This window comes from Rhyacophila brunnea, unplaced genomic scaffold (assembly GCF_057557595.1).
Source record: "Rhyacophila brunnea isolate RB1 unplaced genomic scaffold, BYU_Rbru_1.0 scaffold_3, whole genome shotgun sequence".
Taxonomy (NCBI): Eukaryota; Metazoa; Arthropoda; class Insecta; order Trichoptera; family Rhyacophilidae; genus Rhyacophila; species Rhyacophila brunnea.
In genome coordinates, this window is record NW_028232965.1 from 36,765,997 (window position 1) to 36,838,085 (window position 72,089).

A 72,089-nucleotide genomic window follows, 5' to 3' on the forward strand; every position below is an offset into this window, starting at 1 on the left:
TTATTAAGCTTTGGTGTATTATTTTACTAATTCACTGAATATCCAAAACAAACCTGCGCAGTATTATTGACTTCAAATCAGTGGTGAATTGTGGAGGTGGTGGGCTGTGGAGATCCCACATAAATAGTTCACACTAATCTTTTGTTAGTTATACTTATTTTTTTTCATTGAACTAAGAATACAAATAGCAGATGGTGTTAGTTAGTTTTTTTTTTTAATTCAATTAAACCCTGCATACCAAACTGTAATAGTATTATTAGTTCAATGAAAACAAATAATTCTAACAGACAAAGTTTAGTGTGCACTATTTATGTCGGATCTTCACAGCCTATGTCCACCCTTCGCCATTGTTTCTAGCCATAGTTGACTAAGTATCACTTTCAAAACAATTTTTAACTTTCAGTCTAAAATTTGTAATAATTGTTATATTATTTAATAATTGATTTTTAAGTTTGCCTTATATATTACATATTCCACTACTTTTTGAATTGCTCAGACTGGCTGTGCTAATAAATTAAAATGGCCTACTAAGCCTGCGCTAATCAAAAACTTTTTTTTTAATAGTTAATACAATTATTAACTTACAATGTTCGAAACATTTGTTCTGACTAATTGTACATAAGTGTAACCAAAAATATGAATGAAAACCTTTTTTTTTTTAATATTAAGTATTTTTTTAAATCTTCCAGACATAAACCAACAATCAAAATGCTATACTAATTGAAAAGATAAAACATCTAATAATACAGTATATCCAAATTGCCGTGTTCCATACAAGATGTTACATACTATTTACTTCAAAATTAAGTACCCATACTTGTGATAACACTTTATAAGGAAGCCAAATAATACGATAAGGATCAGGAATTTTGTTTGGCATTATATTATAATCATACGTTTGTAGACTGGTTTCTAAGGCGATATCTTTAAAGTTAATCAACAAAATTAATTTTTCCCAACACTGTTTTAATAGTTTTATGGGTAACAGAATGACAATCAACAAAAAATAAATTAGTATGCCAAATGACACAAACAATATGATTGTATGATGAAATTCAGGTACTTATTTTTATTAAGTGGTTTGTTAGATCACCTTATATTTACGATCATGTCTATTTATGTTTACAATTCAATGTGATTAATTTTCCAAACCATTAATAATTGCTATTTTTCTTGTGAGTGTAAAACATGATGGCGTTTTCATTTGCTGCTAAGGTGTAGTTGGTTTTATTGAACTGTTAATAAATTGACATCCATAAGGCTAATGATTCGAATAGGTAGTCCAATGTTTTCAATCTAATATACTAAGCTATAATATTCCTTCAACTATTTATATTTACTATTGCAATAATATAAAAGTAAGCCTACAGTAAAAAATCTATTCAATTTGAAGCCAAACAAAAAATTCAAGACAGCCTTATGCATTTATATATCAATTGAATACGTGTATTAATTAAGGCGCTAAGTACCAAAATAATAAAAACTGACATTTTTATAGAAAAATGTTCTACATACCAACGCCAATCACATCAACTCAAGTCAAAAAAATTCAGCAAAATAATTAAACCTGTCGACGTTGTAAGTCCGTTGGCGTGTTTTATTTATAATGGTGTAAATAGCACTGCAGTGGTTAACGGCATTCAATATTAAATAGCTGACGATGGTGTGTTGACACTTGCGAGTTCTTTATACCTAAAATTATAGAAACTGCCGTGATTGCTTCACACTGTAAAACTACATTTTTCAAAAGGTCTGCTTCATGAAATTTTACTGCAATGACTCAGTATTTTGTAACTACAGACAATACTACTTTTTGGTACTTAGAGCCTTATTTAATACACGTATTCAATTGGTGTAGGTTAAGTGTTGTTGTTTTATATATTTTTTTTAGTTGGAGAAATAGCATTTAATTCACTGTCTTTCAAAGCGATATGAACCAATATTTTCATCCTTTAAAAATTCTCTCATTTTAATTAAGATTACAGATTGTATAATGCGTATTCTTAGAAAAAGTAAGTCAAATAAACCATTAATTTATAATACGATTCAATTGATCATTAAATAAAACAAAAAATACGGTTTTACCCACCAATAATCCATAAAAACTTGCAAGATTTGGCATCATCTTATTTGTTCACCCAAATATTGTTAAACTTACACTACTTACAATCAATCCACAATGTTAAATCCGTGCAAGAGGTGATTGGCGCAATGTTACAATGTTGTAATGGTTTAACAACCTTTGTAAATTTAGCCATGAGTAACTCATAACTTGAAATCCCAACTCACCAGTGAAAGATGAAATGGTCATTCCAATTAAGTGAAATAAAAAGAGAATGACATTAGTCAATCTTGCCAGACTTTTAAAATGGTTGGCGAAAATTTTACTATAATTTTGTTTTCAATTACTGAAGTCATAGTTTTAGAAAAATTACATTTTTGCACTAGGAAATGGGTGGAATTTTTATTAATCCATGGTATACAAATCGAATAAATTAATAATCATTGGATCAAACAGTATCTTTCAGTATTTTTTTTTTTTAAATACTTACTACTTAGAAAGTTGTGATGAAATCATTAAAAATTATATGTATTTCGTTTCAATTGTAATAATGTATATATTACAAAATCTGGAAGTGTATACATTCTTTAGTTTGGATGACAATATATAAACATATTATATATTATAATATATGGCAACAATATTTATCTGTGTAATTTTCTACATAATTCGAATAAAAAATCCCAAGTTTAAACATACTAATTAGTTTTTCACTGTCTCGTCACATGTTGCAGTGGGTTATTGTTTTTAGGAATATATGCATATCAAAGTCCTTAATTTTAAATGTTAGTAGATTTATATCAAATCCACACTGTTTGTAAGAAAAGTAGCAATACTATTAAGCTATTTATTTTCTATTATAAACCCACAGGTCAAGAGTCAATGTATGAATATAAAATGTATATCATTATTTATTTATTTTTTGTGCAAATAGTTGTGTAAATACATATTTTAACAAATACTGACAATGCTAAAGCGACACATAACATTCTCATCACAAAATGGTCATACATTCAATAAATTTTACATTCTTGTGCAACAATAATATAATATACTTTAAAAACTTATAAATTTCTCACTTTCTACTAGTATAAAGACAATTGGGTGATTTTTCTGGATAACCATCATTGATCTTAAAATCTATTTTGCATTAATATAACAATAATTATACAAGCTCTACTACTCTAATACTCTACTAATTAGGATATTTACAAAAACATTTTTCACTTCAAACAGTAGCAATCGTCAGCTGCTCCTATGCTAAGAAAAAATGGTGTAAAAATTGAAAATAATTTTCCACCTCCCATTTTTTCTTTATTTTGTCTTCATGGCAACACTAAACCTCTGCAGGCGATTTAAGCGATCAATCCGTCGGAGGAAACAGTGCTTTTAATGGCAACACGGGCCCTTCAAAGGGGGTTCGGTGCTAGGTGTTGTCATAGAATGACGTATTGAAGTATGCTGTTAAGACGTAGACCACAGCCTCGTATGTCGCCATCATGATAGCGGTATTTGGAATCTGCCTAACGAGCTGTGTAGCCAGGCCTCTGAAAAAAAACAGTAATCAGAATATGCAAGTATACATTATAGAACCAGCATTGCCAACTGTAGTTGACCAAAGTAAACCATATATAGTAAGACAATAAGCTAGTTGGCAGAAAAAAATTCTGACTCTTGAATTTAAAAGAATGTCAAGAAACTAGAAATTCAAAATATAAGTTATAAATTATTATGAACATCATTTTTACGAGAACAAGAATTGAAAAATTTATTGTTTTTCAACTAGTTAATAATCAATAAGTTACACAACTAAAATTTAAGTAGTGACAAAATTTTGTTACCACTGTAAATATCAATATTCGAAAGGTACAAAAAGCTAGTATGTATTATTTTCAAGAAAATGTGTAACATTCTAACATTTTATAATAAATTTTGGGCTGTTTGTGGTGTCGAAAAATGCTAGATTTTACTCCAGCACAGCTATTCTTAATATTTAATACTTTAGCAAGTTTCCGTTATTTTTATTGGTCCAAATTAATACGGAACCAATTCCATACGCAAGGCGGTTATTAGCGGTATCTACAATTAATAAATTCGCAATACTGTGAAAATTTAAATTGGTAGACATGTGTGAAATACGTCTCTTATTTGTGGACCTCGGTCAAATTCGGGTATGCTCGTGCTGGCGTACCTTTGGTTTTTCCACCCGAACCACGAAATTTTGTATTGAAACTTCAAACAAGAATTGAACATATCAACAAAACCTACAACAATTGCATTAGTCATATCATTGCAGTATGTATTAAAAAATAATGTGCCGCTACTCGCCACTCGTTACTTGACAGCTTGCGGGGAACTGTAAATTGAGGCGGCCGTCACCAGTGGAGTTATTTTTCAAAATAGTCACATCTAGTAGACAGTGCGGCGACCAATTCTCCTGGCGCCTAGTTGTCCCATTCCCATTTTCAATATGTACTTGACATACTATATCTCGCTCCAAAAGTTAGCACACAGGAGGGGATGTTAAAATATAGCACTTTTGACAGTTAACTTCTTGTCACAATTAACTGCAGGAATACATAAAGTGAATGTAATATATTTATCACATTTTGGGTGTTAAGTGATATGTTAGAATAGCCTCGCAGATGGTTATTTTGTAAGTTCAGACACTTATTTAAATTCTAGATCTGGAAAAGAATGCTCACAAAATTCAAAACTGTACCTGTAAACTCCTCTATGACCTTCTTCGCACCAGACGGTATGAAGTGTTTGCCAAAAGCTGCGGTATTTGTTTCCCTCCTCACGAAGTCTAGTGCGAGCCACCTCTGAAATAAATACTACTATAGTACTCGGAGGCCAGTGAAAAAGAGCTTAACACACTTCAAACAAGCTATATATTGAAGATTTCTGTATTATGGACCCCATCAAATGTGACATAGAAATACTGTTTGCTATGTATTATAATAGTGTTTTACCATGTGGATACGCTATGCAGGATGCGATGGTTTTTGAAAAGGCACCAGCCGCCATGAACTCTAGGAAGTCTTTAGGCTGTCTTCTCTCCGGGTGGGTTTGATTGCCGTCCAGGCCCGCCTTGCGTCGTCTGGCTTCAACCAACCGCGCCTTCACACCCTCGTACAGGACAAAGTGGACTACCGTTTCGCTTATGCCCATGTATGAAGCGCTGATACCTTTGTAAAATCCTAAAATTCCCTGCAAAAATTTTCAACAATCAGACATGGTTTTTGTTTCAGCAGAAAAAAAACATTTTTTGAAACGCAGTTAGAGAAAGTAGACAAAAATAAAATAAACGCTAACAATTAATCGTTAACTTGTTATATTTATTACTATTATAATATTATTATAACTATTTTACATCTAAGAATTTTTTATCTACATTACAAGTTGCCAGTTAAGATTTTTCATTTAAATAATTTAAATTAAGGATTTTACTATTAGAATGAATGTTAATATTCTCCTTGAATGAAAAAAGTATTATTAATACCTACTTTTGGATAGAGATTATATTGTATATTGTACAACTATTTCCTTGCGTTTTGAAATGACATAAGTAATGCATAAAAATAACGACAAGTTGATATCAGAATAAATAAATTATTATTAATGGTGATACTAACAGATTGTGCGTATATTCTTTTGATGCACTGGCCAGCTGTAGTGGACTGGCCATCTAGTTGAAGTCTCGTTTTCACAAACCATATTGGGTTTGTCGTTGTGCAAGCAACAAAACCTAAAGCAAGGAAGTAGCCATCTATTGGTACATTGTGGTAATAAATTGATCGCAGAGACTAATGATTTAATTGAATGTCAAATTGTTAACGGAATACAGAACAGACCGAGAGGACTTTTAAGTGGACACAATTGAGATTAATTTAGATACGATAATATTTCCATAATATGCAAAAGCACTATAGATAACACGACGATAATTTTATTTTATCAACAACAATGATCAGACAGATATTTTAGTTGCGTGATTCATTCATTGGACACAATCAATTATTATCTACAATCATTGAAAGATATAAATCTATCCAATCGACATATAGGTAATATGATTATTGATATTAAATTGATAAAGGTAGTTGATAAAACACAAAAGTCAAATTTGTAAATATCAATAAATCTCGATTGACGCAGTTTACTTTCTTGCAACTGGGACGAAATTGTATCGGGAGAATAAACAAATATTAATAGGTAAAACTAGAGTACGCTAATTTTTATGAATAATACAAAGTATAAGATTTAGTTAATATGTAATTAATTAATTCAATTTGACATAAATATGTTAGTAAAGTTAATGCTAAACTCTGCTCAAGACCTACCTACTGTAAAATAGAGCTTCTCTGAAGGTAAAACAATAGTTGGTTACCATTACTGCGCCACGATAGAGTTAACCAAAGTTTGGAGGTATCTTAAGAGAAAAATCACTCTAAATTAATAGAGTTGAACCTTGATCATCTGGACCAATTTTAAATGAAGGTTGTTCAGGTAATGATACAATAGAGTAATCGTATTAATTATATATGCTAAGCTAAAAATGTTTTTATAATTATTGCTGATCAGTTAATGTGTATGAGAAATCGATCTACCTGCGGCACCGGCAGCAGTCAGGTGAACGACAGGAGTGTCAGGCTGCAGATGTTGGTTGGCCAGCGCCTTTGCTCTCGAGTATGTGCAGAAGTAAATCGCACGCGAGGGTGCCACGCCTACTATATTCGGCCCGAGCCCTTTAAACAGAGCTCGGGTACCTTCAGTCTCCACTATATGTCTATAAAAAAAAACATCCGTTTAATAATTTATCAAAAGAGTCACATGTTAATTTAAAAAAGACCCTTCAATTAGAGATGTCGTCAGCCACCAAAACATTGTCAAAAATAAGATTTGTGTTGAATATCCTAGATTTATAGAATATCTAACATTCTATATTCTTACACCCAAAACTAGTCTAAAGATTTCAAAAATCAAATCTATAATTTTGCAAAGCTCATAAATATGCTAGGAATCGTTGTCTTTTTGTTTGCGAGTTTATTCTTTGTTTTTCATTTTATTTTCATTTCTTGAAATTTCACTTAAAACAAAAATTAGACGGTTGTTACTGTCTTCTGAAAAAAAATGGAAAAGTATACGAGGTTTATAAGGCAGAATGACAATGTGCTACTAAAATCATTTTTTTGGTCTTGTTTCAATCGATTTTTGAACCAATTTTGACAAATTAATGATAACAATTTAATTGATTAAGAGAGCTGAATCAAAATAATATTTGCTGAACGAGGGCCTTTTTAGGGTTTTCCGTGGGCATTTATCGTATTTGGCTTTTGGATTGTCATTGTAATTTTTTCCTTCCTCCCTACTAACACGGATGAGAGTACATTTAAAAAATTCCTGGGTTCCGGTTCTTTCAGCAAAATCCAATATCCGATCTGATATCTCTGGACGTCGAGGACAGTTAATCATCACCCCTTTTTTACTCTGAGCAATGTTTGCTGTCAGTTAAACCGAATCATCAATGATACACTTAAAGCGGCGTTTTCACACTTATACATCCACCGAACAGTGCACTTCAATACACATCTGGTGAAAGTAGCCTCTGCATCACGCCTCAAAAGGTCAGTGAAAGAAGAAAAACCACAGCAACAACCCAAAAACTAAATATAATATATGCGTGAAAGTCTCAAGCTTATTATATAATACGAAAAATTATTTCTTAATTTTAGAAAAGTTATTTTTTCAAATTGATATTTTGCCATTGATTTATTTTTTGAATTGATAAACCCTCAGTTGCAATACTGTTGGCATTAAGATTTTCATAACTATTTAAAACTTGTTATCTTCTAAATCAATTGAGTTAATGGCCCGGGGTTTCTCTTTCAACTTTTTCAGGCTGCACACGATATATAGAAAAAAATGAATTCTATTTATTAAGTCAGGCAGTAGTCTAAAAATATTTTACATCTGCCATTTTTTGTCTAAATTGATAATTCGCTTGGATTGATTGGAAATCGAAAATGTACAGTGTACATCAATTGCAATCGGTAGTATGTGGTTAAGGCTACACCTCAGTTGAGGCATGGTCTAAAAAGATCGTGGCTAGGCGATGCACGGATTGCGGGTCGCGGGTGCAAATGACGCATGCCGAACGAAATATAATTTGTCATATAAATCTAACATGCGTCCATTTAATGTTCTGTTTATTGTTCTATTAGTAACAATAATAATATATTCATTGACATGTTTTCTTTTTCAAGTAACATTTTTAGTCATCTTTACACGATTTAAGAATTAATACCCCCGTCGCCATCACGAAACAAATTGGCGTGTTCCCAGCTCGACGTTCTCTCTCCGAATGCCAGCGAGTTCAAAATTTCGTCGCGCCTATAGTTGAAAATTATTTTCCGTTTCACTGATGTATCGTCTTAATAATCTGATACTTGCCCTATTGGGGAAAACAAATTTTGTCTTATCAGAATACTCACAAATAATATTGGAAAAATTAGCCTATCTGCATTTTAAATAGTTAAAATCAAGATTTCGAACATTAAACACAGCTGACTTGTACTGAAAGCAAAACATTCACATTATGACATTATGATGCAAATGTAGCTATAACTGCCCGGAAAATAGGACAACTGGGCGGCGCAGACCTGTGGAATGAAATAAATAGACGTTCGTTACAATTTTATACAGAAAGTAGTAGGAATTTTAATCAGTTTCTATCTACTTCTAAGTAGTTTTAATTCATTTTGCTCTTATCATGTTTTTTACAGGATACATGACCGAGCGGAATGAAATCGGGTTGGGGAGGCCTTTATCCATCAATGGATTGATCTAGGATGATGACGATGCAACAGTTCCAGAATTGCCAATTGTTGTAATACTAATAATTCAGGAGACTCCCTCTTATCATACCATAAATTCTTTGATGTAGATTTTGTCAAATTGAAGTAAATAAGGTGTGTAATGACTTGAATGTGCATCAGAACATGTTATTAAAAAATCTTCCTCTTCTTCAGCCATATCTGCCCCTTGTTACTTCTAAAGTCATACACACTAAAGGCATACCCAGTATTCGTCGCAAACATTTATTTTCGAAGCTCAGTATATGGTTGCTCTGAGCCTTCGTGAGGTGCTATGATTCGCTACCGTAAAGCAGTACCGTTAGAATGCAAGCGTCAAATAGGTGGCATTTGGTTTTGACTGAATATAAATATATAATATATTAAGATTACACAGGGCCTTTATTATATTATCTACCTTAGTACGAAAGAAAATAATGAGCGTGGTTGAATAAATTCATTAGCATTAGACCATATCCTGATGTGATGCATGCGTGCAGTGTCAGCACAGTGCGATTCCGACATTAAAAGTAACACAGTGGCAAGCAGGTCCTTGCTTACTAAGAAATTGGTCGATGTGGAACAGCGTTCAGCAATGAAATGTCATGCCATGAACAAAAGAAGCCGAATGAGATCTATGAACACATGGTGGTAGTTTATCGGGAGACTGCTAATTCAAACAGTCAGTCAAACTTTGGATAGAGAGTACATTAAAGTCGACCTTCACACTGGGTGACCCGTGGAAGCAACATCTGAAAAAATGTGCAAGAGGTTTAATTTAAGCGGATGTGACGACTGAACGTTTCTCGATTTGCTGAAGAAATGAGCGTCATGACAGGTACAGTTTGGAAAATATTACTTTATTTTTTTCTGCCAGGAGAACTTGGAGCTACTGAGTAAGGATTCTAGCAGTGACAGTTTTAACCTGGCTCCCTCGGGATTATTTTTTGTTCTGAGTTTTGAAAAAATTTCTTCAAGGACAGCGCTTTTCAAGCGATAATAAGTCAAGGAGTCAAGGAGAAAAATAGTAAAACATCTTATTTTATCTCCAGAATAAACATTTGTGTAGCAATTTTTGAAAAATTCACATATTTTTACTAATTAGATATTGTAAATTGTATCATTTTGTTATAATCATACTAAACTGAATAATCCAGGTCTGGATAACTGTTGTATTGGTTGTAGGTACTGCATATTAAAAAATAAATCATTATGATCTGTCATCGCTTTCCTGCTGAGGTCTAAAATTTAATGAATGAAAACAAACACAACAGGAAACACAAACAATGAAATTGTCGATTAGAGTGTGCCAGTAAAAAAAATTAATACTACATTAGAAACATCCAAAGATCAGATAAACATAATTGAATACAAGTGCCTGCGTATGTGTTTAAATAGAACCAATATTACCTTACAATAGTAGTGACAATTATTTAACTTGTATATTAACATACCTTATGCATTGAATAAGACTAACACGCGGCTGGGATTTGAGTCCATCACGATTGATGTGCGCCACCTGCCGATAAAAACATATTTGATATAATGATAGAGTAAATGGTAGGTAGGTACCTAGATCACTGCAATGTATTTGTGAGAATGAATGTGTCATCAAAATATGGGTGTCAATTTGAATGTATAAAATATAAATTAGAGGGCTGTCAATTATGATTTTTATACCCAATTAATACCGGCACAAACCGGTTTTGTGTGGTTATGGACTATATCACAGAAAGCCATGCGATATATGAAAATAAGGAAAATAATATGTTTTAAATATAGCATTTATTGATGATGCCCGACTTTCTTGCAATAGGTACATAAGTTGTTTAATAATATAATTTATGAACACTAAAAAAAGTCTTCAAAATTAAGGTTCGAAAACAAGTGTGAGAAGGTGGGGGCCAAGCCAATCCGGCAAGAAGAAATGTAAGCACCGTTCGCACTGGTGTCATAGTAATAATTCATTAGTCTTGCTTCTACTCCCTGCATACGTGAAGAAATGAGAGAATTTGGAGTTTTTTTCACCTGCATAGTATTTGAACCAAAATAAAAATAAATCTCACGTGTTGTGATATGTTGTATGAAATAAAGATAGACATATAGTTAAAAATAAAACATAGATAAGAAAGCATATTATTATCAAATGAGAGGAAAAGAAAATATTTACACAATAGTTTTAGCATTTTAAAACAAAACATCTTTTTTCCATAATGTGAATTAGATCATTTCCTTGATAAATTGTTATAATAGGGTGCTTTACACATGCATAGTTTTGTTGCCGGTAATACTATTGTCCTGAAAAAATGTATAGGAAAACACTTACTGACGTGACAATTTTACCATGCTCGTGTATAGATCGTAACAAATGTAACTGCACACAGTAAGAGATATACTTGTGGAATTATTATTTGCACAAGTACACATGACGGCCATATTGCCTCCACATGGCACAAATATACTTGAACAGTGCTAGTTTATACTTGAACCGTATCATCAAAAAATATGCAATGAAAAAAACATGACTGGTTCAGACTAGTGCAAGTATCTACTACACATATTTGATTTTATCCTGAGTAAGTACATATTCATGTCGCTTGTACAGCAGAAAGATACATACGCTCATGAATATTTGTGTAAAAAAATTGTGCAGGTATACCGTTTAAGCATGCAGGTACGCTTGTAGCTGGTTTTATAAGCACGAAGTTAGCTTGTATTCTCGCGAAAATTTAATATATAATGTCTATGCCCTACGGTTCATAATTATTCGCAACAATAAATCGATCATGTGTAAAGTCCCTACAAGATATCAACTCAATAAAGCGTACATGCAATGGTTGTTATTAAAAGATAGAAAATTAGTGTATGTTATTATAGTGTTGGCAATGAATTTATTACACACATGGCTATAATTTTATAAAATAACTGTTATTGCAATTATTAGGAGAAACCACAGAATAGGTTAAAGCTTATAACCTCAGCTGAGGCATGATCTAAAAAGATCGTAACTATGCGACGCGCGGATTGAGCTAATGAGGCGTTACGCACGGAAAATAATTTGTCATAAACATTCAACATGTTTTATTTAAGTCCATTTAGTGTTATGTTTATTGTTATATTAGTAATAATAATAAATTCATTGACATGTTTTCTTTGTCAAGTACAGGCATAACGTTTTTAGTCATCTTTACACGATATAACAATATATCTTTACGCCGCCGCCATCACAAAAAAAATCGATATACTTTGACGTCCAAAGCGGTTGCGTGACGAACCGCGTCTGACGAATATCGACTGAGTATGGTATTGTGATGATTTGCCGTTTCACTAGTGTATGCTCTTAATAAATAGAATTCCGATAGGCTATACCCCAATACATAACATTTTGACACAGGGTTTTGAATGTGTTAGTGTCCAATGAAAATGAACCACACATTATAGATGTGCAATAGTGTGTGTTGCAACCTTCAAATACACCAATATTAAATGAGCGTCAGTGAATAAACCGAAAGCAGTTATCAGAACGAAGGACAAGCGTATTCTCGACATATGTTTAAGTTTATCCCATATTCTTCCACACTCGAGATCGGTTGCCTGTTACTCCACACCCGTTAGGTATTTCAGTTCCCTTTATTTCTGATTTCCCTGGGAGATACAGAGGGTTACATATTACAGGTCTTATACTTGTAATATATAGTAATATTTTCCTACACATTGATAAAATCAAAGATTTACAATAATTACAATAAACAAAGAAGAGAACAATACTTTTAAGTGGGTTTAAAATAAGCATCATACCTAATCAATGTATCTAAATGAATCTTTGTTTACGACACATAAATTTTTTAAAGATTAACAGAATGAATTTCTATAGGCATGCAATATGAAAATCTACAGACATAAGGAATTGGTAACGTGCCAAACTACCGGTTTTCAAGCAAAATTTGCACAAATATAAAACTAGGATACGGTATAATTATGTAGAACTTTGGCAATCAGCAAAACAAATTTATTACAAAGTGATCTTATGGAAAGCAGAAATGTTTTATGAGAAACGAAGCGAACAAATGGGATAGGAGATAATATTACCGTGAATCAATTATTAATAAAGACGATTCTAATTAGCGAGTTATTTTTAATAACATTGCCATTTACCATATTATTGCTATAAAGAATATTATGTTTAAATCTATCTGATTCGGTTCTACTAAAAAAACTTTAAGGTAGGTACAATACTAATAATAGGTACCTATATTACTATTCAAAGCATCATTACTCATTACAGTTTGTATGTTTTCATAACTATCTATTGTTAATAACAAAACAAACTTGTCAGGTTCTCTTAGGTTTGAAGAATATTTCGTATTTTGAATACAAAAAAGTAATTACCTAATCACACTTGACATTGTTTACAAAAAATAATGCCACATGATAAGATGTTAAAATTGTTTTTTTTTATTATTGATATCAACAGGTATAAAACTCATTGATTTCTGTAAATATTTAGTGGCATATTTTGATATTCACACACTATACGAGTGTGTTCCAATTATGATGTTATTTGTAGAATTAAACTCGTTTATTTAAAAAATATATTTATAATTATTGTCTACAACTAACTGCAAGTATAGTACTCTCTTTAGTGTTGGTACGGTTTGAGTTAATAAGAAAATAAAAGCTCGGTTAGGGTACAGGCATTCGGTCAGCAAGTATTGCCTGCTAAAGGATTAATAACAAGGAGTAACAAAGACCTGAGTAGGCGCTCTTGTGGAGAAATGCCTGACCTGTGCTGTCGGTCGGACATTTCTGAGGGGCTGGCCGACTCCCAGAGACGACTGAAGCCTCGTCTTCACCACCTCCAGAGGACACGTCACCACTGCTCCCGCTGTTCCTGCCACACTTCACATCAAAATAGTTGTTAGAAAATGAGCATGCCCTTCAGTGGAAAACATTCATTCGTGTAAATATTTTACTAAAAAATATTTTGCGTTTGATAAAATCTAATCAGTATTACTATTATCATCAGATTGTTGATGTTTTGAAGGCATATCTGTTATAAATCAGTTTATTAAATTTTAATACAAAAAAACATCTAGGAATCTAAAAATTGAAGACACCTCTCACAAATTCACCAATAAAATACTACTCGGTGGATCATTTAAATTTGAACCTTAAGATGGACAGGATAACCACAAGAGTATGCCACTGATGATTTAACAAAATCTGAATGAGTGGCTTCCAATGTTCAGTAATTCGAAAAGAAATTAAATACCTAAGCCAAAAATAATCTTTTAAAATTAATACTCAACATTACAAACACTCCGTTACGATTTTAAAATATCATTGGGTTGATTTTTATTCTCTGAAGAAACAACTTTTAAAATTGTGATACCTACTACTGAAAACTATAGAACCTGGAAATGGTTATTGGTTAAACGATTTCATAAAATAATTTAATATGTCATCACAAGTATAGTTTCAGGGTGATGAAACATGAGGATAGCATGACATTTTACGAATTGAACATATTTTTTGGGATATTATACAGTTATATACCATGAAATGGAATATAAGTTAGTATTTAAACAATTTTTAAATCTTTGTTATTGATGGTTACACTATTGATGTGTGGCTAACAGATACAAATGCGATTTATAGAATAAGTGGTAATCAATTGCCTGAGATGTATTGATAAGAAAATGTAGATTGTAACACTATTTTGTCCCTGAAATATGACATTTGGCATGACATCCAGCTGCATCAAAATATTTTCGGCGTAAATAATGGAAGGTTAATCAGTATACCGAAATCAAATTCCAAAGATAAGGAGTATGCATGCGAAGACTGGGATTCTGGAGAAAGTAGAATCTATCCTTACCCTCCGGCGAAAAGGTGTATAGCAGTATCCTTCTGTGACATATTTATTTAATATTTCAATTACATGATTGCAATGTAGCGGTCTATAAATAAACAATGTGCACAGTGTCGCAATAAGCGAATCGGCCGTGCTTACGCACGAGTTGTAAACAAACGCACGGAATGATTAGAATACCTTCACCACACTATTTTTATTTTTGTACAAATAACTGAAATTATTTTATCGATAAAACTAATGCCAAATTAAAGATATTTAATAGCGAATGACGTTTGTATAAATAGAATAAAATTTCACTGGAGAACGACTCGATTTCTTCTGATATCACACTTCACCTGTGTTGCCAGTTAATAAATTTAAAAAACCCAAATTGGACAATAAATTATTATTCATAATAAACACTTTTCATATTCAATATTCAAAGATAAACAAAATCAAAAAATAGATTATCGCTTCAATGAGCTTCCCAGCATATTGATAATAATATTATTCACACACACACCATCCTTCCAAAGGTACGAATTCAACGTAAACTATTAAAAATTTAATGTTCTCCTTATAATAACATGTTTAAATTTTGGTAACTCAGGCACCTTCCAACCTCTTTGGGTTACACCTTTTAAATTATTGTGCACCTACCTTTGTCTTTTACTTTTTACTATTATATTGTTGTTTGGAAGGAAATAATACTTGAACTGTTTGAACGTTAAATTATTGTTCGTGATAATGGCATGTTTTTATAAAATATCCCCTATCGCTGTTGAGTATAATACTACCTACTTATTAATAAAATTATGTATTAGCACCATATTATAATCTAGATAATAAAGCAATAATATTGTAATAACTATGTGTCAAAGGAAAAGAGAGATAAGATGTCTAAAACTGAAAAAAATAGTTAAATATGCAAATTAAAAATAATGCACATTACAGTTATATTATTGTGTTAATCATGAGAAAGGGAATGAATTGAAACAATACCTCAGAATTACTAAATCCCATAGAGAAGCAGTAGTTTACATACAGAGATCTCCAAAACTCGTTTTTCTTTGGCTCTACTCTTTTCATTTCAGCGCAAATATTATTCGATTGCTGCATCATAGTATAATAATTGTATGCCGTAACATACGGTACATTAACTGTGAATATAATTAAAATTTATATTGTATATGTGTGTAAAATATTATAAAATCATTTATAAACCAAACCATTCTCATTACCACCCTGTAAGTTGGTATTTAGAGTACAAGTTTCATAATTTGCACTTCGGCTCTTTGCACTCGGGTGACAATGATGTAATTACTAAACATATTTTTTTAAAATAAAGTATCCATATATTTATTTATTAATAGGTACTAATGGAAGTGAATATCTTTTGATCAAATTTTATGCGAGGTAATCAGGCAAAGAGGCGTATCAATGTTGAAAAAAGTGAAAAGTTATGAAGTGTATACTCTACCCATTATACCTGACACCACTCTACCATCACTGCGCATTGTTATTTGTTACTAAATGCACATCAGAATCCGCTTTATACACTTTTATTATAATTTTTTTCATTAGGAATTTTCAATGATAAAAACAGAAATTTTTGGTCAGTGTCCGAACTGTAGCTGAATACAAAAATTCACGAGATGTGTTTTCAACAATAACAATTAAAATATTTGTTGTAGCTTTAAATGTAATTTTCAAAATTTTCCATTTCCTCTACACTTTTCACAAATTATGAACAAGGGCTGAATGTAAATGGCCAACAATCATTCTATTAATAATAGTAGAATTTACAAGAATGGTCTATCCACAGTGGATAATATGGTAAAACAAAGAAGAAATCTTCTAAATAAATTTAAGATAAAATTTATTTGATTTTGAAACTTAAAGGCATCCCTTTCAACACCTATGTCCTATTTATATTATAATATCTACCTAAGATGAATTTAATGAAAATATTAAAAGATACATTGTGTTCGGTAGGTACCTACCAAAGACAAACAGGAGGTACGTACATCAAAAATTATCTTGTTTCTTCAGAGAAAATTTAAAACTTCCATTATGAGATAAGGACCCATAGGGTATCATTATTAAGATAACAAACAGTCAAATCAAAATTCTTCATAAAACAAAATTATTATCAGTGTTGTGTAGACGTATGGCCTGTATACATATCTATGCCAATTATACATTTTAGAGAACATTTCAGTCATTCTGATATTCATCGATGATAATATCTTCACTATTCGTATTTTAAATCGACACAACCCAGTTGTATTTTCATCTTTTTAATTAGCTATAAACTAAAAAATCAAAATGTCACTCTGTAAACTAACTTATTTCAATTTTTGGGCTCTTGGTGAACCTATACGACTTATATTGGCTTATAAGTGTGTTCCTTTTGTCGACAAACGTATAATGGATAGACATGGCAAAGAGTGGCAAGATGCAAAATCTTGTAAGTAAAACTTTTTATAACTTTTCCTAGCAGAGATAATAATTATTATAGAATCTTAAAATATTTTAAACTTTCTTTATGAAACCTAAGTGGGGTAAAATATAGTAAGATAATGGTTATAGCTTTTTAGAATGCTTTATATAATATTATAGTAACTATTCTTTTAGTACTTACATCTTGAAAGGGTTTAATTTTCCATAGTTCTAAAAAAGAAAGTAATAGGTAGCCAATTACTTTATCTTCTTCCTAGCATTACAACCTTATCTGGGTATTGGCCTCCTCCAGCATCTGCCTCCACCCAGGTCTGTCTAAAGTCACTTTCCTCCGGTTTAGGACGACCAAGGTCTTTAAATCCAACTCGACACTATTCCTCCATCTTGTACGAGGTCGGCCGGGTTTTCGTTTACCACCCGGGTTTCCAAATGTCAGTTTCCATGTCATGCGTGATTCATCTATCCTGTGTATTGTGTATATGACACATCCATCTAAGGTGACCCAGTTTGGTGGACTGTACAAAGCGTAATTGTGTGTCCGTCTCACCCCCCCAACTGTGTGTCATTGGTGGGTCCAAAAATACCGCACAGCACATTACGCTCAAATGGGCCCAACACTCTTTCCATGTTTTTCGTCATACACTTGGTCTCCGAGCTATACATGGCAACCAGTCTTATTAGTATTTTGTACAAATGCATTTCAAATGCCAGCTCAATATCTTGGAACAGCAGATGTTTCGTTACAGCAAAGTGACATTTTGTTGCCTAGCACAATTATTCTTTTATTTTTAATTTTTAGTTTACTCTCACTGTTAATGGATGACTCCAGAATTTTTAACCTTCTCAAATGCGCTGTTGTGCTGACTTTACTTATTCTACATTATTTACATATATTTAATTATACACATACTAATTTTTGAGACCCCTTTAATTTCGGCTGTATGGATATTATCTGTGGCTCTATCCGAGCGACTTTCTCTTAGGTTTGCTTACATACTGTAGCTTAAAGTTTAGAAGGGATCTTTATTTAGCTATATTTTTTTTCCTATTTCCTATTGGTATTGACCTGTGTGTCTCTGATAAATTATCTTAGAAATCGAGGGCATCTGTTGTTTGTTCTCCTAAGGTGCAGAACTGCCATTAGTAATGCCAATTGGGAGGGCAATAACTATGTTTAATCGAATCGCTTCGGATATTGATATATTCTACTTACGTGAGGGTGAATTTAGGTGGACATTATTTTATAAGTTTTCAAGATAGGGTCTACCAACCTAGGTCACTGTGCTTCCATGTATTTTTGTTTCTATTATTTTATTATGTACCTACTCATATTATTTTTATAATATATAATTATATATATATATATATATATATAATTTATTTCAAAATTGTTAACAATTACTTTATGTCATATCATTAACGCTTTGAATTTATAAGTTGTCATGTTTATTATATGTAAAATAAATAAATTTAATGTTGAATTTAGATATTAGCGGCGAAGGGCAGAGGTATGCTGTTAAGATTCAACACAAATAGTACACACTAAACTTTGTCAGTCATACGTATTTGTTTTCATTGAACTAAGACTACAAATTGCAAATACTGTTGGTTAGTATTTAGAAATCAATTAAATCCTGCGTAAACCAGCCCATAATAGAATAATAAAAAAATATTCGCTTATCTACAAAATATTTTTAATCTCTTACGGTTTGGTTTAGACAGGTCTTAATGAATTTAAAAAAAACTAACCAACACAATCTAATTTATATTCTTAATTGTACAGAAACATGACTGAAAAAGTGGGCAATATTTTTGTTGGATTGTTGATATCATACCTAAACTAATATGGTTTTGCTTAGGCAGGGTTTAATTAATTTTTAAAAAACTAACCAGCACTATCTGCAATTTGTATTATTAGTTTAATGAAAACAAATAAGTGTGACTGACAAAGTTTAGTGTACACTATTTATGTCGGATCTTAACAGCCTACCTCCACCCTTCACCACTGCTAGATATGTACCTACCCGCATTATATAAAAAAAACTTTTTGTAGACCTACATGATTTAAAATAATAGAGATGAGTCCTTTTTCATTTATTTAATTGGATCTTTGTGAATATTAATTTTAGCTTTCCAGTTTGGACAACTGCCTTTGTTGGAGATTGACGGAGTTGCTTTATACCAAAGCAAGGCAATATGTAGATACCTTGGAAACAAGTATAACCTGAATGGCCAGAATTATAAGGAAGCCAGTCAAATTGACGTTGTAGTGGATATAATTTATGATTTGATTATGAGTAAGCTATTTTTTTTAAATGGTAGTACAAAGGTATTTAAAGTGTCTTTCATAACTGAGCGTCAGGTACCCCAGGGATTAATGCCCAGGGACGCTACAACTTTTTCGAAAAAAATAAAATGATTCCAAACACTCTTTAATTCAATGCAATGATGCACAATCACAATAATATATACGTATAGTTTGGTGACTGTTTTCTTTATGTGGTGACAACATTTCAACTGCTCTTCCTTTATATCCAATGCTCTGATAAAAGTAATAAACACGTGATTTGGAACACCTCAGAAACATACCTAGATATCTGTTATAAAAATATTGGTAAACAGAGGGACGTGAACGTGGATCCATTGTATGGATGTACATTGGATTAAAAATTAAACATTCATTTAATAAAATAAATAGTTTAATTAAAAATAATAAATTCGTAGCATGTTTCCTCACTTCCACTGAGACATTATAATAAGAATATAATAATAACATATGGCTAATATTTCGCACTATAATCCCAATTATGTCATCTATTTTTGTGGCGTAAATTAGGTGTCTAACTTTTTAACTTACTCACCTAAGTATGACTATGCATTTCGCTCTAAGAGCACTGTGAAATGAAAAAGCTTGAAAACCACTTTACGGTACAAAATATTACAATGATTGTTTATTTTGGTATTAATATTTTTATCCTCAAATTTATCTTCCAGAGATGCGCACTCTTCGTGAAATATCTGATCCTCATGAGAATGAAAAGAAATATCAAGAATTTAAAAGTAATGCCATACCTTTCTGTCTTAATAATCTGGATTCGATCGTTAAGGGAGGACATTTGGCATGCGAGAAAGTAAGTTTACGATGTGTTGTCTTGACTGGTATTATATAATCATTAATTATTACCGAAGGATGATACAGCTAAAGAACTTGGACTATAAAGAGGAGCCTTATACGTTATTTCTGTTATGAAATTAGTTGGTAAACGAATTAACATCGTTCAGATGCTATTTCGATCTTTATGTTCACACAATAGGGCGGCCATTTTTTATGTTCATTGTGATTGCTTACTCGAGAGCAGTTATAAAGGGCTTTACCAAGGCCTGAACAAAAACGATGCATGAGTGCGAGTGAGAAAGTATTCGGCACCCTTACAATCTCTGCGACACGCGCTAGAGTAAGATAAAAGGTCTACTAGCTACAAGCCAGTTTCCAAAAGTATCGCCATCAAATCGGGGCGAAACGCTTCACATAGCGTCGATAACTTGCGAGCTCGTGTTGCTAAAATTGATATTTTTTGTGTTAAACATAAAGTCAGTGGTAAATATTTTTGGTTAATTAAGTAGAAAAGATGGTTCTGTGTGTTGTCTTAAAATGTGGTAGCCGTACTGATAAGCAAGAAGATGGTATTACGTTTCATAAGTAAGTTGATACATGTTCGTGATAATTTCTTTGTATTTTATTATATATTTTAATATCAGTGACCTAGTGTTTCTTTAAAATAACTTAAATTATGGATATCTTTATCTAATGGTTGCATTTTGACCGCTTAAAAATACTATATAACGTAAAAAAATAGAAAATTACATTTTAATTCTGAGCGTCTAGTGCGAGCACTTTGGGCGAGCACTAGCGAAATGGTCTAAGGTCTCGAACATTTGTAGACGAATGCGTTCGCTCGCTCACAAACCAAACGCAAGGCACGCGGCTTCATTTAGCAATGCAACGGGTGGCGTCTATATGTATCTATAGTCTAAGGGCTTTACATAAATTTTACAGGATTATGCAAACTGAATATTTTTATACGCACTGCAAATTGGCAAATAAATGTCATAGCAGTAGTGTGAAGTTCTCTAAAAATAAACCTGCATTGCGAATTCACTTGTAGCTCTGGTTCTTTTTTTGCTTTGATTTCATACATTTTGGCTCCTTCTATAGACAGAGGTTTTCAATATCCTTGGGTATAGTCAATTTTACTTAAATGATTTAAAAGTGTATGCTGTCCACTGAGTAATGGTGATACATGTTAACATTTAGCATACCTATCATTCAATATTTTTTTATACTGTGATAAGCTTAGATCCAAATTCAAACGGTAGTTGATTCATGTTGGTAGCCCAATGAGATCCCTAGTCAAAGTGCCGCCCTAAGGCAGAATTAAAATGCAATTTTATTAGTCACCAATCATCAACCGCTAAGCATTAGAGCATTTCCACAAAATATAGTCTCAAACAGCGGTCTTTTTAAATATGCAGAGGTCTGAGGCCCAGTTGTGAAAATTTTTCTTGTGCGATGAGCACCAATTGGCTATTAATTACAATACAAAAATAAGGATACCGGAATAGGTTACCAGGATTGTTAATGCTTCATGGAAAACCGCCTCCCGCCCCTGCTTTAAAATGTTGTTATATTTGTATTTGTTCCTTCATTTTCCACCCGTTATAATATGCCACCCCTTAGCAACGCATGACCTGCCTACTCCCACAGAACGGACGTCACTGTGGTAACAAGTGGTGAAGACTCGATTATTTAGCATTTGCATTATACATACTAGTGGCGATAGCAAATGATTATTTAATAATCAATATTTACCTTATATGTATGACTTGTTAAGAAATGTGTTTAGTGCAAAGAGATTGGAATCTCACACAGAGATTGGGCTTAGTGATAGAAATAATTCAAATAAAAATTTATTTATCGGCATATTGTAGTTACGCATAGTGACATTTATCTAATCTTAATGGAATCCGGATCAATATGCATAAGTGACATGTTAAAAATGTATGGAAGATGGCAGTGATGTCATAAAAAAATCTGCATTGTATGGAAAAACTAGCCCGTTAGCAAACGTATATAGAATTGTGCAAAAATAACTGTCTGCCGAGGGCGGTCTTGTTCTTCTGTTGTAAGCATTTGGTTTGATACTCAGATGTGGTTATTTAAAATAAATAATAAAATTAAAAGGTAAATAATATATCTACTTATATAATAATATATTTCTTTAAGGCGAAGTCTTCACTCGAGTCTTCACGGATTTCAAGTTATACACATTTATATATTTTATAAAAATCGATGTTTTTTAAAGTAGATATAAAAAATATTAAAACTATGAATTTGTCAAAAATCGCTTAGGTGATGCTTAGAAAACTTAATAAACTAAATTTTAATAATAAATATGACCATAAAATATATGTAATAATAGGGTGCGGACCGATAGAACAAATTCACATTTTATTACATTTTTTACAATTGTGTGTTTGTCTTTGACTTAAAATAAAAAATATTTTTATTTTTAATGTTTTCAGATACATATTTATTCATTAATACATTTAAAATTGTAAATTATCAAAAAAATGTCTCAAATTGCAAGCTTCGTATTTTTCCGCTAGGTGCCTCTTTAAAAAAGGCTCAGTGAAGACTTCGCCTTAATAATATTTTGAATAAATGTACCAATAAAATTATTATATATTTCCCATGTGAAAAAAGACGGTAGTTACTTTTAATATTTATCAGTAAAATATTGAAGGTGAAATAATATTCACGATCAAATCTTGTAAGTATGACTGTCCGAACGTGCCTTTTTTGCGATCACCCATCGCTTACCTCCCTCCAACATTACTGATATCTATTACTAATCACATAGTAAGTCATCTTTTAGTTCCATAATCCACCATTGGGAGGTTGTAATGTAGGTATTGATTACAAAACTAACTGTCTTAGTCTATGCTATGTATTTCTTCATAATCTAATTATATGTTTATGTTTTCAGCTCACATGGGCAGATTTCTATTTTACTGGAGCATCACATTATTTGAGTTATCTATGCCGTTTAGATATTTTTAATGGCCACAATAATTTGAAAAGTGTTTACGACAAAATTACTTCATCTCCAGAACTGGCTGAATATATTTCCAAACGAGTAAAATGTGATTTTTAATTATAACAATGATCAGGATCATCAGACCATGAGTTTTCTTTATGGAATAACTAAAGGAATATTGTGATAATTATTATTCATTAAAAATATATGATTTTTCTTATTATTTGTTTTTATTATAATTTATAGTGAAAACAGGCATGCACATAAGGGGGTTTCTGGGTTCAGACCCTACCAGGAACGAAAAAAATACAATTTATTTAGGGAATGAAATATTACTTTTTCTTCAGGACCTCATGACGAAGAAGAAAAAGTAATGATTGTGACCCTGATGATTTAGCTGTTGACCCTTTCTCCCACTCCTTTCTGCATTCTACAACACGTAAGGTATGTGTGAATGGAAGACTGATGGTACTCATAAATTAGTGCAACCATCTGAGACATTCAATGTTTGCTTTAATATTCTCACGCGACATGTCAAAAAAACATGACGGCGTGGACGAAACAAACTAATACTAATGATCCTAATAATTATGATTGTTAGGTTACTTTCATTTGATAATCACTTCTGAATGTGAGTTATGGCAATAATTTTTAGGTGAGCACCCTTTCTCATAGCTTCATGCCTGGTGTTTATCGCTAGATTCAGTGTGAACTATCTGGGTACGGGGAATGTACCCGTAAAGTACGGGGGTCCGGAGTAAGTTTTAGATAGGGTACATGTGGAAGTCAGTAGCACCTCCTGTTAGGTTTTGTTAATTTTTTTGTACCTTCATAAAATGTAAAAATTGCTTTCATAAATAAATTATTTGTTTAACCTATGTAATATAATTTAAAACAAGTAAACTAGCTAATTTTTTAACATACACATTTGGTAAACGTACTTTCAGCTTCAATGTACACCGACACATCCACCCCTTGCCCAAATTCTTGAATTAATGGGTGGTATATACCTATATTGAACATTTCAAACATGAAATATTGCAGACTTGTACTGATACCAAAACATTCACATTATCGTGAACATGTAGCTATAACTGCTTGTGATAAGACAGCTCATGTCAAATTATGTACACGGATACAATTAGGAAGTCAAATACACCGAACCAGCATTATTAAATTTAGGACAGTTAGGCAAACATTTACAATGATTGCTTATGCAATACATACATAATACCAAAATATCAAAACTGTTGCTGAAGATGGCGGCCATAAACAATTTAGTTTATAATATTATGTAATATATCCATATAAACTTCTCCTAGTTTATCAATTTATTTCACTGGGTACACTAAAAACATTACGGAATTAGCTAATACAAAATTTCCCGGTAGTCTAAACCGGATTGGTTTCCCTCCCTATCTTTGTTCTTATTCAAGAAACTTCAATCAACTAAATGTACATTTAGGTAGGTACCTACCTAGTTTGTAAAAAAAAAATCACTTTAAAACTGAGTAAGTATATAATAAATTTGGCTACATTCAAACTGATAATTAACATTTTTTAAATAAAAACCCTATTTCAACGAGTAATTACCTGCAGAGTGCCACTTCAAGTCAATCTTTGAGGAATGGGTGTTATCTAGGACCAAGTTAAATTTTATAGAGAAGCAACAGTAAAATTGGTACAAGTAGGTAGATATAAAATTTTATGTCCAGTAATTAAGGCTAACTACCTACTATTATTTGAAGAAAATTAAATTTTGTCATGACTAATTATTATTGTCTACTCATCTTTGCATATAATCACAATGGCCGATCTAAGTTTTGTTTTAGATCCGGAGGTTCGGGATTCGAATTCCATCGGTTGGGTTAAATTCACATGAGGTTTTTCTATCAATTTCTGTAGGTACCCACTAATGTGGATTCAGGGCATGGAGGTTTGTAATATTCATAAATCCTCCATACTATTTCCATTCTCCAAATGAGTAGATCAAAAACAAAAGGGCTTCCCTCCATCACTTATATACACATTGAGATTTGCGCATAAAAATAAGTTCTGAAGGGGTTTTAGATACATTATAGGATTTATTATGTATTAGACTGCAATGAGCTATTTTGACTACCTATTGTTTAAATTAAAAATTATAAAAAAATGGAGATAAGCCTTTTTCCTTTTTACCTACTCAAATGAGAGTTGAGGGAATGGTTTACAATAAGACATCGTAAAAACTCATAATTTAGGAGTGGAAAAAGGTATTAGTAATGATGAAAATATATAGAATGCTCTGGTTAAATTTTTGTTGAAAATTAACAATATTTTTTTTTCTTATTATGTTTTATTGTTTTATATAAATGGCAACACATGGAAAAATTGACAAACAAGTAAACACCCAATACGCATGCGTAAGAGTGTTGCGCAACAAACTATCTCAGCTGATTGACTTGGTTGTCGAAAATATCGCCGATTTCGTAATTTGTTGTTGGTTATATTCTGCCGGTGTTATTCTAGTTGAATAATATACACAACAATGCTTGCTTGTCGTTCTACCGTGTTATTAAGCGCGTGAGTATTATAATTATGTGCTTATTATTACCAATTTTATGAAACTTCAAGTTGTGTACGAATTCTGTATTAGGTTATTTATGTATTTATTAACAATAAATAATACATGATGTATCTACTTACCTTCTTACCTTTAAACAAGATGATGTTCAATTGTTTTTGGTTCAGATTCATTAATTAAATTAAATGTGATGATATTTTATTACAGTAAAAAGGCGTTAAGCAATGTCGTTGGAAAGCAAAAACATACCCTGCCGGATTTACCCTATGAGATGAAAGCCTTGGAGCCTGTAATATCCGGTGAAATAATGGCTCTCCATCATTCAAAACATCATGCTACATATGTCGCAAATTTGAATGCTGCAGAAGAAAAATTAGCAGCAGCTCAAAGTAAATGTAAGTAGCCAATCACTATCACAAAGTAATTTTGCTGCTCTTTGTAACAATCATATAGATATCATTAGTGTAGGCTCTGCAGATAGCCATCTGATGAATATAGACATGCTCATTTGTAGTGTCTATTAGCAATAATTATAAGAGTCTGTTGGTGGAACCACGCCATCTTACATCCTAACCTGCTGTAGCTGTACAATACAACATATTTTGACACAATACCTATAGGCTCCTTCATATTCTTTTAGGACAGCGGTGGCGAACCTATGGCATGCGTGCCACCTGCAAGCCACATGAAAGGGCTGTATATGACATCATCATTATAACATTTATGCCGCAGATGACCGCATGACCTTTTATAACTTTCTTTTTAGACCAAACCCAACCTAGCCTAACTTTATCAACCCAACCTATATATGTAGCTATGGGAAATGAGTCACTTAATGAGGACTCCGACCGAATAGGTTAATTACGGATAGTGATTTGTTCGGACAGATTAGGTCAATTGTGTCTTTTGTAGCTGTAATAAAATGTATAGTACTAGCGCGTACGAATTACGGAATCTCGTCGCCACCCCACACGTTTCTTCCAATACTGCGCGCGCACTCTAGTTCAACGGAACGAAATATTCAGTTCGCCTGGCAGCGTGTCCTTCGCACCCACGTTTCTTCCTATACTGCGCGCGCACTCTCGCGAATCTCGTTCGCCCCGAACGACATATTCCGTTCGCCGGGCAGCGTATCCTTCGCACCCACGTTTCTTCCTATACTGCGCGCGCACTCTCGCGAATCTCGTTCGCCCCGAACGACATATTCCGTTCGCCGGGCAGCGTATCCTTCGCACCCACGTTTCTTCCTATACTGCGCGCGCACTCTCGCGAATCTCGTTCGCCCCGAACGACATATTCCGTTCGCCGGGCAGCGTATCCTTCGCACCCACGTTTCTTCCTATACTGCGCGCGCACTCTCGCGAATCTCGTTCGCCCCGAACGACATATTCCGTTCGCCGGGCAGCGTATCCTTCGCACCCACGTTTCTTCCTATACTGCGCGCGCACTCTCGCGAATCTCGTTCGCCCCGAACGACATATTCCGTTCGCCGGGCAGCGTATCCTTCGCACCCACGTTTCTTCCTATACTGCGTGCGCACTCTCGCGAATCTCGTTCGCCTCGAACGACAAAAGCGCCAGGTGACACGGGACCGATTTGTTCGCTGGCTAAAGATTAGTTTTAAAAGATTCGTTCGTTCGAGAACGACGCATGTCTCTATATATGTATATTAAATAAATTAACAATTATTGGATCGAAAAGCATCTGCGCCAACAGAAAAAGGTATTTCTAAGTAAAACTATTTCCACCAAAAAAAAAAAAAAAATGGTCATATGGTCATCTGCGGCACTATAACCGTATATTTTTTAGAAGGACAGTATTGTTTAGTCATTATCACACTTGCGATACTCTAACTAAACTTTTTTTCTAACCAGTCGAAAATGTCCCTCTGAGGCGGACGATACCGGTCAAGTTAATATTTAATAAAAGTGAAATAATTAGTAGATAGTATAAAATTGCATTTCATTTAAATTAATAATACAACGCATTTCCACCATGAATTGACACAGTCAAAAAAACTCTGTTTCTTGACGTAACAGGTCAAACAGCCGTCATTATATTATGAACAAGCATTTGATTTAAATGGTTTTTCATCTGTCAATGTTTACGAGTAGGTGGTCATACTTGTATATGTGTTACGCCGAATGTGCGAAATTGACTATTACATGAAATGGGCTATATTTTGCCTAAATCATGAAAAATGCAAGCCCGTTGCCTTATTCATGAATTAGACAAAATATCTGGTGAGTGCATGAATTCGGCAGTAATTTTTCTGCCTTGTTCATGCATTGGACAAATTAGATAGTAGCGCTACTGTGGTATTTTTTGCAACTAAACTAAATGTGTGAAATGCTCGTGGATTGGTCAAAATGTACGTATATTATCTATGGTCAAAATAGGTGGTCACGCTCCGCTCCGGTAGTGTTTTTTGCAACTAATCAAACTAACCAAATGTGTCAAATGTCATTGATTATAATATAAAAATATACCAATCAATAACTACAATGACGTTCATATCCATTTACTATGTGCAAAAAAACTAGAACTATATATGATAACGGATGAATTTTATTAAAAGGTATTTTCGCAATTTGATTCGTGCTTGGGTATCGATCGTGCAATGGGCGATTGTATGTTTTTGATAGTTGATACTTGTTAGCTAACCTCAAAATGGACATTCAGTTGAATAATTCAGAATTTCAAAACCTAACCTAACCTAACCTAACCCAACCCAACCTAACCTAATAATATTATATTATGTCCAATTATAACTAATAAAACCATCCGTATTAAATTTACTTTTTCTACTGTCATGTTGACAGTTTAAGAATTCCATGCCCTGGTGAATTCATGTACTCGGTAGAAAATTTACCTAATTCATGAATAAGGCAACAGGCTTGACTATTACATGAATTAGCCAAAATTTAGCCCATTAGTAGTAGTAATAGTTAATTTCGCACATTCGGTGTAACATATGCACAAACACGAATAAAAAATATGTGATTTTATGGAAAGTCGTAGCAGCATAAGAAGCATTGCATTTTTTATTGCTATTAACATCATATTATTTTATGTGGATGGGATCACTATTGAAATATATATTAACCATTGGCTCGCCACCCATTATTACAAATATTTTTTTGGCATGTTGAGCATAATAAGGTTCGCTGCTGCTGTTTTAGGATAATCTGTATGGCGAAAGAAATATCATAATTCTTGACATTTCAACTTGAAACATTGAAAATAAATTATAAGACTGAAGATAAAATATGATAACCTATTAAGACTTATCAAACACGATACATTTATTAATAACTTTATTTTTTTTACTGTATTGCTAAATTAATAATTCTTTCATTGCTGATTATGTTTTTTATTACGAGGTTTTCGATAGAATTTATTATTATATTAATTAAACAATACCCATTCTCATAAAATGATAATATGTACAGTAAACTTTTCTTCAAATTATATAGCTCATGTCTCAACCATTATTTCTTTGGGACCTGCTCTGCGCTTCAACGGAGGAGGCCACATTAATCACACAATCTTCTGGCAAAACCTATCACCCAATGGCGGAAGCCCTTCAAAAGAATTACAAGCTGCAATTGAAAGGTAATTGATTTCATACATTAATAATATGAATGCAGAGCTTAGTACAAATCGCACCGTGAGTGTAAAACCAAGGCATCTGCAAAAGACATATTTTGGATATATTAGGGTTTGAAGTCTTCGTTTTGTTAGGAGAAATACAGTTTCAAAAAATAAAACCATAATATTTGGTTTATATCTATATTATATTGCATGTTCTTTGAGTTACTTCACTTCTACATTATCAAGTTCACGACTTTTGCAGTTGTTTTGCATTTAATTTTGAAATTGAAAAATTTGCAGATGCCTTGGTTTTACACTCACGGTGCGAAATCTCCAATGCAAAATGACTTTAAATGGATATTTTAATATTATGTTCATAGATCTACGGATTCTCTAACTGAGAAACTATCTATGTTTGTGTTGTGTGTTTTCCTCCTGCGAAGGAAGTAAAGATGTATAAACTTTTTTTGAAAAAAAATGTGATTTTGTTTCATCATAATTGGGAATAAAAGAATTATTGTGATGGAACACTGTAACCTGAATTCAGTGTTCAAGTGTCAAGGTTTCAACTGGAATTTTTGTGTAGTGTTTTTGGATGTCCCCAACACAATGATGTTCTTAATCATGGCCCCCACATCCTAAAGCGGGCCCCCAGGCTAGGATGTTTGGCGGGCCCCCCTACCTATCGCTAAGGGTAAAGTCATTGTGACGCGCTGCAGTAGCGTTATCCAAATGGTTTATTTTTAGTGATTTTTTATATTTTTAATATGTACGAGTTACCATTTGAATGATAGAGTTGTCGAGTATGGGCACACAGTGAAGAATTGCATCGTACAACCAAATAGTTTTAATTATTAATGTCATATCAAAATAGGCAGGCGATTTTTTTTATTATTACAAAATTTGTGATCTGTGTTTATCTCACTTATCTGGTCAGCTCGTCACGTCGGGCCCTTCCTGAACCCGGGACCCCAGGCTAGAGCCCTGTCAGCCCCCCCCTTGTGGGGCCATGTTCTTAACTCTAATAATAAACTTATAAATGCGATTTTCAGCAACACCACCTGTAACGCATAACGCATTTATTTATAGATTAAGGAGTTTGAAATTTTGTGAGCATAGAAAAAATGCTTTATAACAAAATGCCTTGTTCAGTGACTCAGTTGACAGACCAAGAATCTTTTCTTCAGAAACAAGTGTGAAGATATCGAAATACATGCTGCCATAATAGAAACACGGTATCTATTCCAAAAAGTGAAAGAATTCAGGAGATTTCAAGAAAATGAACTGGGTTATTGAGGAAGAAGATGGCACATTTCTTAAGGAGTCGAATAGATTTACAGGAAGGTACAACAAATATTGTGAAGCCCTATACAGAGATACAAATAAGGACGCTGAGATGGTTAACGTACACGTTGATGAGCAAGAACATGAAATACTTTTTGGTGAAGTGATGGAGGTGATAAAGAGACTAAAAACTCACAAGTCACCACGGCGACGGCATACTTACAGAAACCACAAAAAAGCTCAATGACAAAAAATCCATACAACAATTTTGTTATGGGACTTTGTTTTTTTTTTTTTTTTTTTAAATATTTGTTGGATAGTGAGTGCTTGAAATTTTTAATGTTCACTGTTTAAATATGAGTGTTCTTGTATTTTAGGTTTTCTTTTTCAACACAAAATAATGTCACATTAAATGTATCGTTAATTTATTCCATTTTCCACAAAGATTAATCAACTGATGTTTTTTTACAGAGATTTTGGATCACTTGAAAAGATGAAAGACACCCTGGCGAATCGTTCTATTGCTGTTCAAGGTTCCGGTTGGGGTTGGCTCGGCTTCAATAAGGAATCAAAACGTCTCCAGATTGCCACTTGCAATAACCAAGACCCACTTGAAGCAACCACAGGTGATTTAACTTGAATTATATTATAGATGGCGGCAATAATTATGTAAGAATATATCATCGATTTCGTCTCCACGACCGTTGACGGGTCATGGACTCCTGTAGAGACTTTCTCTGTTCAGGACGTTATTACTTTGGGAGAGCATCTTCAAATCTCTAGTCCAGCTAACTCAGTCCAAGTCTTCTTTACCCTCAGTATAGAGCGTAATATGTAATATTTTCTTTCTTCTTGAGCCGCTGTATAACGTTAAACTTTTTTATAAAAGGATTAAAAATGTACATCATATAATTATGAAAAACATCAGAAAAATACTTTTTAGAAATAATTCTATGAAAGAAAGAATGCTGGATAGAGTGAGACTTGAACTAATATCTTTCACTTTTTGTGTGAGTGCTCCATTTTTTAAATAGCTTAACATAGACAGCACTCATCCAGAAAGTGAAAAAAATGGGTTCGAGGCCCACTCTGACCAACAAGTATTAAATAAAAAAATAGTAATTAAAATGTGCATATTGATAAAAATATTGATAAGATTTACATTATAAAGTATGTGACCACGTTCCGGCTACATTTACTGATACTGAGAGGTTTTCCTGGAGTGTAACAAATTACACCTGTTTGTGCGACGTTTCGTAATATTAAAATAGTAAATGGTTTCGATTTGGTATACCTAAAGTTGATGTAATATATAGGTTCTGGATTATAAGACAGTTAAGTACACAAGGTGTATAGTAAAAATGACCAAATATTGTCTTTGACCAAATTTTTAATGTGTGTTTTTTGAGGATCTCTTAAATTGACCTTGCAGAATTCATTTGGAAACGCTGTCATATGTAAAATGGTGAGAGTTTTTATATTATGAGTATTATATTAAAAATATGATTATATATTTTTGCAGGTCTTGTGCCATTGTTTGGAATTGACGTTTGGGAGCATGCTTACTATCTGCAATACAAAAATGTACGAGCTGATTACGTAAAGCGTATCTTCGATGTTGCCAATTGGGTCGACGTTTCCGCACGGTTCGCGAAAGCTCAAGCATAATTGAAGCGAAACTACTACTGTCAAATGATAATTTTTTTTAATATTATATTTTTGTTATTAGTTTATAAACATCTTATTGACTGAGAACTATAATAAGATCTGTGTGCATTAGAATAATGCTTGTTAAATGTATTTCTAATAAATATCTATGAGAAATGTGGACAACCAATATACAGCTGCTGTGGTTCTGAAGAATTTTGCTTTATTGCTTGTCCTGTTAATAATATTTCCTCTTTTATATTTATTTTATCAAAATGCATTTTCTGGTTTTCATTAAGCTAAGCATTTAAAAATTGAATTGAGTTTGAGAATTGTAATATAGTTGCTAAAAGACAAGTAGTATAATTACATTTTTTCAACTCCATTTCATCTATAACAGTAAAACAGATTTTTTATGAATTTATGACTTTTTACTTTCTTTAGGTAAAATATTATTTTTAAAAAATGACAAAATTGAATTGAATACTTATATTATTTCACACCATCAATGTACCTACAGTGGAACCTCGTCGCTTTGTGCTAGGAATTCACATTTTCCCGCTATTTGCTTGTAGTTTCTGCATTTTATTCCCGGTTTTACATTTTTATTTCCCGCAATCTCTATCTGAAATACGTATTCAACATTAAATTAGAATTAAAAATTAAAATTAAAATAAATTATTATTATTAACATGATTGCACGATAATCATTTTTTTGCATAATTTAATTTTTTTAATTCCCCTTCAGTCCCTTCAAAAACAAAAACAAAAATTTGGGTTTCACTGTATTTATAAATCTGATGAGTAGTTGTACCATGAAAAATTTGAAATAAAAACAATAAGAAAAAAATTATTTCAATTTAAATATGTCTTTTAATCAGTAGTTGGTATGTATTGTACAGTAGAGTGGATAATAATTAGAGAGACGACTTTTATGATTTTTTGGAAAACAATTGGCATCTCAATGTGTCACTTTGCCACTGGATATAGTTTATGTCACTCAGCTTAAAGTATTTGATTACATGGTCAAATTTGAATATAAAATCACCAATATTCATAAACTACAAGAAAGAAGGTCCACCGAATCTGATGATAAAACTTTTGGTGTTTCAATTCCTTTCTGTCAGCATTATTTATCAACATTAATGGAGGGGTGTATGTATATATGTTTCATCCAAATGTTCTGTCGGCCGTCTTGGTCCTGTATGCGAGGAAGGTACAGCTGTGAACTATATACATTGTACAGTGATCCCCCTATCGCTTTACGTGTGAATGTGGAGTGACATTTCTTCGTCGACTGTAACTCATCAATAGTATAATAGACGAAGAGAAAATGAGGGAGATCTAGATTGTAGTGGTCAGAGTGTGTAGGAGACGGCATTCCTTAAACTAAGGCAGTAATGAGTAGAGGAATCTTGTGGCAGGAAGAAGTTTTATGGAAGGGGCCAATACCCACATTGGGTTGTGCTGATGATGGACACATGACATGAATTTCCAGGATTAATAACATTATTACTTTATTCCAAAGAGGTTGAAAGCAGCATCCAACCTCTTTGATTTACTCTAATTTGATTAGGTATATACCTACTTGGACCGAAATATTAAAAAATGAATACTATCGACAGAATTTAAATTTAATAATTGATTTAAGTTTTGTAGTTATTCTATTTGAGTAGTTTTATTGTGACCCGGATTTCGCCCTTCAGTATCTTCAGGCACTCACTCACAAATTTAATGAAGGGTGTATGGTAAAACTAGGCGCATTGCATTTTTATCATTTTTGAGATTTAAATGCCAATTTGTTCAACAGAGAAAGTGCTCAAGAATGGTAATCATTAAAACTAGCGAAAACGATTTCCTTGCTTCATAAATGAAGGGAGAAAAATGTGTTGTCAAGGCAAAAATCAGCTCATTGTGTATAAAACTACACAAAATTAACATAGGATATGTTTTTATTACATTTTTTCACATTTATTATATTTCAAAATAAATGAGAAATCAATATAATATATTATAAATTAAACCCATTTTTCTATCATTTATTCTTCTTTTGCTCTCCTGCAAAATTATCATTTTGTCAATGAACCTGTTTTTGCCATGTGCCTTTCAAATGGTAAATGCGTACCGACTGCTGACAACGAGTGAATACAGTCAATTCTCATTTATATAACAAGTGAATACAACGATGGTGCGTGAAAACATTACTGGATAAGTAAAGGAGCAAATATAAATCAAAAGATGTAAGTTTGATAATAATTTTGCACAAAATCAATTATTTTTTGAAATTCAAAATCTGTATGATGTGTAGGTTTCATCAAATGTTGCAATATACTTATTTTAAAATAAGTAGTTTTAAAAAGCATATACCTGATAGTAGAAAGAGTTAAATGATGTACTCCCACAACAAAATTTTCATAACCTAACAAAATTAAGGTTTTATTCACATGCCAAAAAAATATATTAAGAATATATTATAAAAAATATATTAAGAAGAAATATATTAAGAATCATTATTGGTGGTTTTTCAATGTTCTGTTTTGTCATGGAACGGAATTTTATTACCATTTATAGTAGTTCACTTTATAGTACATATTTTACAAATTTATAGTACAATAAAGAAAAATATTATTGTATGGTGGTTGGCTATACTGGAATAATATTTGACTTTGACATCTGCAGCTGACTTCAGATATATACAGTGGAAATGTCAGAGTTGTCAGTGATTTTTGCTGTTGCGCTGTTTTAAATATTTCCAGAATCGGTAAGTACTAAGCGTAATAATTTATTTCAATATATTCAATGGACCTGTTTTGTGTATTTCACGATTACGCTTTGAATTGAATTTATTTGATTGTACAAATAGCTGGAGGTCAACCGGTAAGTTGATAATCAATACTCTTGCAAACGAAAGCTGCAGGCAATATGCGGAAATTCATTTCCGTGAAAAGCCTTTTTCTCGGAGGTTTGAAATTAGTTAATTGATACTCGATACTAATGTGACGATTTGTTATGATACATATTATGTTATTTGTTATTACTGGAAATTATTGTTCTGTGATGAATCTGGAAACTGTTCATTTTCATAATCTTACTGAGAATCGATTTCAAATTAACGAAAATGTTTGAAATGACACAACATCCTTGCACGGCATATTTTTTGTTTCTAAGTTTAATTAAATTGTGTAATACTGCTTTAATGAACAAAGTAATGCATTTCCACGAGTTGTTATGGTATTATTGTGACTATGCGTCATCACTCGTAATATTTTTCTTCTTTGTGTTGAATGTTGATTAATTATTATTAGTACGATTTTCAAGGGAGTAACGTGAACCAGAATAAAATTATCATATTATATGATTTTAAAATTACGATAGTATTATTATTAGGATAAAACAATAATCGATATAACATAGACGTTATTAATTATTATAGCCGAACTCGTGTTTGACATCAATTAAATCCGAAACGAGTTAATTTTGAACTTGAATTCTAATATATTAAAACTTTCGTAACATACAACATAATCAGAAGATAGTAAGTACGTCATGTTTACATAAGTTAGGTAGGTACCTAGGTAGAATTGTGTCAGATTCTTGTGGCAGTGCAGGCGACTCATTTAGAAGTTGGTATAGTTACTTTCAAATGACCCTACACCGATATAAAGTGATTTCATCATGGCTGCAATGCCAGAAGAATCTGTCCTTGTTCTACAAAAAAATCGCACATAGGAACGAAAAACAATTTAAATGGAAAATTAGAAATTCGATCAGGAGCCTATACTTCGTTGATATTATTAATTTAGAATTAATTACGCGTTTTTCATGATAGATTTTCCTCTATGTTAGATAATATATTGTAATTATATACTTAATATGAAATATGAAATGATTACTTCCTGCGACGCTGACTAATCGATATTTGAGACTGATTTTATTATAAGTACCTATATTATTTGTACCTACATTAGTCGAACCCAAATACGTACTCAACCTTGTATAATATTATCTAATACCTAATTTTGGATAAAACTAGTAAGGAAAATGTATTTATTTTCAAAGTATGGTTACGTATTATTATAATAGATTTAAAGTTGAAGTATTTTTCATTAATATTGTTTATTAATCACTCGTTTAAACCATTGGATTTTTTAAAAACTTTTAAATTTCCATCTTTGGAAAATTCTGTAGTGCCGTGGTAAAATTCTAGTATATTTTGTTATGGTATTAACATGACTGGCTGGCTGGTCAGTAGTCACAGGGCGACGCAGCCTAATATGAAAATATAACTGCAAAGTGTTTTGCTTCGTTAAATCTTTTTAATTATTTCACTGTAAAAAAATGTCACGTATCCGCTGTTTTTTCTCATTAAACGCTTCAAACCTATTACGGCTACCCTTTTCAGGTGGGCCTTCAGACCACTAACCCGTTCGTTAAATAAATATAAGTGCCGAGCGAGGCCTTTGAGGAAAACTTTTCATAAGTCGCACACTTTTTATGGCGGCGCGATGCCTTCGGAAAGCCAAGCAGCCCCTTATCATAACTTACGCATTAAGGAATCAGAGCCTGCTGCGTAACAGCTTTTTGCAGAAGTGACGGGAAATAGTTAAGAAAATTTAACGCCTGTCTCTACATATTCAGTTTCGTGTTTCATTTAGGGGTTGAAAGCTTTTTCAACCTTAAGATGTTGGGATTTCTTTGGAAATTAGTTCACATAATTGGTTATTTCAGAAGAAAATCACACGATACTAATCTGGCAGATAATAGCATTTCTAACAAATCGAGCGGTATTTCAAACCATAGTTTTTTTTATGTAAGTAGTTGAAAGGGGGATTCAAATTTAAACAAACATTTACACAACGTTTAATGACTTTGTAGATGATTTCACCTCACCATCAATTATATGTAACTCAGGATTGGGTGTTAATTACTAAGAAGAATTGTTTATGTAACTCTATCACAATTGCGGTCGCAGAGAACTGCTGAATGAGGTCAAAGCTCGATCAGCGTATATGTAGCGATATCGAAGAAGAAAAAGTATATTTTATTGCGTATTGGATAATATAATGCTGGCACCTGTAACGAGCTGCAGATTTTGATAATTGATTTTTGTGGGTTAACACATTCTATCAACATTTTAATGCGCAGTAGTATACTTTTTATTGCTATATTGCAGTTATTGCACCATTAGGTTATCGATACTAATTTACTTAACTTAGTTTTATAGCGCCTGTGCACGTGCATGGCTTTACTTGCATCACTATTGTGTATTTATTGCACGGTCCAATTGTCGCGTGAAAATTCAGAAGCTTTTTTGTCATGGCCGCGATAATACATACTGTCAGCAGTAAATCCATGCCCGTGTAAATGGGGTATTATGGTATGTTATTGGATTAGCATAATACATGCTTATTGCGATAACAATCACTTGGTCTAACTCTAGGAAAAATAGAATTTTATTATCATCATCAGCCACTGGGGTCGATCAACTACTAAATGAAGACCTACCCCAGCTGCTATACTTTTCTCAGACCCCATTTACTTATTCGCTGTCACTTACATCCGCCAAACTTGATGAAATCATCGATTCATCGGATTTTAGGACGCCCTTATGGTTGTTTAGTGTCCATTGGGTACCCCTGTATAACGGTATTTGTCCACCGGCTGTTCGTTACCGGGTCATTCTCATCTCATCGGTTTGGCAATTTCTATCGCGTACTATTCATTGTCTGCCAGGTTACAATATCAATTGTTTTATGTTGTGATGGGAAGACATTGAAAATGGCGTTTGGTGATTTTATAGTGAAAAACAATTCACAATAGTTAACTCATTCCTAAGTGTACATACTTAGCAGTTTATAAATTATAATTCTACAGCTTGTTCAGTTTTTCATCTATAAACGCTATTAAGTAAAAACTATATATAATTAACAAAAACTAACCTAAATTAAGTTTAATTAATCAAACTTAATCGTTACAATGAATGTGCTATTAACAATAATTGTTATTAAACATGACTATAATATTGCAGGCCAAAATGCCATACTATTTTACATAACCGTTCGGAATCAAGATAGAAACATGAGATTTTCGTAGTAATTACTGACAATTCAGACGTAATGTGGCACTTTTGAAAATGAAACATAACAACTGATGACTCACATTCGGTGTGGTTATGGCTTACTTAAACGGGCGGGCGTCGGCGTAGGCGGCTCCGTGCGGCGTCGGTCGCGCCGGCGTCGCTTTTCCGACTGTAGGTATTTTCATGCAATTCGAGGAAAGCCCTCAAAGCTATCAATCTGAAGCTTATACAGAGTGTTTGTCCATGAAACAATGAATGCCACACAGCAGCATTGTCTGACTCACAATATAATATGAAATCTATGTTTGGGCTACAGTTGCGTTTAAATTACAACGAGTTAATGTCACATCTATTGTTACTAATGGGTTTATAGTTCCATCAATTTGTATGACAAAAGAATTTATTGATGTTCTTTATATGCTATTACATCAGTGGCTAAAACGGTCAAAGGTAAACAATTAGTAGGGAATCGAAAAGAAAAACCATAAACACTTAGACGGTTAGTCACTTTAGTAGTAGATCGGTGGCATGGCTGACTGGGCTCTAGCCTAGGGGTCCGGGCAGAGAGGGGGCCCGGCGTGGCGGTCGACCAGATAAATGAGATAAACACACATCTTAAATTTGCTCTAAAATAGTAAAAAACTCGCCTGCGGCGATATCTTACTTCAGGTTTATTCCTATTTTAAAATATATGGTTATACGATACAAATTTTCGTTGTTGTGTTAAAAATCAGCACCGAATTTTATTTGACCTCGAACACCATTTGGAAAACACCACTGTAGAGCATCAGACTGATTTTAACCATAGCGATAGGTAGAGGGCCTGCAAATGATCCTGGTCTGGAGGCCCGCTTCAGGATGTGGGGCCATGATCGGTGGTGTTCAAACTGGGCGCCATGACCAATTGTCCCAGGGTTACCACAAGCTGTTAATATAACGTTAACATATTTTCAGACGATATTATAATACAGTGCGCTGTTGTACGAGTAAATCGTTTTTAACAGTACCTCTCTCATCTTAGCAACTGTTTCAAAAATACTTTTAGGAAAATAATATGGAGAAGTTCGCATGGATTCAAGATCTGAGAGAATTGAGAATAGGCTACATACCGTGTGGATAGAAGGTCATGCGTTGCTGGGGAACGTTAATGGGAATAATATAACTTTTAAGATTAGGTACATTTCGCAGAGTTGACAGAATATTCACCTTCGGCGCTAATGATCTGGTGTAGGTATATGAATATGTGTGACAGTTTAACGTAGGTAGCGAAATAGTGCAGTAGAAGTAGGTAATTACTTTTAAATACATTTGTGAATAAAAATAATATAGATTTGTATTTTGAGAATACGTAAGGGCGGTACTTTACCTAGATATGTCTTGTTTGATTCTAAGATTTAAACACTAAAGGCGCAGAAAACGAATAATGTTTGAGAACCACTGCGAATGGATAGTATCAAACAAGTAATGTGCGGAAATCCTTTCGGGGCTATTCCACTTAACATTAAAAAAGCTCTCACATCTGATTCTGAAAGAATAACAAGTTAAAGTAAAAGAATATTATCTGACTCTATTATATAGTAGATATGTAAGTGATTTTTTCCACCAGTAAAAGTTGTTCGCAGAGCGAGGGCGCCACATGCTAACATTTGACATATCATTTCATACTTTTTTATATTGAAATGAGCTTAGTTCTAAATTCGAACACCTGGCGATATCTGATGGTACATCTATTGTCTATTGTAGGGTGAAAAATAGAAATAATGGAACACTGCCCTATTATATAAGTAGTACGTACTTACCTATATTATTTTTCATCAATGTTTTTTCAAAATGTAATAGACAATAATAATGCTTTTCCTCAAACCTCTCTGCAATATTTGAGACAACTAAAAAAAATATCCTGACATTGACGTGTGGCAGGGATGTCATACGTTGTATGTAGTTGTTATGTTCTCATTTTAATTGTTATTAGGCTCCGCAATTTGTTCGTTTAATTTATAGGTAAGTTTAATTAATTACTTTGTTACTGGCAACTCCAACGGAATACTTTTGGTTCGCTGAGCTTTCCTCTTGATTGACGTGTAAAAGCTGCCCGAGTATCGATTCCGCGGTGGCTCGAATTGTAAAAAGCAAAAAGAAAAACATTGACGTCTTTCTGCTTCGGTCGTGATTTCGTTGGTATCGATTGCGTGCTGCGTTCAGGCTTCGAAGGCTTCGCCGGCCGGCGGTTGGTCGGGCGGACTGCCCTCAGACGCCGCCCGGTCTACGTTTTATGACTCATTCCGGGGGCAGAAAACACCCGCATTTGCCAGCCCTCACCACTCACCCCCCCTCCCCACCCGCTCGAGTCTGACTGCTTTGCTCACAGTTTACAGCATGAGACGGCTGCGCTGGAGTCATGCACAAAGTTTCTCTCTCATTTTTTTCCAGTTTGATTTCTCTTTTCTCTTCTCCCAGAGGATCCGATGTTTACTTGGAAGATATGAATTGCCCGTAGTTATGACTAAGCATTATTTTAAATTCGCTGAAATATTGTATTCATTTCGTTTTTTTATTTATTCCAGTAGGTATTGTAAGTGAAATATGTACGTAATTTGTGAATTCAATAGAAAATGTGATGTGTTTTTAAATGAAACTTGTAGGAAAATAAATCAAAAAAATATTACACATAAGCGAACAGGCTGACAGTATTCTATATTAATTATATTAAACTCTACAAAAATAGTTTTTTAGTTGGTAACTATTTCGAGTCTAGCATCATTATCAAGAGCACAAGAAAAATGATTTATGCTCGCTTGTTATAGGTGTTATTTTAGTTCCAGGGAGAGAAACGATATTTTCGTTACTCTTTCATTCTAGTATTTCTTTCAGCGTCCACATATACGAGTGGTATGGCATTCGTCGTGGGTCGCGGGTTCGAATCCCGCTCACATGTTGTTTTTGAATGTATGCATGGTTTCAGACCATGATTGAACAAGTGGCCAACAATAATTTATAGGCGGCTCTCGTGGTGCTATGACTAAAGCGCTGGTCTTCCATCCGGGAGCCCCGGGCTCGATTCCCGCTAAGAACACAACATATTTATGTGAATTTCTCAAAGCCTGGGTGTTTGTAACAAACTACCTTGTACGAAAAAGCAAGGCCATGATTAATAATAATGCTAATAATATAACTATAATATCTAATTAAAAAATATTAAGAAATCTCTTTCGGGAAGCGACCAAAATGCACATTAGATTGTAAAGCCAACGAAAAAATCAAATAAGTAGGTACTTAGCTATGTATTAAAAATACAATTTCGCTCCTAAACGGAGTATATGAACGGCCACAAAGTGCAGTTGCGAAGTGATTTTTCGCGGGTAATGCATGTGTAATTGAGTAACTCTGGATTAAACACAACGTGTGAGTTTTTCCAGTTGCTGGAATCAAATCCGCACCCACGTTTTCATAGACGAGCGTTATATCAACTAACTCACCCTAGGAACGGAACGTTATAATACCAGTAGATATTCTGATTACTTAACGGAATTAACTTTAAATTGGGGTACGACCAGCGCTTGAAATGGAAAAGTTTACGAACTGGAGCGCTCGACAATTTTCTGAAGATATTTACATAGTTATCAAATTTTATGTGTATTTTATAAAAATAAGTGTGTTAGATTTTCTATTATATGGCCTATCTAGCTCAGACGGTCAAAATGTTTTTTTCCACGAGATGGAGCGATAATTTTACCAATTTCACGTGCTGGAACGGCGCTCCGGTGCGCTCCGCTCCATTTCGAGACCTGGGTACGAATATGTTGTAATTTGGAACGCACAGTTCGAATAAATGCAAGGTAAAAACACTCCCAACTTGTAATTTCTTCTATTAATATTCCTAATCGTTTAAATGTACATTTTACACCATGCGCAAGTGGATAATTCACTTTTTCTACCGTAAAAGTGTGGGTACTATCAATAGGTATTTTAAAAAAAATATTAGGAAATGGTAAAACCCTTTGTAATACACAAATTAATACACAAATGTAGCCGTAAATAGTTTTTAGAATTTTATAATTACCTCCAGTACACTTACATTTACACATTCGGTTTTTGACAAATTATGTTTTTTAGGACAATGCGGATAAATTGTAGTCATTGAAGCATTCATCAATTAAACATAGTAAGTATACATACCTAAATATCAGTGGCGATTAGTAGATTAGTAGAGGTAGGCTGTTAAGATCCGACATACATAGTGCACACTAAACTTTGTCAGTCAAATGTATTTATTTTTATTGGACTAAGCCTCGACGTGAAGATAGTGTTTGTTATTTTTTTTACATTTAATTAAACCCTGCGTAATCCAAGCCATTTTAGATAATAGTCAAAAAATATTCGTTTATCTATAAAATATCTAAAATTATGCCATTAAAACATACCTACATACTTTTAGATATTTAATAGATAGAGGAATATTTTATATCAATTATGGTTTGATAATATTAGCAGGGCTTTATGAATATAAAAAACTAACCAACACCACATGTATTATGTACATATTCTTAATTCAACGAAAACAAATAAATATGACTGAAAAAGTTTAGCGTGCAGTATTTATGTCGACTTTTAACAGCCTACCTCCATCCTGCGCCACTGCTACATATATACATAAATGAATTATAAGGAGATTTTAATGAGAGATGAAGAAAATGCACGGAGATTTTCTCTATGTAAAGGTTGAATGTAAATTTTGTATAAAGCCCTAGGGCAAGATATTTTATATTGTACTAAACCTGCATTTTCACAATTTTTCACTTACGTAATAGCTATCTTTCTGCTTCTGGGATATTTTAGTAATATCTATTCTATATGAGTCCCGGCATTATTTCCCTGCACGGCATGTAATGTAATGAAGAATTTCCTCGGCGTATTGTTGAATTATGAGTGGGTAGACGTCACTCGGTGGCGTCCACCTTTTAAATGCATAATTTAATTTTCCAGTGTTACCATGTAGGCACCTCATCTGAAATTCTGTCATAAGAATACCTCTTTCGTACATTTAATTTTTGTCTAACTAAGCGGAAATGTCATTGCAATTGTATTTGTGATTTACTCATTATTGTTTAATCTTCTTCTTGTAGGTATTATCATGGTGTACGTCTACTTTCTCTTCACAATTGTTCTGAAAATAATTGAACATTCAAAAAAGCACCTCTCACACAAATTTTCTAGTCCCGAAACACACTCTCTTTTTGACATGTTGTTAAGTAAATTATTACTAATTATCTTGGTTTAAAATTCGTATTACATATGAAGATTGGTAACTTTTCTATATACCAATTCAATAGAGAAATAAACTCAAAAAATATGGTTTTGAGTTAATGGTGCAGATTGGTATTGAATTTTTTTTTTTATAAATTAATTAATAACATATATGACTGGATTCAAAAATTCTTGAATGTGTTCTATAATTAAATTATCCTCTTTCGGTTTAATCATTATGTTATTTCTACACAGGAACTTCTGGGTTGTTTCCTCACTGAACTATAAAAAGTCATCGAGTGTTAGGTAGATACTTAACTTTCTAATTTTTAATGAAAATGAATCAAAAAAAATACATTTTCCAAAAAATAATACTTTTAAACCAAAGAGTTTTTGCAAGAAAATCAATTCAGAATATTATTAAAATATTAAAGTATCGTTTTTTGAGACTATAGACACGACTGTTGAAACTATAAGGTATTTGAAATAGTGTAATGAAGCTAAACATTATTCTAATTTTACAATTTTACAGTGACATGATTTTTGTAAAAATAATGAAGAGCTTTTTCAGTGGATTCAATTAATTTGTTTTTTGTATTATAATAGATGGAACTTTCTCTGTGAAATTACTTTTGACGATCTACCAGTAGGTATACCGTATTTTATTACGAAACGACAAATACCTACTACCTACTATATTTTTGGAGTTTTTTAATTCATACTCAAAGAAAAACAGGGGTCAGTTAGTTTTCTTTTTTCAAAGATGTCCACGCCGGACTGATAGTACCAGACTAAAAAGTTTTTTCAATGTGTGTGTTAATGTTGTGTGTGAGTCAGGGTATGGACCTAATAGGTTGAGCAAGTGGCTGACACCCATTTCTCGTAAAAAACAAAATCTCCTCTACTCTGTGGAGGCCCATATGATCCTATTAGGATCGGACATGATCGGTGTTAATTTAGTCGGTGAATGACTAAAAACAATTTCTTGAAAAAAAATGTCTTAATATAACCTTCGCTCTATGGAGATCCATATGCTCTGATGTGGAGCGAAACCGCTAATTTACTCTTTTATTTTTTAACAAAATCCCACAACAGGTAGGCTGAATAGTCGTCTTTAAGGGTATACATCTTGGCCTTCTGATCTTATTTTTACTCAGTATATGTTTTACTTTACCCATCTAGAAGTTAAGCACCATGATATCTGTTTATATACGAAATATTAAATCTTGAATATTTCCAGCCACAGTAGCGCCAGAATGTTTTTCCGATAGACTCCCGAGCCTACGGCGGCCATAAATATGAGGATTCATTTGTTGGGGGACACATCCCCATCCCTGGCCTCTTGTAATAACTTATTTAGCTGGCCCGACAGACTTTGCGATCCCTGCTCTTATTTATGGGCCCATTAATAAAGAAAGACACGTCGTAATCATGTACGTACCTATCTGCCGGCTTCGCTGTTTTACATCATTGTGTAAAAACTTTCATAGAGTTTGCACAAACACTAGTCTAAGCCTGCAATCTACAGTACCCACTACATTGCAATATTTCATTTTTATATCGCCATAGAACAAAAGAGACGTAGGTATCTACCTGATATACCTACACGTAAAATGGAAATGTATATGTTATTCATTTATCATTTCATTTGACGTTGGAAAATATACTAATACGTATTGAGATAGAAAGTGAAAGAGATAAAACGCATAACGAAGTTTAAAAAAAAAACTAATCTTATTATTATAATGGGAACTATATTTTCTCGTTGAATATCTAAGTACGATAAGGATCTCAGAATAAGTTAAATTAACCTGATATACCTACACGTAAATGGTAAATCCAATGTATATGTTATCCATTTATCATTTCATATGACATTGGAAAATATACTAATACGTATTGAGATAAAAAGTGAAAGAGATAAAACGCAAAACGAAGTTTAGAAAAAGCAATCTTATAATTATAATGGGAACTAATACATATTTTCTCGTTGAATAGGTAAGTGCGATAAGGATTTCAGAATAAGTAAACGTAAATATGTTGTTGTCACTGATAAGGGCTGTTCATTGCTCATTGCATCAGCTTCGACCAAAATTCGATACTTACCCAATTTCTATAGGGAAACAACTTAACATTTTAAGGTTTTGAGTTAATAATGTCATTCGATGTAGAAAGGTCTTTTCTTTATAATTCAACAAAAAAAATAATCTAAAATTCATTCAACGGGTCATAAAATCGAATCACTCTTTCTGGGTTATTTTTTTTAATGAATTAGTGAATATGTCCTTGCTTTTTCGTACAAGGTGATTGTTAGTAATTTTGAACAATCACAAACACCCAGGCTTTGATAAAAACACATAAATATTGTGTTCTCACCGGGGATCGAACCCAGAACTCTCGGGTGGAATTGGTGGAAGGCTAGCGCCTTACGCACTGCACCACGAGAGCCGCTTGAGATTAATTATTAATTCAATTATAAACGGGAATTTTTGGGTTGATTACTTGTTAAACTGTAAAATTTCATTGTGTATTGCTAAATTTATTTGAACTAAATAAAAAATAAACGCATTTACTTCAAAAATCAAGGTTCTAATACTGAAATGAGAATTTGTGCAAAATTTTCAAACGCCATTATCTTGGAACATCTACATTGAGTTGTTTCCATATATAACTAAGGTATCAAAATATAATATTCAATTCGTCATGTTTGGCGATTAAAGTATTACTGTCGACCGATAAGGGAAAAAAATATAATAGATAACGAAAAAGTATTGTGATTGATTATCTCAGAAAGTAGATCCACGGCACCCTTACATTTATATGTGGGAACCGACTACAAGGAAATGATTGATGAATATTTTAGATCTATTATAGACTATAGATCCTGAGTGATATATGAAGCTAGCAAAATATATGATCGAACAGCATTTAAAACGTAATTTTCTTTGTGTTATATTTTCTCTGACCTGATAAATCAATAATCACGCCATAGCGAAAAATCGATTATTGTACTTTATAAAATAATCAACCTGAATATTTTTGAAGACAATGGTTGACATTCTTTCTATTAAAAGTACTAATTGATATCAATAAATCTCGAGGTAACCTGCGCCTGTGAGATATCTGGTCTTAATGGATTAAAAGCTTACGGTAATCTTAATAATAAGCGGAACAGAAGAGCGGTCTACAACGGAAAGCTTTATTTTCTGGAATAGTAAAATACTTACTTAAAGTTGTTCAAGGTAATCCTTTGTAGGGGAGCTTTGTGTAAGGTCAGTTACGAAAATCCATATTTCAAATTAGCCCGCTATTTTACATATCAGATTCGAATACAGTTTCACAGAGTTTTTAGAACTTTTCGTTTTATTTTAGTAACGCTATTCAATTTAAACGTGTAGGTATAGGTACCAGTGGTGTCCACTATAACCTACTTTCAGGTAAGTTGAAGGAAGGAAAAGAAAAATCTGTTATTAATATTTTAACTATAAATGATTTTTATACAGTTTCATGGTTATAATATGGTTATATTCATTGTTTTTTTTTGCGCGAGGTATTCTGGAACTAATCAACCGTAGGAAAATTTCGCCAAATAAATATTATATTATACATACTTTTAAATAAAAGTTGGAAAACTATTTATATTATGTATATTATTAAATCGATTCAAATACATTATACCTACTACTATACTATATCTAGTGATGTTACTTGTACAGTTTTTTATTGTGTTGAATTGAGGAATTATTATACATTATGCTTGACGCCAGTTTGTCTGAAAAACATTTAACTAGGTATCGTAAGTTTTAAAAACACTGTTGTGCGGGTTGCAGGTACTGCGTGATTAGATATTCAACCCTCTGCAATTTAAAATATTCGTGTCAAATTACTTTACTTATTAGCTGCACGGCATCAGTTTACGACCTGCGGTAACCTCATCGCTAGCTATCCATAAAAATAAATTGCAGGTTGTATATTATTATTTCATATACTTGTCTATCATTTTATTGCTTGTTTTGCACAATATTCCATTTCATGCACTGTAAGGACGTGGAGCCCCGGAATAAAACAAAAAAATATCAACAGAATTATTTTATTGACGTTTAAAATTTGGAATGATAATTGTCATCTATCATTATACATTTTGTAATCAATGCCCTGACCCTTGCCTATCTGGAAGGGTTTATGCTACAACATAATATGGCCGTAGCCATAAATTGACAAACGATAAATGAAGTAGGGAGTAAGATTATGTAAACGCGCGTGTTTGAACATGCTTCATGTGTCATTTTTTTATCGTAAATATTTCACTATAATAATGTCAACATAAATTTTACTAATGGTTTTAAAAATTAGTAAATCTAAAAAATATTAACACCACTACACATGGATGTACTGAAATATGACTATATTCTAAAAAAAATGATCGAGAGGTTTAAAAGAATACTATTTTATGTAATAAAAATACTTTAGGCAGTCATCAAATGTTTAAAATAAATATAAAGGATAATAAGGCTTAAAAATTATTATATAAATAGATTATCTACAACGTTTAAGGAATGTCCAGGCTTATGCTCTGAAAATACCGTAAAATCTCCATTTTGACCTACGTGGGGCATGTGGGCCCTTAATTGTGAGTTTCATAATTGATAATATAATAAAAGAATACTGTTAAAGTTGTTATTCCATTACAATCTGTGAAAGTAACGTTTATCTTTGCCTCATACCTTCATACATTATAAATTCAGGGTAGATTTTTCTAGGAGAAACATTCAAGAGTGGGTTTTTTTATAGTTGGTTATATTACTTTCAAAGCAAAATGTATTCATACAAAGTTTTGTATACGTATCAACTTATCAAATTACAACATATTCCCGGTACGCCGTATCCCCGTGCTGTAAGCTTGTTTTCATTGGAAGAAAGGAAAACTTTCTCGGAAATTATACAAGTTTTATCCGTATCATATTATGCCGGAAAAGTTCCCGAAAGAAGAATAATATTCAATTGTTACGAAAAATACATTACACGGCGGGGCTAATTCGTAAACCTGACGTAGGTGTATGTATAATATGCCTACGCGGGGACACGTGTTTCGACTTTTATAAATGCTTTCATATGCCCTAATGTAGGTTGCGGAAGCTGCTTATTTTATGTTTGGCAAGCATTTACTGCTCGACTCCGCTCGACTTGGGTCAATGATGCACAACCTTTTTTTAGCAGTATCCTTCGGCCATTTTCTAATTGTTCGCGGGCTGCACATGTAACAAGCGCCGAGAATAATGATATAAAATTGTCTCCCGTGTCTAGACATACATATTATTATTTTAAACAAAATCATCATTATCATCGTCAGCCTGATTCTATCCACTGCTGGATGAAGGCCTCTCCAAGCTGAATCCGCTTCTCTCGGTCCTGTACGTTGCGTTGCCACGTACTTCCGCAGAACTTGATCATATCATCGATCCAGAGGCTTCTAATTCTACTTTGCGGACATTTTGTACCTATCATACCACTGGATGACTAGATTTGTCCAACGATTGTCCCTTCTTCGAGGTATGTGTCCAGCCCATTCCCACTTTAGGCTCTTAACGAACTCTATTACATTGCAAACCCTTGTCTGTTTCGCGTTATGCCCGGTATGCACCTCTCCATACCACGTTCTGGATCTGTCTTTTACTTGGGGTCCATGTTTTATACGCATATGTGATATAACATATTTAATACAAAATAATAATCCGGTGACGGTCTACTCTGCAATAATAATTTACATGATGAAATTCAGTGTCAGCTCTAGTGATATCTCTGACTTAGCATGCTAGCATTGACAAACTCTTAAAGTGGGAAGTCAGATTTTTGTAATCAGATTTTACTTTTATATTATGAAGTGACATGCAATAAGTGTGTTGTTTTGGTCTTGTACACGTAGGTGTTTTACGAGTAGAAGTACCACCTCATTGGTGATATCTAAAAGTTTTAATTAACGGATAAAAACAGTTTACAATGATTAACTGGAAAACTAGTCAAGGTAATTGTTCTACAGGTGTGACATACTTCGATAAAGGTCGACTACCTTGGGATTTGTCATCGAAACGCCTCAAAGTTGCAACGATGCGGTGGTCAGCAGATTTCTCAATTGGAAACTACATCAACAATGACTCTCGAAATTTACTGAATATTCATGTATATAAATAGCGAGTCCCAGTTGACGGGTTATCTCGGTCCGTTCAGTAATCTCAGCACTTTAACATAGTCAGTCTTATCAGTATACTCTATCATAACTTTGCCCTGTCATTTTACCATTGTGTTTATTTATTTGTCAGTAAATAAACTCTCTTCGATTCATTCGAGCCATTCCAATCAGACATTCATCTCTACACCTTCACCCCTAAATACATAGGTATATAGCCGTTCTGTAATCAATCATATGTATTTGTTAGGTATACGATTATTTAGTTCATGTAGAGGCTTCATATTATATTATTAGGATAAACCAGGGGTTGACAAACCGCGGCTCGCGAGCCACATGCGGCTCTTTAGGTATTGGCGTGCGGCTCTTTGCCAAATTCCCAATTCACAATTTTTACAAAAACTTTTGCAAAATTCACAATTTTAATTTTTTGTCATTATTTGTACACTTATTATATTATATAATGACATTATCGCGAGCCTAATTTTTCCTCCGTGATGGTTGATGCCGAAAGGTATGATTGTTGTTGTTTTAAATCCGCCCATTGCAAAAGTCGACAAATTAAATTTTTCTCCAAGTGTTATGGATCTCCAAATTTGTAGGTATTGCCACCAAAATTGAAGATTTGGAGAGAGAAAAATGCAATTGAATTTCACAACACAAGTGAAGCGCTCTAAAAGATCTACATATTATAAGGTAGATACTACGATTTTTAATACATGGAATAGTTTTCCGAACTCATATTCGAGTCTACATAATATGTATGTGAACGATCATTTTCAAACATGAATAATATAAATAGCATTTAGAGAAGCCAAATAACCAACGAGAATTTGGAGTTGTGCCTGAAATTAAAAACTATAAGTTACATACCAAACATACAGAAACTTTTAAAAGAAATGCAAGGTAGGCCATTGTTCACATTAGTTTTAAGGAATGCGTGAAAATTAAGTGTAATTCATATTCTGTAATAATTATATTTATAATTTCATCAATAAAAAACATATAAATTTCGTTAGTTTTATTCGGGAAATCTTCTTCACTTAATACTTAATAAATAAACAAATTATAACATGTAATTAATTCACTTAAATACCTATATCGTGTTTATAAAAATATATGTATGGCTCTCGAATTTTTTTTAATCGTTCTGCTACTCATATTTGGCTCTTTTGGTCCAAGAGTTTGCCGACCCCTGGGATAAACCAAGAGAAAAATTTCTTTGCGGTTCACAATAATAGGCATGGAGGGATGAATGTGGCCAGCGAATATCGGGTTCTGCACCGCTGACATAGGCCATTAAGGGCGCTAGGGTCACGTGGAACGCCTGATAGTAAACCTTGTTATCATCACCTTGTATTGTGAGTGGATAAATAATCGTTTGTATACTATATCCAGGGCTATAGAAGCTGTTCGCCGTATTTATTTACATAATATGGATTGCAGAGAGGTAATCTATAAAAGTCGTTACTATTGTTAACATTTTAGTAGAACTAAAAAATCAATTTTCGATGACAGCTGAATTTATAGTCATGCTATGTGTTGATTCCTTCTTTCCAGTGGCGTTACTGCCCAAATCGAGACATCTACAGGATACTTAATTTCATACAATATCTGAACAGACAAATGGGTACGTTTTTCAAAAAAGGTAATATATATCTGACAAAAATTTGTAAGAATCACCTTTATTGCTGTGTAGGTAGAGTCAGTATTAAGTACCTACATTTACATATTATGTATTAATATGTATTCATTTACTTATTCAAAATAAAAATAATAAAATTATCGTAGGTATCCATATTATCACAGTTTAAAAATTGGCCCTTATTAAAATGCAGGTAGAGCTCATTTTTTCGTCACTTTCATCTATATTTTTTTACGAAATGATTTTTGTAGAATAAACTAGGCTCAATAAAATTTTGTATTGTTGTTTTTATTTAATAAAACGCAATTTTTTGTAGTACTTATTCCACTTTTAATCAATAGATTCTAACCGGTCCTAATCTATTGATTAAAAGTGGAATAAGTACTACAAAAGAATTGCGGTTTATTAAATAAAAACAACAATACAATGCAGTTCCACCATGAATTGACAGTTAACAAAATAAAAGAAAATTAAATTTGGTACTAATTTTAGTTTTCACACAATTTGTCAAATGTCCCTCCGAGGCGGACGAAACCGGTCCTAATCTATTGATTAAAAGTGGAATAAGTACTACAAAAAAAATTGCGTTTTATTAAATAAAAACAACAATACAATGCAGTTCCACCATGAATTGACAGTTAACAAAATAAAAGAAAATAAAATTTTGTACTAATTTTAGTTTTCACACAATTTGTCAAATGTCCCTCCGAGGCGGACGAAACCGGTCCTAATCTATTGATTAAAAGTGGAATAAGTACTACAAAAAAATGTTTTATTAAATAAAAACAACAATACAATGCAGTTCCACCATGAATTGACAGTTAACAAAATAAAAGAAAATAAAATTTTGTACTAATTTTAGTTTTCACACAATTTGTCAACCGTATAATAATACGTCAATGCTTCTAATATATTATTAATTATAATTATATATTATGGATTGAGTTTCATGCGGTTGGGGATATTAAAATACAAAGTTCGCGTCTATATCACCATCGCATGTTCAATTTAATAATGATTCATTTCAGATTATATTTACAATTCATATATATATATATATATTTACTGATATTGATATCAACAAAATTATTCTATTTTATATCAGACAGGCAAAATCAGAGTCGGATTAGGACCAGGAACATCTGGAGAAATACTGGTAAGCCGACGTGCTCCAAATGCATTTTATATTCCAAATCGAAAATAAATTCCAAATACGATTCATTTGAAAATAAATTATTGGCACGACAAAATCGTGTTGTGTTTATTGTTTTTTTATCGCTTTCCGATTCGCTTAATATTTAATTATATAAACAGTTTGTTTTTATCTTGAATGTACATACGTTGGACTGAATGCTTAGGAATTTTACCGGGTCGATTCCAGGCGACCAATTCGCCTCTGGGCAAAATTATTGATTGAGCTGTATTTGTTTTAATACGGTTCGTTACAAAATAACCTCACGTACTATAAATGCAGGTACTTTCAATATTTTGAAAATATTGTTTCATGAAATACCTACATACGTACCGCAGGAAACACACGCTGTGATAAAAAACATAAACGTTCATAGAATTATTTATTTTATTAAAAAAATATATTAGTAACGAGCTATTTTATCGATTGCGTACATAGTTCGAATTGTAACAAGTCTTATGTAAGCGATTCCAAAACGTCTTTTATATGTGATAAAATTTGTAACTGTATATTCTGTACCACAGTTGGCACATTGAAAGATGGCGGCCACACAGTCTCCCATAATATATCCGCCATATTTTCCGGTCTGATAGTCAATATAATATTATGTGGTAATTAATAAAACGATATCAATCATTCAAAGAAAAACATCAATATTTAATCATTTATAGAATTGACTGATTGAAATAATCGGAAATTGTGTTGATCATCTGCTTGTGGATAATATCGACGTTGCTACAAATAAATTCGCAGTCCGAAATGACATTCAGCGAAATTGAGGATTGACATTAGTATCTACTCAATTTTAAACAACATTTTCATACATTATGGTTCTGTCTATATATAGATGCACAATTTTCATCGATGTCTTTGGTCGTGTAGGTATGTCTATGTAGGTAGATTTTTGGTGATTATATTGTTCAGTCAGAGGCGCGAGCACGAATTATTATCTTTTACATCAGATGTTTTCAAACTTGTTAGTTTTACGGAGCACTTGGAGTATAAAGATTCATGGCGGAATTTATTTTAATGACGCCATAAAAAGCTATTTAATTGAAATTAAATATTAATTTCAAAATACAATTCAAGATCTTTTTGTTTTGTTTTTTTTTTAAAATGTGTATAAAAAATTTCGGACAGATAATGTTGGATTATAAAATTAAAATAAATAAAAGACTGTCCTCTAATATATGCCACATGCTTATCGTAGCAATAAAGGAAGAGCAGTTTTAAATATTTTATCGTTTGAAGAAAACAGGCCCTGGAGTATACAGATCTATCATCGTTATTAGCGCACAATTTGAATAACACTCTTTTACATACTTCCTATGGAGGTATATTTTTATAATAAAAAAAAGCACGAATCCATTTAGTAGATTTTCATTAATTTATAATAACAGTTTCATTAATTTATCTCTTTATCGTAAAATACCTACCTCAATAAAATTATTGTTACGTAATTATTCTACCAATCCTTTTACTTTAGATCAACAATTAGGTACTTAAACTATGTCCGGCATAAAGAGTGGTTCTCGTTTGTTCCACCCAGTGTCTATTGCTTCATTTGCGTTCTCTCTTTGCAGAAAAACCTTATTCCAAAGAAAACTTCATTTGTTTTGCATGCCATTGTTCCAATTCCACAAAGTAGGCCAGAGCGGCAGTTAGAGAGGCAGATCGCTTAGTGCTCGGCCCCCCTGGGGGGCCGTTATCTTGAAGGGAGGCCTCGCAAATAACGAACTAAATCGGAAGTCCCCGTGCAACCATCGCTGATCGTTCCGACTTGCAAAATTGCACCTAGAAGATGCAAGAATTTATATTTTCAATGACAGCACACGTTGCATTGTCAGTTTAGTATTATAATATCACTCTAGTTAAAATACATGGAAGCTTTTAGATTAAAATCATTTATATAAGTAGTATCTCGGCGGAAACTTTTAGAGGAAAGAGTTTTCAATGATTTGGTAGTAGTTTATCTCAGATAAATGATTTTGTATGGTTTCTACAAAAAGAGAAGTAGTGATCTTATTTAAACTGTATATACTATTATTTGAAATTTGTATCTTGTTTCACAGCGAAAAATTACATACCTACATATAATTAATTACCTAAATGCGAAATAAACATAATATGGTTAAAAAGCGGTTTTTTCGCATCGACTAAAAAGGTTGCGTTTTTTTTTTATTTAGGCCGCTCTATCCGTGTATAAGTCTGGACACAGATTTATATAGGATATGTAGTTATTATCATTTTTACAACAAGTTGACTACAAAATACTAACACAGTTTCATTTTACCCTCTCGCCTCCACAAAATACGATTTCTATGAATTTATTCATAGATAGGTAAGGCTCTTCTGTGCTATCATAAATTTCACAAAAAAATGATTATCAATTTTAGACTTATTCATCAATATTGATAATAGCTTATTCAGTTTACTTACAGGGTTCGAAATGGATCGGAGTGCACAGAAGCGCCGTTCCGGTTCACAAAGTTCCCAAAATTATCGCTCCGTCTTGTGAAAAGAATAATTTGACCGTCTGAGCTATAAAAAATTTAACACTTATTTTTTATAAAATACACTTAAAATTAGATGAATATGTTAATATTTTCGTAAAATTATCGAGCGCTTCGGTTCGTAAAAGTTTCCATTTCGAGCGCTGGTTTACTAATAACTGTAAAATTCGTGTAATTTCTAACTAATTGTAATAAAAAAAATAGTTTAGTTTAATGAAAATTTATACACTTCTATTCCACGCAGGATAATTATATTACGTGTAGGTAGGTATATGTTGTATTAATATTATTTGTCATTTTTTGTTTTCATATGGATAATGTTGTCAAAAGTTTCCGAATGGGAAAAAAATCATCATTGTGGTTAAGGTACTTTGAGACCAAAGACCTAGCACAATCTACTTATTTTTGGGTTACGGTAGGTTGTGTTAGGTTTTGGTTTGGGTTTTGTTCTCAAAAGACCTCGATCACAAAATCAATATGGGGTACAATAACCACCAAATCTTTAATAGATGTAATAATGTATGAGTATAAGAATATTATTGACAATATGCGAATATAATTTTATTAATTGTAGTAAAATATGAAACCAATATTGTCATATTACTCGTATTAGCCACTTCATTGAATCGATTACAATATGCTCGCTTATTTTCAAATACCAATGTGTTCTAAAATAAAAAAAAAACAAATCATACTAAATTCTTAGAAACTTTGGTACGAAAATAAAATTCATACAATGATAATAATAAGCAGTACGTGAACCTACCTTTGCCTGTAATAAAGTCGTCTGAAATTTCTTCAGATTCAGTTTACGATTTTTCTGAATCACATTTCGACTCGGGGTCGTTGATCTCTGCATTTCTCCATAAAATACTGTATAGTTTCTGACGCCGTCGATTATAATAAACATGTGAAAACACCACATTTTCTCGACAGTTGAATCATAGCGTGTAATAAGATAACTTATAGGTAAGGAATTATATTTTAATTAGGTTATCATTTCTAACACACTCATTAATTTCGACATATACCCCTTTCTTCGCCCACTGCTTTTCATTTTTCGAAAGAGAATGTTGGCGGGCAAACAGGGCCTATGTGCTTTTGCAACTTTAATTTCTTGTGGCTATATATTATGTTTGCCTATACTGTGTTGTTAGATTAATTAATGTCTAAGTAAAATCGCTGCCCTTGCTCAACTCTGCTCGTTCAATTACTCATTTAAGGTCGGTTGTAATGCGGTCAGGAGAGTGTAATTCAGTTTCAGCTGAGGTCGTGAATTAATAATAAAGTAAATATCCTCGAAGGATCCTTAAGGTTAAACGATTCCTGCATAATAAATCAACATTTTCCCGTCACAATACAGCCTGCCGCGGGCACAGACTATGGTAGATAGAGTTGGTATTGTGGTAGCCGGGATTCGAGTTTAAAAAATAACCTTATTCATTACATTTAATTATTTTTCTCCTTCAAGGCTGCATGATATGGTGATGGAGAATTCATAACGTAGAAACACGGAAAGTCCAAGAAACATACCGCCGTGATTGCTAATGTAAAAAGGGCGCAACTTAACTGGTACATTAAATGTTTTAATGTATATACGGGGAAAAATCTTTACATCACAAAACATGAGGCCCAATGACAGTAGTGTAATCAGTAATATAAGTAAAACTAGTGAATCGAACCCGGAGTCCTCGGATGAAAAGCAAGCGCCATTTGCACTGGACTACGACCCCTAAGTAATCCTACCAAAGAGGATGCTTTGCAGTTATGCGTGACTAGCACTAGTTTCCAGTAATTGATACTGCCGCCATCTTAAAATAACGGCTGATTTTCAATGTTCAGCATTTATTTCTTAAATATAGTGCATGAAAAGTACAGTAAATTAAAAAGTGTCCTAACACAATCGTCACTTCAATTCAAAATTTAAGTTCAAATTTAATATTCAAAATCTGTTGTTTACATTTATTACTACCTTAAAGCTCGTTAACCATTCCAAATACGAGATAAAAAATATTTTCATTAAAGATGTGTTTTTTTTTTAATTTTCTTCAACTTTTATTTGAAATATTGTTTTGATATTTTCAGCCGTTAATGAGATATAACTGAAAAACTAAAAAAATGTCCAACATTTTCCAAGATGGCTGCTGTATCGCAGCATGTACGAGTGTTGATTTTTGATATTGTTGCTGGGTATAAGCACGATATATAATATGTATGCAAAGTCTCCCTTTTAGGAGAGTTATTTCCAGGTAAAATCCTAATATAACTGAACCTTTGGTACCCCTTTTCATTATTTTCATATAGGTACTACTTATATTTAAAAAAAAAAAAAACTATCTGCGAAAACCTTGCTTAGAATGAAAGTGATGGTAAAAAGGACTACTAATTTTTATACAAATTACCAGGACTACCCGTTTATTATTTTAACCTTTCATACAAAATGGGATTTTTATAGGAATAAAGTCTCCATATGAAAGAAGATTCAACATTTTTGATCTGCATAACTTCTTCTTACATAACGTTTTTGTTTTAATTGTAATAATATTACTATATTGTGAAAAATATTTTGTTTGTATATTATACAAGCGGGATACATTTATATTTAGATACTTGCTATATTCCATTTTCAACCTTCCAGACTGTTTCATTTTCTGGTTCGCAAATTTGATGTCGCCGTCTGGTTTTATGACGGCGGTAATTTGTTTATCTTTTTAGCAGAGAGAGATTGTCATCTGACGTCTGTCCAATTCTCACCTCCCCACTACCACCACCACTAAATAAAACCCTCAAATTCATAATTCTGAAGAGAATTTCGCGACGTCTGTTTTGTCTTTGGACAATATTTTAGAACCATATAATTAAGGTGACCATACGTAATTTATTAAAGAGGATTTTTATTTATTTATTATATACAACATTCACTGATATTCTTGATTGTTTTCTTTAAATTGTCAGGTAATTATTCAAAATAAAGTTGATCTAAAAATTAATAGTTTAGAACTCCCAGAAATACAATAAAACATCAATTATACTTTACTGAACATTCATAACTTAAAAACACCTCAGATAAATAGACGTACTAGAAAAAAAAATCATTTGAAAAAATATAACACCCGACAGGATTTGCACCTGTATAACCACTGGTAACGCGTGGTATGTGCTTTTACCAATAGTCGCAAAAACCGATTGTCAGAAAAATAACGCAATTTGATAAGCATTTCAGGTAACAACTACAAGTTAAAATTATCGTAATTAAGTAGGATGCCCGTAGCTAAATCGTTTAAAGCACATTGGCGCGATTCCAGTGGTTATACAGGTTCAAATCCTAATGAAACTTGTATTTTTTTCTAGTACGTATATCTGAGGTGTTTTCAAGTTATGCATGTTCAATATATAGAATGTTATATTCTCAAATCTTGTAAATTATTTGTGAGTAAAAGAAATGGTTTATTCAAAAACATTTTAAAGTTTTAATTAAAAAAGTTTCCTTTTTACCGCATCATACATTATTGACTATTATTATATTATGTATTACATAAACAGAAACGTACATTTCGGTACACACACTTGATAAAGCTGACCATGTGAACGAAACACGTGTTGTAAAGCAATCTCAATAGGTATATAAATGTTAAATTACTGTTATTGGCACAAGAACACAAAAAGGCTGATGTTATTTCTTCAATGTTTTGAATTAATCCCCTTTTTATTTATTATTTTCATTTTTTATTTCCAAGGCAATATGGTCACCGTACGTATAATGTAATAATCATACAGTCTCTTAGGTCTTTTGAATTGATACGTAAGTTTTTATGTCGAAGTAGTTAGGTACGTTAAGTTGGCGGGTAATTACCTAGATCTTTTCATATTCCTACCTAAAGTCTATACTTACTTGTATCTTTCGATAATAATGTAATCTGTCAATGTCATTTTCTTTTTTCGTCATCGATATATTTTCGTCAAACATTGACATCGTCTATTTTCGGTATTTTCTTTATTAAATAAAATGACTAGTATGATATTATTATATACGTATAGTTTTCCCCTAGTGGTTACTCGTTTATTATAGAAACTATGAAAATAGTATACAAAGATAATATGGGTATTTTTTAACCCTACAACAATAATTATAATAAACTAAACGGGTTTGGGTCGAATCCCGAAGGCCGAAATCCCGAATGCTGAAATCCCGAATGTCCGAAATCCTAAATTCCGAAAGCCGAAATCCCGAAAGCCGAAATCCCGAATACCGAAATCCCGAACGCTGAAATCCCGAATGGCCGGAATCCCGAAAGCCGAAATCCCGAAAAATAAAAAAAATACAAACATAAATAATTGCGCAATCAAGAGAGACAAAAGCCCATTTTGCTGGAAAAATAAGACAACGAAAAATAAAAATATAAACGTCAATAATTGCGCAATCTTGAATTGCGCAATTCCCGCAAGAGACAAAAACCCAGTTTTTGCGGAAAACGGGTTTTGCAGATTGCGCAATTTTTTACAGGAGAGACAATTTTGTGGGACAAATGGATTTTGTCTCTCTTACAACAATTGCGCAATTAGTTATGATTATATTTAAAAAAAAAATATATTTCCACAAAAAATGGGTTTTTGTGTATCTTGTAAAATTGTGCAATTCAAAATTGCGCAATTATTGATGTTTGTATTTTTCGGGATTTCGGCCTTCGGGATTCCGGCCATTCGGGATTTCAGCATTCGGGATTTCGGCCTTCGGGATTTCGACCCAAACCCGTTTAGTTTATTATTATAATAAAACGTTCGTTTTATTAATAATTCGTTTCGTGTTATCCCTATCAATATAAAATTAATTTTCTTATTGAATCTCATAAAATTGAAATATTAATGTCTGCTATGCTCTACGAACAACGCTTTAGTTTCTGATCACGATGCTATACGGCCATATATTTTCAGTTAGACAGCTCACGGTGTACCATGCTACGGTAAAATGTAATACGGTACAATTTACATGTAACCAGCTGGGCAAAGGGCCCTACATTTCAGCATGATAGTAGTGGTTGATATTATATTCAATCTATTTTATAGTATTATACCATTAAAAAAATATAAATAGATAAATTAATAGCAAGGAAATCTATAAAAAGAATTGGAAGCCACTGGTATAACAATATGTTGTGATGTATAAAATTCCTCTTCTACCTTTGAAAATTCAGTTCTTGAATAATTACTCTACCCGTCGATATTCCCCCCAGAAAAAGTTTATAAAAATCGAATAAAAATAAGTGGAAAATGGTGTCCGCAGAATTTATTGCCATATTTGTATTATGGATTCAAGCTGAATGCCCTTAAAGTTAATCGCGCACTGTTAATAACCACGATGCTGCTATTGAAATTGCGTAGCTGTTAATTGTCACTTTTAACGTGCCGTTAAAAGCGGCTTACGTATAATGACGTCACGCCGCCCCACGGTCATGTTAAAACACAGGATCTCCAAAGCCGGGTCATTATTTTTATTGAGGTAAAAAAGCGCCGCTTCTGCCGCGGAATTTTCCCAACACAATGTGAGTTTCAGACTCCTCCCTACTTAAGTTTTCCCATTATAATAACGTTTATAAAATACTTTGGGACCATGAAGTTTCTTTTACAAGTTAGTTACCGCTGGTACACAGTATAATTTTATAAGTATGTTTTTTTTTACTAATTCGGTTTGTTAAGTTTTTTGTAATGTTACTTTTATCAAGAGTGGCAATTTTTAACACTAATAATCATAATAATTTAGTAGTTCTATACAAAAATGCGTAATGTTCTCTCGCGTTGGATGAGTGCTAATGTGTCCGCTTATGAAGTTGTGGGTCTGGCAAATTTACCGTAGTTTTTCAATGTATGTCTGGACGCTGAGTATGGACCTAATAGGCGGAGTTAACATCCATTTCGCCTAAAAAGATAAAGATGAGCATTCTCAAGTTATAAGAGTGTAGCCTTATGTGGTATCCACTGCAGGAGATCCGGAAAGCGATAGTCCTTAGGGATAAGATTTAAAACATAAACAGCTATGCGCTCTTCTGATACCTACATACCTACAAAAAGTATTTAATGAAATAAGGTATCAAACCATCGAAGGCTTTTCGTAAGAAAAGGCCCATAGACTATATATCTAGCCTGATGGGTAATCTGTCACTATTTTTAAAGTTTAATATGATAAAACACAATTTTCACAGTGCACATTCTTGTCTGGTTTCTAATCTATTGTTTTTTTCTATAGTGTTTCAACATTATGCTCTTGGGGCTATGTTTCACACACTTACGTTAGCACCGATAACACATAATATAACAGTTTACGTATAGTGGAGCGTCAATTTTGAAGATAGGTGTTATTGCGATGGCCGAATGTGCTCCGTGCCAGATTCTTTCTTGAAATCTTGTCACGCGTACCTACGTCATTCGTCTGTAGACATTTATTTTTGTTGACCTACGCAGTTTGAGTACCGTTCAGTCTTCCAGATTCTAATAATATAGTATACGTAAATGGATTTATAACGATAATAATAATATATATAATTTAGAAAAACACTTTCTGAGAGAGTATATTATAACATAACCAATAGAAAAAATCTTTTTTGAAAAAAGTAAGCCACCCCGGCCGGGAATCGAACCCTGCATCTCCCGGGTATACGCCCCATCCGTCGCATTTAACCAATATGCTATGGCGTGACATACTAATTGCGACAAATTTTAACTATTGGTCAATTTTAATACTCGTACCTACTCATCAGCGCTCTTCCAAATCAAGCTAATAATTTATAATTAACTATTTCTTTTATTCAACGAATTTTATTAAACGAAGATTATTAAAAAATGTTGTAGAAATTCCTCGACGTCGCGACGTAATCGGTTAGTAATCGAAGTAATAGTAAATAGTTACCTACTTTGATTTAAGAAACAAAAATCGATTTCCAAAGTAGCTTGATTTGGAAGAGCGTTGATGAGTAGGTATTAAAATTGACCAATAGTTAAAATTTGTCGCAATTAGCATGTCACGCCGTAGCATATTGGTTAAATGCGACGGATGGGGCGTATACCCGGGAGATGCAGGGTTCGATTCCCGGCCGGGGTGGCTTACTTTTTTCAAAAAAGATTTTTTCTATTGGTTATAAAATACTCTATCAGAAAGTGTTTTTCTAAATTATATATGTTCAATAATCAGAATGATATATTCTTAAATCTTGTGAATTATTCGTTGAATAAAAGAAATAGTTAATTATAATAATAATAATAATAATATAGCGGGAAAAACATAAAATACTGACCTTGCCGTCTATCGTTTCTTATATAGGTATTATTATTGGTACCGGCTTGCGATGTCGATACGAAAAACAAATTAGTTCTAGTACATACTGAAAATATGAAAAAAAAACCATAATTCGGTATAGTTTCTTTAAAATACTTGCATTAATTCGTCAAAATCTTTGATGAAGTATGAGAAAATAGGCTCCATTAATAATCAATTTACTATTATATTTTGTTGGAAAATTACGAAGTCGGTCATTAAGTGCGTGATTTTTTTCTCGTTACGTGATTCCGTGCTCTCATTTCCCACGTTGCGTGTGTTATATTTCAGTATTATAATATTGTTTCACACACTTTACTCCATCCCAGATTATTCGTGTGTTTAATGCTTGCCCAAATGCGCTTTTGTGACTTTTCGTTCTTAAAAAATAGTACCACATATTGGTATATAATATAATAGTTATGTAAAATGCTGGAGTAAATATGCTCAATCTTTTAGATGTCTATGCCATAGAAATATAGAAATATCATGTGGTTCTCAAATTGGGGGCCGTGATGTTGTTACCAGAGAGAAATGAAATATTTCAGCATTTGGAAACAATCTAATATTTATAAATTCTTCTAAATATTTTTCTCTTCACAAAAAGTTGGGATTTTATGTCAATATTATTTTTAGTATGTGCGGTTGATATTTGCGTGTCCATCTGCAATAACATGCCTCGGATAGTATCATATTATATCCTAATTATCTCTCCAAACATCAGTCTAGTGTTCCCAATTTGTAGGAGGAAGACACCAATGGCTGTACAGTCATATCTTTTTATTTTTTGAGCTATTCCGATCATTTCATGTAGGTGTCAGTCGGCTCATGGAGGCTTTTGGTCGTTGTAGCTTTACATTTTATATTATTTCTAACTTTCAGTCAAGTGACATTATAGTTGAACCTAGATACATTATCTCATGTACTTTTCCGAGGGTTTTTAACACCTTACTTTCATTCAGCTGACCTGCTCTATCCATGATCATTAGTTTAATTTTATTAGAATTTATAGACTGTTCGCATATCGGGAGGTGGATTTTAAATTTGATTAAATACACTTTTTAACAAAGTGAGAAAATGCAATATCGACTGCCTAATCTACAAACCAGCTAACTTCAATTTTGATGAAAAATGAGATTTTGGTGGCTTATTGTTATAAAGAATGTTTTCTATGCTCACACAAAATTTCAAATTCCTAAACCTATAAATAAATGCGTTATCATTGTTCATACAAAACAACCAACTGTAGGTGCCAAATTTCCGTAAATGGAACAACTCGCTCCTCATATAATTTTCTTATAAGAAAAGCTAAAATAGTGTATTAATTGATAGTACAGAGTGTATTTTTAGAAAAGTTTTTTTCTCCTTCCTGATCAATTTGCCCAAATGGCGTTAGCCGGTTTGAAGATTAAGCAGTCGATATTTTCATTCCTGCTAATCCTGCTTCATAAATCGTCATCCCTCTGATCACTTTCATAACGTATGCATCCAGCAAGACGGCCTGCGGCTTCAAAATGTCATGATTTGTTGAAATGGATTTGATGCTCTTTGAAATTATACGTGCTGGATTTGTCTGCTATCAGAAATTATTCCCATATTTAGTAGGCTTCTTAAACGATTTTGGGAGAGTGATCTAGCATTTTTTTGGAGTTGACCACTTTTGAAAATTACCACCTGATATGTTCCTTTCTAACCCTTACTTTCCGCAAACTATTTTATGTAGATACTAAAAATGTTGTACTTTGTAGCTTTGTAGTTTGTAGCTTTGATTTTTTCCAGATTTAGGGTGCCGTGCGATGAAAAGTTTTGAGAAGAATTGGTCTATGAGATTTCCAATTAATTGGATAATAGCGTTAAAAGAAATTTCGTTTCATCGTTTTCCAGACCGCCGTTTGTTATAATCTATTGGAATAGTTTTTATAGTAAAGCAATTGAAAATTCTTGTAATGAACAAAAAAAAAGTGGTTATCTATGTAGATTGTCGGTTGCTTCTGTATAAAACCAGCGGCTGAGAAAATGAACAAACTTTACATTTAGTGGTGTTTGAATTTATATTGTTTAAACTTAATTAAACTTCAGAGGTACATTTGGAAAGCAGTTATAGCGTGAAATTTGGTTTTCAATAGTATTCGCTCCGGTTTTCTATTAAATTGTATAGAGAATATTTTTTACTATTTATAGATATTTGATTATTTATTGCCTCTGAGCGTTTGCGCTGTTAACTGTTAACATAGTAAGATAATTTATAAAATGTGTAGCTATACATTATTTAACATAATACGAATACAAAAAGGTAGCTAATGAAAGGTATCATATTGAATTGATTTAAAATACCTACATATACCGAAATGTTGGATTTTTTAACACAGAGTCAATTGCAAACTATATAATTAATACTGATAGAAATTCAATTAAATATATAATTCTCAGATTTCAAATATGGATGTTTATAATAATCTCTTTTATTGTATTTATATCGTTTCTTAATTCGAGGCATGAGGTACTATGTAAGTATTATTATATTATAATTAATCTATATATTATTAATATATAATATATTATTAATCCTGTAAGATTTATTATAATGAATTTCGGAAAACCGAGGTTTAATGTACCTACATGGAATATTTACAGGAATGGGGAATGCTGTGGGAGTTTGTAGAATTAATTAGATTTGCAATGAATGTCAAAGGCATTTAGTTTTCAGCAATAAATTTGTTTGCTTCAGGCATTCCTTTAATAGTTTTAATCACCGCGTTATTATTACCACGTGGTTTATTTTCTTGTATATATTAGGTTAACCGTCTTAATGATTACTTGAAATATATTAAATGTATATATAATTCATTATTTCGAAGTAGGTTTTAAAGGGGATCGATTGTTGGAGTCCCGTATAAGTTGAAAAACGGTTTCTAAGATGATTAAAAATAGAACGGTCGTTTATTTGGCTTGCCATTTTGTGATCTAAATGTGAATTATAGTATTGTGGCTACTGTTGATATGTGTTGTTATTATCATGACGTTTAAATCGATGGTCCCAATAAGATGTCAAATATAAAGTAGAAAAATAGCAATAATAAAGTAAGTAATTTATAATCAAAAACATAAGATTTGTTTATATGTATGATGGTACTAGTAAGGTCACAATTGTTTTAAATATAATGGTAATAAACTTATAAGAATTACAACGCATATTAAAATGACCCTGAAATATTTATAAACATTTCAATAAAGTTCTACATGGGCCCTTGATAATTGGATCTACAATAAAGTTTGATCAAAATACTACGTATAGTTTCGTAGATTTACCCGTTAATTATCATGTGGTCATTTTATTTTGAACATAACAGTATATTGCTGTCATTTCCTGATAATCTTGTCTAATGTCCTTCAGAAGAAGAAATGCAAAGTTTTGGTGTTCGTTTGGGCACACATTGTACTCATCGTAAAACTAATCTCCTATTTTGCAAAGACCCTATAAGCGCGGGAATTTACACATTTTCTTTCTCTCACTGCTGTAGACTATCAATGACAAAATATGAATCAAGTGATACTACACAGTCATGGAGCTTCCTCGTGATTAATTTGAAATCTTTCACGTAAGCTGGTTAAGGAAATGAAAATAGGAATATTTAATGCTTTCCATTCAAAATATCAATAAAATCATATTATAGGTATTATAACTAAATGCATATGCTTTTTACATTATATTTATGTTATATGGGCATTGTGGTGTGATAGAAGCATATAATATACTTATTACTGTCGAACAAGATCTTCTTGTCAACGTGTAAAAACTGCGAACTAATAAGCCCCTCCCCTTTGACTGCAACGACTTCCGGTTATCGACGAGTTGTCCACGTGTTAAAACTGTGAACTAATAAGCCCCTCCTATTTAATTAATCGCACTTCGACTACAGCGACTTCCGGTTATTGCCAAGATCCTCTTGTCGGACAGTATTGTATTACAAATTTGAGAGCGACGCAAATCGTAACTATTTTTTTTTGGAAATGTCGTTTTATCTACAAATCCAAATAGTGTTTCATCCAATGACATATTAAATAGACAACTCACTTCATATCGGCGCGCACGAGAAATTGTGCATGGAAGTCATTCACAGATGTATAGGTAGACGTCACGTGACCATATGACGTACCATTTCCATTATGCGATACAAACTTCGAGAATATATAGTAATATAACCTTTATTGTAATGGCGTATTAGTGTCATTGCGTTAGAAACAGATTATCGGTTACTTACGACTTCTCGGAGATTAGACGCAAGTGAGCCCAGCGCATCACAGGCGTCTGTCCAATGGTTTCTGTCATTCAATTGCATTGAATAAACATTCATCAATATCTTAAAATGGCATTTTATCAATAATAAATAATACTAACACATGGAAAGTGATATCCCATCTTTCTTAGAGTGTATAGTAGATTTTTTTTACAATTTTAACTAGGCACATTGGCATTTTGTAACATAATAATAACGGCGGAGTCGAAACCTGACAGTCAGAAATTTTGTATAGGCAGACCCAGCGGTGTCGCCAGACCGCTTGCAAGCAGAATGTTCATTTGAGCGTAGGATACCGATATTAAAATATGAATTTCGCCATCCGGCAGACCCGACACAAAGTGAATGTCATTTTATTTTCCAGATGCTTCGTCCATATTAATGTCTTTGGTTTCATCGATAAATATTAGAATATTAGAAAAGATGCAAATTAGATTGATCGACATGGCAATACGGCATCGCAATAGGTTTATTGAGTGAAAACGGTCACACATCGGATCATCCTGCGTAACAAATGTTTTATTGCTTGAACAGTTGTAATTGTCATTGTCGTTTTAGCCACGCTGTTAAACTTTAACGGTGTATATATCTTTGCCCTTTACGGAGAGAGCTTGGTGTTGAATGGACTAATCTATTCTGTGGGTTACATGTCAATTTATTTCCCGATCTAAATTCATCGTCTGCGGCGGAGGCGCGTGACAATATTAATTGCTTTTCGAGAAAAATAGTAGCGACACCCCATTAGTCGAGAGGTATTATTTCAAAGTGCCTTTGAGGCTTGTTTGGTTAGGTCGGGGAATTCTGTGCAGCTTTTATAATCATCCTCCATTTGTTATCTGGCGTTGGAAATTGGACGTCTTCGTTATAATAATATTTTAACCCCTGAAGTAATCAATTTTATTATAACATACTTGATATTATTAGGCTTCCTTTTATACTTATATTTATGCTATCTCCTATCCAAGGCTTTTCGCATCAGATCTTTTCTTTATAGTCTGTTACTAAACAGTTTGTTGAAGCTACCCTCACGGACGCTCTTCAGCCTCAAAAATCAGCGTATTCCTATGTTACATCGCAGCTAACTCCTTGCAATAAGACCGCCAGAAACCAGCTCCATCCTTATTCTAAAAAGGGAGTTAATATATTTGATTTTAGTACCTATATTTATTGTTGTAGTAACCAGAATAGCAGTGGCGAAGGCTCCATACTAAGCGATTATTTAAAGCTTACCTTCTATTTTCAAGTATTTAATTTAAATAAATAAATGTCTAGGACTAGGTTATAATAAAAATATTGATTGTCATCTATCGTCGGGATTTAGAAGTATAGCGTTTAATTTAGTCAAGTTTCGAATCAAAAATAAATGACGGAACGTCACAACGTGAGTGATATTTTTAGAATTATGTCGATCATAATCCAAGCCGAATTTTCTACTGCAATTCAGTTTCCAACTTCATACATGTCTGCGTTTTTGTTCCAGACTTGGAAGCGTTACAGGACAAGCTTACGCGCTACGTTGATTTGTTTATTGTCGATGATTATCTTTTAAAGCAAATAATAAATAATAAGGATGATTAAAAAAAATAACTATTGTGTTCGATCACATATAATTTAAAAATTGTTATTAAAAATAAATATTGTATTAATTCGCGATTATTATTTAGGTTACTGCAGTCATAGACAAACATAACATGCTATTCACAGTTCTTGTCATATTGACATTTCAAAGCGGTTATAAAGTTTTATTTTATAATACAAAATTCAGTGTATTACTGTGTTTTGAATGTGGATAAATTATCTCATATTGTACCGAAATCATTCGCCAGTGCTTTAAATATATACTTAAGGGGGGACATGCTCGTCGAAGGTCAAAATTGAGTTTTTATTGTATTTTCAAACCATGATCCTGGACACTCCTTAAACTTTGTAGATAATCTATTTATATAATTTTGAAGCCTTATTATCCTTTATAGTTATTTTAAACATTTGATGACTGCATAAAGTATTTTTGTTACATAAAATAGTATTCTTTTAAACCTCTCGCTCTAATGTTTTAGAATATAGTCATATTTCGGTACATAACTGTGCAGTGGTGTTAAGATTTTTTACGTTTATTAATTTTTAAACGCATTTATGAAACCATTAGTATAATTTATTACGAGATAATTTTTGTAAAATATTCACGATAAAAAATTATATTGATAATCTCTGTGATCCCAAATTTGACAAGAATTAGGCATTTTATTATTCAAAAAATCGGCAAGATTAACACATTTGAAGATGATTCTAAATATATTTATTATAAGTTATGTCTTTGACCATTCAAGTGTGATAAACATCTTATGAATTTTTTTTTATTTTTTTTTAAACGGTACATGTTCAAACACGTGCGTCAATATCATTTTACTCCCTACTTCAATTATAGTTTGTCAATTTATGGCTACGGCCGTATGTTGTAGCTTAACCACTGGGGAATGACAAAAGAAATGGCGTATTTCAAAAAAACACTACCTTATTCTTAGGTCAATAATTATTATAAAGCAATCATTATTCATAATATGTTTTTCACACTTGAATGGTCAAAGACATAGCTTATAATAAGTATCTTTAGAATCATCTTCAAATGTGTTAATCTTGCCGATTTTTTGAATAATAAAGTGCCTAATTCTTGTCAAATTTGGGATCACAGAGATTATCAATATAATTTTTTATCGTGAATATTTTACAAAAATTATCTCGTAATAAATTATACTAATGGTTTCATAAATGCGTTTAAAAATTAATAAACGTAAAAAATCTTAACACCACTGCACAGTTATGTATCGAAATATGACTATATTCTAAAACATTAGAGCGAGAGGTTTAAAAGAATACTATTTTATGTAACAAAAATACTTTATGCAGTCATCAAATGTTTAAAATAACTATAAAGGATAATAAGGCTTCAAAATTATATAAATATATTATCTACAACGTTTAAGGAGTGTCCAGGATCATGGTTTGAAAATACAATAAAAACTCAATTTTGACCTACGACGAGCACGTGGGCCGTTAAGTATTTATTAAATTGTCTAGTGTCCCGATCGAAGATGTGCGAACGATTGCATTTAAAAAAAATCATTCCCGAGTTCGACGTTTCTTCAAAAATTAAAAATTATCAAAGCTTGACCTTCCAAGGGTTCATTTAGATTTGAATACAGCAAAAAAACTTATATTTGATATTTTCACAACAATTTATATGATAAATAATTGTTTTTAACTGGCAGTTATACATTAAACAAACTTTCTTGTTGGCGATGCGTATTGTTTGCTAAAGAAAAGTCTGCGTGGAATTCTACTGCCATAAGTGATTTAAATAATAAATAAATAGTGTGTCGTTATCATTAGTGTGCACCTATTCATCAGTAGTAATATCGTAAGTATTATCTTCTTATTTCCCGTAGGTTACCTGACAAGTGTACTCTTTTTCTCTGATCTCCACAGCTTACCTCTTTCCAAAAGTCACTCTTCGCCACTGCAGAATAGTATTATGATATTATATTAGTAACGGATAACAGATTATAGTTAAAGTTTAATCATCATCAAGAGTGAGACAACATGTGGTAAAGCCGAAAAAATGTTGCCAATGCTAATGATAAATTAGTTACACAAGTCATTTCACATTTTAAATTCATTTGTAGTGAAATCACACTTTTGTGAATGGAGCTTTATTTTCCAAGTCACACTAAGAGGAAAACGTCTTGAATTGGTTTTGATCACAACGAGCGATGATTATTTAGAATATTTAAATGAACGATCACAATGTATGCACATATTCAAGGTAGTTTTGTTTATGTCTGTCAACAAAATAAAAATTGGTTGCATCTTTCAATAAAGTAATGACATTTGCTTGATTTTTAAATTGCGTTCATAATGACAATGCAAATATTCGTTTGAAAGGAAAATGGGAGCTGAATTATATTTTCATTATCATTAAAAGCGTATGAAAGGCACAAATGTGTGCTCGTTAATGATCCTCTATCGCTAGATTGCAATACTACTTTAGCAAGAAAACTAAAATATAACGTAAATAATCTTTCCGTGAATTCCGGGCGCAATGGCACGCATATTAAAGCGCCTAATCCGCCCAAAGCTTTTAAAAAATGTGTGTAATTTTATTAATTTTAGGTCACAAGGCGCACGCATGCGGTGATATACACATTTTATGCCTATAGTAATAAAACATTTGGGGGAGATATTTTTCTTTTACGATTGTCACAAAATATTTTGTGTTCGAGTTGACATTAAGTTAGGTTAAGCTTGTCCGGTATTTCTAAAAATGTGTATGTATCTTTTGCCCAAGTACAGCTAGCTACAGCGTCTACTGGATTACAGTGACGAAGAATAATCCCCAATAGGGGGCTTCCAACTGGGTTTTGGTCAGAGGCATATTTATTGTCTAGGAAGGAGTGACGGGAACCTGTTTTTTAATTTTAGAGCAGAAACAATAAACCTACAATTTAGGCACTTTTTTGATTGACCAAAAACAGTTTTTTGAAATATAAGAAACAGCAATCAAAATTACACCGCAGGCCATTTTTTCATTGTATGAAATATAAACGTGTGACAAACTCGTGCATTTTAATCAGCCTTTTATTATTATTATTGTTTACCTATTTATTAATTCTCTATGTAACCGGTTTTTCATTTTTTATTAAATTCTATAAAAAAATGTAAATATTCAATTCTTTTCGTTTATCAACGATGGCACGCTGTTGGGAACCTCTGTTCTAAATTATATATATATATATATATATATATTGTATTACAACAGTTGATAACGATTCTGGATTTTTTGTGGAAGTATAATTACGTTGGTAACCACAGTAAAAATAATGTTTACAGCGTTGGTAGCATCGAATGTATCGTTCGAAAAAAATGGTGGTCTGCTGTTGCTTTAATCACTTACTTACGTATTGTTATTACCAAATTTTCATCTAAATAATGATTAATCATTAATTGGAAAATAAAATGCCAGAGTACAGTGTGACTATATACACATATTTTTTATGGCAAAGTAAATAATGCTTTACTCGTAGTTCCTTGTATATTTTATATTCGAATATCACTTTTCAGTGAGGATTGAGGTTGAGTAAAACGGCCTTAAAGAAAAATAAATAAAATTATATACGTATCTACTTATGAATAAGTACTATTTTTACCATTC

At 32.7% G+C, this 72,089-nt stretch overlaps 3 protein-coding genes and 1 long non-coding RNA gene across 5 annotated transcripts; 3 read left to right on the top strand and 1 right to left on the bottom strand.

The window, feature by feature from the left end:
* Positions 1-678: 678 nt before the first annotated feature.
* LOC147068309 (uncharacterized) lies at positions 679-2,760 on the top strand. The gene is made up of 2 exons (XR_015071378.1): positions 679-1,444; positions 1,859-2,760. It is a non-coding gene; the product is annotated as an uncharacterized LOC147068309 (long non-coding RNA).
* Positions 2,543-15,136, bottom strand: Rim2 (replication in mitochondria 2). 2 transcript variants are annotated; one of them, XM_085952888.1, is made up of 8 exons: positions 14,798-15,136; positions 13,704-13,818; positions 10,374-10,438; positions 6,676-6,854; positions 5,701-5,813; positions 5,038-5,275; positions 4,785-4,887; positions 2,543-3,609 (listed from the first exon to the last, which is right to left on the bottom strand). In XM_085952888.1, exons 1-8 carry the CDS (start codon positions 14,836-14,838, stop codon positions 3,489-3,491), a joined length of 975 nt encoding a protein of 324 aa, XP_085809014.1. In that variant the 5' UTR covers positions 14,839-15,136; the 3' UTR covers positions 2,543-3,488. The 2 variants fall into 2 exon arrangements, with proteins under 2 accessions (XP_085809014.1, XP_085809013.1); XM_085952887.1 differs by having other exon boundaries at positions 13,671-13,818.
* Positions 15,137-16,927: 1,791 nt separating this feature from the next.
* Positions 16,928-23,554, top strand: LOC147068311 (glutathione S-transferase-like). Its single transcript, XM_085952891.1, has 4 exons — positions 16,928-17,243; positions 19,366-19,533; positions 20,231-20,367; positions 23,284-23,554. Exons 1-4 carry the CDS (start codon positions 17,102-17,104, stop codon positions 23,449-23,451), a joined length of 615 nt encoding a protein of 204 aa, XP_085809017.1. The 5' UTR covers positions 16,928-17,101; the 3' UTR covers positions 23,452-23,554.
* Positions 23,555-25,744: 2,190 nt separating this feature from the next.
* Positions 25,745-33,285, top strand: Sod2 (superoxide dismutase 2). Its single transcript, XM_085952892.1, has 5 exons — positions 25,745-25,896; positions 26,105-26,292; positions 29,374-29,512; positions 31,247-31,401; positions 32,298-33,285. The coding sequence occupies exons 1-5, from the start codon at positions 25,862-25,864 to the stop codon at positions 32,441-32,443; spliced, it is 663 nt and encodes a 220-aa protein (XP_085809018.1). The 5' UTR covers positions 25,745-25,861; the 3' UTR covers positions 32,444-33,285.
* Positions 33,286-72,089: the final 38,804 nt, after the last annotated feature.

Coding starts and splice junctions, on each gene's coding strand:
- Rim2 (XM_085952887.1), bottom strand. CDS start 14,838: ATGTCACAGAAGGATACTGCTATACACCTTTTCGCCGGAGG. Junction 13,819..14,797: donor ATACACCTTTTCGCCGGAGG/GTAAGGATAGAT, acceptor TTTGATGTGAAG/TGTGGCAGGAACAGCGGGAG. Junction 10,439..13,670: donor CCACAAGAGCGCCTACTCAG/GTCTTTGTTACT, acceptor TTTTATCGGCAG/GTGGCGCACATCAATCGTGA.
- LOC147068311 (XM_085952891.1), top strand. CDS start 17,102: ATGTCACTCTGTAAACTAACTTATTTCAATTTTTGGGCTCTTGGTGAA. Junction 17,244..19,365: donor GTGGCAAGATGCAAAATCTT/GTAAGTAAAACT, acceptor TATTAATTTTAG/CTTTCCAGTTTGGACAACTG. Junction 20,368..23,283: donor GACATTTGGCATGCGAGAAA/GTAAGTTTACGA, acceptor TTATGTTTTCAG/CTCACATGGGCAGATTTCTA.
- Sod2 (XM_085952892.1), top strand. CDS start 25,862: ATGCTTGCTTGTCGTTCTACCGTGTTATTAAGCGC. Junction 25,897..26,104: donor TCTACCGTGTTATTAAGCGC/GTGAGTATTATA, acceptor ATTTTATTACAG/TAAAAAGGCGTTAAGCAATG. Junction 31,402..32,297: donor CCCACTTGAAGCAACCACAG/GTGATTTAACTT, acceptor ATATTTTTGCAG/GTCTTGTGCCATTGTTTGGA.